General features: G+C 33.0%; 2 protein-coding genes across 2 annotated transcripts; one reads left to right on the forward strand and one right to left on the reverse strand.

Annotated features, from left to right (window-relative positions):
- The first annotated feature begins 6,022 nt into the window (after nt 1-6,022).
- LOC133188780 (beta-1,4-N-acetylgalactosaminyltransferase bre-4-like) lies at nt 6,023-30,023 on the forward strand. The gene is made up of 6 exons (XM_061324265.1): nt 6,023-6,273; nt 6,443-6,678; nt 7,356-7,540; nt 19,837-19,959; nt 28,465-28,560; nt 29,809-30,023. Exons 1-6 carry the CDS (start codon nt 6,108-6,110, stop codon nt 29,927-29,929), a joined length of 927 nt encoding a protein of 308 aa, XP_061180249.1. The 5' UTR covers nt 6,023-6,107; the 3' UTR covers nt 29,930-30,023.
- A 29,726-nt stretch (nt 30,024-59,749) lies between these two features.
- LOC133188715 (zinc finger MYM-type protein 3-like) lies at nt 59,750-61,249 on the reverse strand. The gene is made up of 3 exons (XM_061324213.1): nt 60,724-61,249; nt 60,414-60,635; nt 59,750-60,318 (listed from the first exon to the last, which is right to left on the reverse strand). Exons 1-3 carry the CDS (start codon nt 61,247-61,249, stop codon nt 59,750-59,752), a joined length of 1,317 nt encoding a protein of 438 aa, XP_061180197.1.
- Nucleotides 61,250-72,089: the final 10,840 nt, after the last annotated feature.

The following is a 72,089-nucleotide window of genomic DNA, read 5'->3' on the forward strand; positions in this document are numbered from 1 at the left end:
GACATTAATTACATAAAAAGAGAAATTGTTTGATGTACTCCGACTCAAATTTTTCAAGGTGGGTAGGTAAATAGCTTTTTTAAAATTATTTAGCAATTAGCGATTGTCATAAAATCAAAGACTTAAAAATTTATTGATGTTTTCATTATACATGAGAGGGACGTTAAACAACAAATAAACAAACAAACAAACATTATACATGTACATTCACACAGGACAGCTAGAGAGATTTAATATTTATTGCTTTAAAAATTTTTAATCTAAAAAATGTCTTGGAGAAAATATTAGCTTTAATTGTAAAAAATATTACAGATAATATGCATTTCCCTGAAAATAAAAAAAAAAAAATTTAAAGTACTGAAAAAATGGTTCGATTCTACCTGGTGGTTGTAACGGTCGGGTCAGACAGAGTACACAAACAATTTTTTTATTGGTGGCTTGGCCATGCATATATATATGTAGTAAAAGTGTTAGTTATTAGGTATACAGTTCCTTGTATACAACATACCAACACCATCCTCAGTATCCAATATAGTGGAGTAGGTTTTTCTACGTCTGTCGGAACAATTTCTGCATAAACCTGCAATTAAATGAGAGCTGTTCAATGTTTGGGATGTCAAAATAGAAATCATACTTGACTTTTTTTGACCTACTGTACCTGTGTTATGATATTTAAATGCCATAACTTTCCACACACTTTATATGCAAAATATATGTAAATGAAATGTATTAATATGTATAATATTTCTATTTAATATTAAATCAATATTCTAAGGAACTTTTATCTTAGACTTTCTTAAAAATTAGTGTATGTCATTTTAAGTGTGTGTATCATTTACTGTTTAAGTTTGTGCAAACATGCATCTTCAAAATCATATCGCTCACTAGAACCAACGGGCACAACTATCCTCTCGTGCAACCATATTTCCTTTGACATCGAAAAATTTACCCCTCTGTCTGCAGGGTTTTTCTTTCTGGTCAGGTGGATGTAACGGGTGTGGACACCTTTTAGAAGTTTTATACCAATGGGTACCAAGGCTATTTCTGTGATTCAGATATATTTTGAACTTGACAGCATCTTTTGTAAGTGTAAATAATCCACTCCGATAGAGCAAGGGAAGGCCCTCAGGTATTGCCACCTGATGATGTTTAGGGGCAGCTTGACACCGCACTAAGTGTGGTTATATGTTTCTACCACATGAATATATACTTTCTGAAAGTCTTCCGCAGGCAACAGAGCTGCATGACCTTGAAAGTCACATCTTTCATCCATGCCCATGGAAGTTGCCATATTTTTGTATACCATAAGTATCTCATTCCCTATATAGTAGCCTAAGGGGACATAACTATGTTTGTTTGTTTGTATGTTGTTTAACATCCCTCTCGAGAATTTTTCACTCATATGGAAACGCCACCACTTGCCGGTGGAGAGCTGCAAATTTGTCCTATACTCGACTCTTACGGCCATTGAGCAGTGAGGGATCTTTTTCGTGCCAGCACCTACTGCAACACGGGACCTCGGTTTATACGGTCCCATCCGAAGGACCGGTCTTCACGTCCCACAGTGGGATTCGAACCCGCGGCGTAAGGATCAGCTCCTTACGCCGCGACTCTAGCGCAGACGCTCTAACCACTGCGCCACGCGGGCGACTATGTGGAAACTTTCAAGTTTCAGCCTCATGGAAGACCTTTTTAATTAATTGAACTACGAGGGGTTATCAAAAAGTTCGTGGACTGACGCGATAAAATTAATAATATGTAGTCTTTGCTTACAAAATTTATGCGGAACATAAAACAACAGAAGTTTAAGAAATGTTGAAAATTTTAGCTTGATACGTTGATAATTTGCCAAATTATTCTAAAATTAAAAAGACTTTATGTGATCACCCGGCGCTGTCGCCGTTTAGTGTCATGACGTCCGCTTAACGTCATTGTTTCTTAATGTCCGCTCTCTCTACCTCATACACTTATCTTGATGAGATTACATGGAGTTAAGTAAGGACTTAAACCCGTCTTATTTATATGAATTTACAATGTCACGAGCAGCTGTTTTCAATGCATATAATATTGTAAATGGATCTTTATATGGGGAAAGTTCCTCACTTGATTATGCCAGAATACTTAGCTTGTTGTAGTTCAATTTCTACCACACATGATCAACGTCACTTTTCGACGTGACTGACTTTAGACACCCTGACTACAAATCGACACTAACTGCATATTTCATCTCTCTGAATCTTTTTGGGCATTAAAAAACAAGTACTCTGGATGCATTTTATTTTTCTGTAGCCAGTTTAAACATTCCTTAGGTCAATACCAGTTTTTCCAGGAGCGAAACTCTATAGAGTGTTTGAAAAAGAAACCCCTCACCCTTTTTGACGTTATTTTCAAGCCCATAATTGTTTGGACACTCCATATAAAATTTACGATAAAATTTCATAGAAATTATAGAATGGGGTAAAAATTGCAAATTTTACTGAACAAATGTGTCGTACCACATGCCTGAATTAACGAGATTTTTATGATGACAAATACTCATATCTAAAGAGTTTTTCTCAGTTACACTCAGATAGAAATAAACGTCATATTAGAGGTTGCGCCGCCTGGACATACCTTTGCTTACAAAAACACTAACAATTTATTAAAAAATAAAAATTATGATTTATGGTTTATTCTATAGATAGAAAAGATGATGCTAACTAAATGTGTAAAAATTCATTGATGTACCTAAAGCGGTTTTAATTTTATGACGCTAGTCCACGAACTTTTTGATAACCCCTCGTATTTTACAGTTTGATGTTGTTTTCAAAAATTGTTTATATTAATAGTTTAACATCTTTAAAAAAAAAATAATAGCTAGTTAATAAGTAGCAATTGTCTTTTGTTTATTATGCTTACACTAAAATATTTTCAAATTTCTCAGATAATTTAACACTTTTTAACTATTATATCAAAACAATAGTTTTTGTCAAAATCTAAAAAATCCCCATTACAAAGGAAATATATACACATTGAACTTTCTAAGTAATTTTTATTTGAAAAAATTTAAGGGTCCAAACCCTGTTTAAATTAAGGTTACATTTGGCGCCATTTAACCAGAAAACGTAGTTCTTTCAACTGTGACATTTCTGATAGGTTGCTATGGAAACGTATATTATTTAATCACAAATTCATATTCTACAATGTTAAATTTTCACAGTTAACCAGTAATTAATGTAAAAACAATTGTTTGTGGTCCAAATGCTACATTGAAGTTTAATGAAATTCACTCATTTTTTGCACTTTCAGGTACTATTTTTACCTGTTTTAAATGACAGTCCTGTTTCTATAAATAGAACAAGCCATCAACTTTTTTATAACATGGTTTTTATTATTGATGTGTATATTCTCAATATTTAATAAAATAACGACATTTGTGAATACCTCAAAAATTGATATTTTATAGTTCTGCCTGGTTTTCTCATAGAATCACTGATAAAATGTTGAACAAAACGCACGCCTTTAGAGTGCTTCTTCTCTTCAAGCGTCTATAATTTTAATTCAGCATTGATTTACACCAGGTCCTATAAATGCATCATAATTCTTACTCAGACTTAAGCAAACAGTGAGTTTTCTTGAATTTTATAGTCGTTATGCATTACCAATTGAAAAGAAATGTTTCTCAAACAAATGATAGGAAATAAAGCCAAGGTTTGCCGTTACATTCTATATGTACCATGGCAACAGGAAAGAAAATGGCCCCACTTAGATTCTTTTTATCAGTCTTAAAACGAAAATGTTTGTTCGTATTTAAAACAGCTTACTCATTTCTCACATGAAATTAAGTCAGCGCATAAAGAATTTACATAAAATTCAAGGTCCATAAAGCATGGACCTTAACACCCAAGTGCATGTTAGGATTCAAGTTTTTTTTTTCTGATCCCCGTTATATGTTTTTATTTTCTTCTCCTGTTAACCTGGTTGTAAACCGTTATAATCCCTATATTTATTTAGATTTTTTAGGAATGACTCTAATTCTTGGCCAAATTATTCGAGGATAACCTGGTTTGGGTCAGTTTACGCTTTATAATCCGCGAAGCGGATTATAAAACAGCGTAAACTGACCCAAACTAGGTTATCCTCGAATAATTTGGCCAAGAATTAGAGACATTCCTTATAATTTAATTCTAAAATCATTAAACAACTGTGGGTGTAAAATTTCGTTGCTTTTTATTAGTTCAAATTTGCCGCTCAATAATACAACCCTAGTAACGGAAGTGATGGGAAGCGAGGGGAGGTAAAAACTGATACATAGTCCTAGCAGCCATGTTTTTTGTTTACATGTGGTAAGATCCGAGTTACTGTTTGAAGTTAAAGGTACATTTATTAAATCTGGAATTTTCCATGAATCCCGAGGACTGGAAATGAGAGGATTGCATGGATACAGACGATTCAGCTGGTTGTCAGGGGGGTGTGTCCCCATACCAAACCAGGTTATACAGAAATAATTTGTGTTCCTTTTTGGATATTAACCAATCAGAGGCTAGAATACAAACAAAATTAAATTATTCACATTTATTTTACAAATGAATCCTTGTTATGGCAAAAAGATTTATAATACAATATAAAAAATTGATCCCTTAAGGTTCTTAAGATAAATTATTTTAGGAATGACTCTAATTCTTGGCCAAATTATTCGAGTATAACCTGGTTTGGGTCAGTTTACGCTTTATAATCCGCGAAGCGGATTATAAAACAGCGTAAACTGACCCAAACCAGGTTATACTCGAATAATTTGGCCAAGAATTAGAGTCATTCCTTATAATTTAATTTTAAAATCATGAAATAACTATGGGTGTAAAATTTCGTTGCTTTTTAATAGTTCAAATTTGCCGCTCAATAATACAACCTTAGTAACGGAAGTAACGGAAGTGATGGGAAGCAAGGGGAGGTAAAAACTGATACATGGGCCTAGCAGCCATTTTAGATGTGGTAAGAGCGAATTATCGTTTGAAGTTAAAGGTACGTTTATTAAATCTGGAATTTTCCATGAATCTCGAGGACTGAAATGAGAGGATTGTATGGATACAGATAATTCAGCTGGTTGTCAGGGGGGTGTGTCCCCATACCAAACCAGGTTATACAGAAATAATTAGTGTTCCTTTTTGGATATTAACCAATCAGAGGCAAGAATACAAACAAAATTAAATTATATATTATTGAGGAACGTCTCGGCTGACCTTAAGCGCAATTTTATAGTTGTAGGAAACACGGCACCATATTCTTGCATAATTTCTTCTATATAAAATATCGCTTAACATAGTTTAGTGTGCTCCAAAAAAGATCCATATTTGAAAAAAAAGATATATATATAACGTACATGTTATCATGAAGTTTTTGTAGATTATATAATATGCAGTTTTTCTAAATATTTGCAAAGTATCGATTATGCAATTTTTAATTCATTTTTAAAGAGAATTAAATCATGTTTATCACCAAACTTTTTCTAATAAGCATGAAGTCTATGTAAGTTTGAGAGAAAAATTGTCAGATTTTTCAAGCATAATTCCTAAAATTCAGAAGACGTTATTGAATATTAAGATTTTGTGCAAAAACTCGGGTCGTTCTATGTTAAAACACCCTTGGCTATATGAACATCAATTTTTATATCCATTTTATAACGATGAACCTGCCTTCCAGGAGTCACCCTTGGCTATATCAACCCGGTTTTTTTTTTCTTAAAATATCTTTATTTACTGCCGCCGAACGGATATCTAACATTGTTGTACTTGATTCTGAGGCCAAAAACCGGGTATGTTTAACAAATGTTTCATTTTAACGTATTTGTATATATATATATATATATATATATATATATATATATATATATATATATATATATATATATATATATATATATATATGAGTAAAGAAAGTTAACTCTTTTGAATTGTATAATTGTAATCAAATTTAAAAAAAAAAAAAGTTTATTGAAGTTCCATCCACTCAGTATTTAGTGTTCTTCTTGCATTTTCAGGTGGTTAGCCTTTCCACATGAAATTTTTGGAATAGATCACCAATATTGGATTTATAAATGGACAAAGTACCATAATTATGTGATCAGCAACATGGGTTGTGTACGGGAAAAAATCGTCATAAGAAAAAAATTAATTGATATGTTAGATGGAAGAAAAATTTGTCTTTTCATTGCAACAACCTGCACTTTATTATATTTAATTTCTGATTATTCGTATGACTTAGCTATATATTGTGCGAAGCATTCTACGTTCGTTGGTAAGTTTCTTTTTTTTTTTTTTTACATATTTAATATATAGAGTACAATCATGTATATCATAAATATATCATGAACTGTTTCCCTTATGAAGAACTATATAGAATACCATTCAGAAATAAATCAAACAATGAAGCTTATTTAGGGTATTTTGATTATAACATTTTTCAGTCGGTAGAATTACACCAAATGTTACCTATACAACATATAAGGACATGGTTCATCAATTCCACTGGCTACAAAATGGAGGACATTACAAGCCCGCTTATTCATGTTTTCCCAGTCAAAAAGTTGCCATAATAATTCCATTTCGAAATAGGGAATACCATCTGAGAATTTTGTTGAACAACCTACATCCAATGCTGTATCGTCAGCAGATCGAGTATTCGGTGTATGTACTGCATCAGGTAAAACATGATAAAAAAAGAAAAAGAAGCATTGGTCACGTAGTCGTTTTTATGCAATACATGTTGTTCAGATATTATTCTGTTCCAAATATTTCTACTGCTGTTTTTCCTGGATTAAATAGCACAACACAATATTTGTGTGAATTGAAATTTATTGAAAATGACAATGAGTATTAACGATACAATAAATGGAAGGATCCAAAAAACCTTAAATCGTTAATCGTTTAGAAATTAATTATGATTTTGATTTCTTGATTTTTTAGGAGAGAGGAGGGTTAAAAATGTAATTGAAACATATCTGAAAAAAATATATAAACAATAAAAGTAAACTCAAAATTCCGTGATCGTTGGGGGAGGGCGTGTATTGGTTACAACTTAAAAAAATCATTTTTTTTCAATAGTATAACATTAATGTTGGAGGTTTTACTAAATACTGCAGCAAAAAAGAGAAGAATTAGTTGGAGGGCAGGCTACAGGCCTGACATTGAAAATTTTCTTATTAAAATAGAAGTACATGTAACAACAAAGCAGGGGAAATGGGTGGAGGCCAGGGGCACTCCTCCTTCCCGAGACAACGTACCTCGAAGAAGTCAATACTTCTAAATATTTATGTTACCAGATAACAGTAAAGCCATGATACATGTATATACATTTTATTCATATCTGTAAAATTGTAGGCTGACGAGAAAGGATTCAACAAAGGGAAGCTGTACAATATTGGATATATCCAAGCAATAAAACGAAACCATACTTGCTTTGTATTTCACGACGTTGATCTTATTCCAGAAAACGATAGAATTTTATATGGATGTACACAGAGTCCTATGCATCTTTCAAGGGCAATAGACAAATTCAGTTACAGGTTTTTTAAACATAATTTATGTAGTGTTGAGGGTTTTTTTATTGCTTGTTAAATAATGCAAGATCTGCTTCATTAGTATCTCTCAACCCTTTCATCAGCTTACTGATAATATCATTAGCTTTGATATATATGGATGCGCAGCACTGTTCAGATTGGATATCATAAGGAGGTAGGGCATAATTTAAGCGTGAAATATGACTTGTTAATATTTCCTTTTCAAACCACCAGATAAGGGAAATAATTTGTCATTTTAAGCTAAAAGAGAGTGTTTATTTTTACTAGGGATGTCAATTTTGTCCATAATCCATATTCGAATATTCAATGAAAGTATTCGAATATATTCGAATATTCGATAAAATAAATAAATTCTGGTTTATTTTAAATATGCATATCCTACTCTCATGAAAAGTTTATCGTAGGTAATCTTATATTGGAAGTAAAAATGTATGAAGAATTTTGTAGTTGTACAATAAGGAATTCCATTTGATATTTGTCAATGTTTGAAATAAATAATTGATTTAAATGTAGAAAAGTATAATTTTAGCAAATGAAACATGTGCATTTAAAGTAGTTCCAACTGAGGAGCCAGTCGTCTTACCAAAGGCAAGATAGTCGTATACTGATTTCAATACGTGTAATGAATTACAATTATCTGCCTAATAAGAGATATAATTATAATCTTTGATACAATGTTTTTAAAATATAAACAAATATTTCCATAGACAATTGTCCTAGGTAATTAACTAATTTCCCGATAATGAATATAAAATTCAGGATTATGTATAACCCGAGATAATCAAGTAATTTACACATTTATTCTGAAATTAGGCCCTTTACAATATTAATTACAGATTAATTCTATCGGACATTCATTCAATGATCAATTAAATTTGTTTTGATAAGTATACTCTTCACTTTTTTTTTTTAGACATTCTAAGAAGGTTTTTTAACTAATAAAAACTATGAAAGTACGTTTTGTATTACACATTAAGCATTATTGTATAATTTTTTAACACCCTACTCAAAACAAAATAATTTAGTAGATCTTTAGGATTAGAAAGTACAGATCGAAATTGATCGCTAGTAAATTTAACAGGAAGAATTCCAGCACTTTTCTAATAAAAAAAAATATTAATCACAGTAATTCTTTTTATGAAATCTGAAAAACACCGAATATTCGAATCTTAAATTCATATTCGAATATCAACTCATCGAATGAATATTCGAATGTTCGAATATTCGTTGACATCCCTAATTTTTACAATATGAAGTCTTACCATTGCGCGATTTGCGCGCAGTTTAGATGTTAGTTAAATCCATCGCAAGGAAGCAACTGATTGCTATGGAAATTATTATTTTCAGATATATAATAGACCATTAATTTGAGTGATTATTTGATATTTTGAATGCTTCTAATTTAATTGATATGTAATTGTGCCCAAAACAATATTTACATTTATTCCACCTTATTTTGTGTGCACGAATGATATAATAATTTACGAGAAAAAAACATGACTACTGTACTTTATTCCGGTTGTTGTCCCCCGCTTTCACTGAAAGTGGGGGATAATAATTTTGGTCTGTCCGTCCGTCCGTCCGTCTAGCTGTATTTCTGTCTGTCTGTAACACTTTCGTTTCCGAGCGATATCTCAAGAACCCTTTAAGCTTTCGCAATGGAATTTTGCATCGCAACTCCTATGGCCTGAAGAAGAACCCTATTGATTTTGAGATTTCAAAATGTCAAGGTCATAAATTCATAAATTCTGTCTGTTTTAACACTTTCGTTTCCGCGCGACATCTCCAGAATCCTTTGAGCTCTTGCAATGTTTTATACCATAACTCCCTATGGCCTCTCTCGCCCCTCTCAGAGTGTCCCGCCCCGTTTTTTTTTATTATTATCATTTATTGTATTAAAAGTTGGCACTATTTTTAGCACAGGAGCATATGGCGAGTTATTATGTATAATACAGGTTGTTGGCGGACTTTATATTCTTATTACATCTATTAGAACTGTTTAGTAAAGGATAAACCGTGGTCTAGGGGTATGACTATCGCTTAGCATGTGAGAGTTGCCGGGTTCAAATCCCCGACGATCCTTTTTTTTTGAATTTTTTTTCTTTTGATTTACTAAATGAGTACGAAAGCCGATAGGCTCATTTTTGACAAGGCAAAAAATATTTAACTCGTTATAACGAGATAATTTTCTCGTAAGAACATGTTAGTATCTCGTAATAACGTTAGTATCTCGTTATAACGAGTTAATATCTCGTTATAACGAGTTAGTTATCTTGTTATAACGAGTTAGTTATCTCGTTATGACGAGTTAGTTATCTCGTTATAACGAGTTAATATCTCGTTATAACGAATTAGTTATCTCGTTATAACAAGATAATTATCTCGTTATAACGAGTAAGTTATCTCGCTATAACGAGTTAGTTATCTTGTTATAACGAGATAAAAAATTGATCTAAAGAGTTGATATATCGAAGTAAAGAATAGACCATTATTAATAGGAAATATACAGAAGCGAGTCGATCAGATTTGTTTGAATTGTGCGTGATAAAGATTTTTATTGAACAGCGTACTAGTTTTTTTGTGTTATGCCTTTGATTGGTATTGTTTATTGAAAAGACCGAAGACAAATATACGGAAACTTATGACCGCCTCATGTTGTGTTATACCTTAAAATTGCTAAATAGAATTAGTGTCATCTTCAAATGGAATGTATATAACGTCAAAATATTGTCAACTTGTACAAGATCAGAAAAAATGATATACATGTACTCTGGCTGATTTAACTGCCCTGTTCAAGCTTTCTTGACTTTGTTAAAATTATGATGATTTTTGCGTAATATTTGTTGCAATAAAAAATGCATAGAAATAATCCCATTATTTTATATATTCCGAATTAATAATGTCGATATGATACCATTTGTTAGGCTTTAACGTCCATATTTTGATAATTATTTGTCTGTTAACAAGGAATACCAGTTCAATTTTATCGTCTTAAAGGGGCAAGATCAAAATTAAAATTCAATGGCTGACAAAAAACTAAATTCACGTTGTTTTTATTGTCGATTCCTCCTTCCCCTCAATAATAAATATGATGAATTTCAAGAACTAATACTGTACTTATCACTTAATAATTTATATATTTCTTTTGTTTATTAAAAGAAAGAAACATTTTAATTTACCAATTTGGTATGAAATCTCAAGGACAATATGTATTTTTTGCGTTATTATCAATGTGGTAGAATGAAAAAACTCTTGGGACTCTTTATTCTACGGAAGCCATAATAAAAAGGTGAAGGTCAGCAGGCTGAAATGTAGTGCATGTAGGAAATTCACATGCCTCACTTTGACAATAGTAAAAACAGTTGACATGTTTGTGATCCTTTTTGGGTATAGAATGAAAGTTTAATATCTAAAGTTTTCAATATGATGCGCATTAATGAAGGTGTATTTCAAGCATAAATTATGCCTAGAAATGTGTATTGTATCGTGAGATAGGATATTTGATATTTTCACTCGTGCTTCGCACTCATGAAAATATAAAAAAAATCCTGTCCCACTCGTGAAATAAATTCCATATCAACTACAGAACATTGAATATCCTCTATTTATCCCCCCCCCCCCAAATCAATCTCTTTTTGAAATAAAAATTATATGCTTGCAAAAAATACATAATAAATATTGTGATGAGGAAAATAATTAACGACATTTCTTCAATGTTGTATTAATAATATACATGTAGTATTAGGCCTATTCGCTGATTAATCCTAAGTAAAAAGATTATAAAAGTGAACTGGCTTTGTAAATTCTGTAACCTTTCTTTGTTTTGTAAACTCTGGTTTGATGTTTTGTCACCATGTGGTAAACATAGGAATCGCCAAATAGACGTGAATCTCAAATAGGTAAACTTTACGTGAATCTCCGCAGCCCCCCCCCCCCCCAAAAAAAAAATATAAACAGTGAATCATGACAGAATATTAGACAAAACGTCAATATCAGCAGATCAGATCTAACGTCTTATTATTTAGAAGAATGAAATCTCATTTTTACTTCATCATTCCTCCTCATCATGGGCAATCTGCATAAGCTTAGTCACAAAGTTCAAGAGGGAGGGGGGTGTACACCAAGTAAAATATTTTACATGCAAAAAGAAAAAAAAGAGATTTGATATTCCAACTACGAGTATTCACCATTATTTTCGGGAGATATTTACTCAGGTAAAGAAAATCTGGAGGAAGGGGCACAAATATACTCTTGACCGTCCCCTTCTCAAAAGTGGTGGTGGAGACATTACCCCCCCCCCCCCCATCACTACGCCTATGATCTAACTGCTGATGTCTCAACATCCCCCTTCTTCAAAACATTTCTGAATCTCAAAAATAACATGTATCACACTGTAATCGTATATATTATTTGTTGCATAAACGCCTGCGATATGATGCACTGATAGTTTTATATTGTCTCTGATATTTAATTCTAGCGAAATTGATATATGAAAGTGTATATAAGTCGTCCAAAACATGTCGAAATAGTGTCATTCATCAGAAATAGTTGTCAAAAATAAATTGCCAAAGTTTAAAGCAAGTATATTTGGCAATATTATTTTAAGAAAAACATCGCGTCCTAATTCAACAATTTGAGGAGGCGTTCACGAATTAATGTGTAAATGTGTTCGCCTTAGAGTTGCTATACCTATCAAAATATGGTTACTGACAGCGAGATAGTTCAAGATTTAATCATAAGTAAACCCCAGAACAAATTAAATTTTCAACCATTTATCAATTTTGTTCAAGTTAAATTTGACTTATAATTCCTAGCTAAAAATTCAATGGCATTAAAAACTAAAGCCATTTTTATTCCTTTATTGCTATTAAATCTCGAAATAACGAGAAAACTATCTCATTATACCGAGATAAGTAACTTATGATGAGATAACTAACTCGTTATAACGAGATACTTACTCGTTATAACGAGATAACTAACTCGTTATAACGAGATAATTATTTCCTTGTAACGAGGTACTAACTCGTTACAGTGTATAACGAGATAACTATCTCGTTATAACGAGTTACTTTTTTAGCTCACCTGAGCTGAAAGCTCAAGTGAGCTTTTCTGATCACCCGTTGTCCGTCGTCCGTCCGTCCGTCTGTAAACTTTTCACATTTTCAACTTCTTCTCAAGAACCACTGGGCCAATTTTAACCAAATTTGGTACAAAGCATTCTTGAGTGAAGGGAAGTTTAAATTGTTAAAATAAAGGGCCAAACCCCCTTACAAGGGGAGATAATCAAGAAAAGGCAAAAATAGGGTGGGGTCATTAAAAAATCTTCTTCTAAAGAACCACTGGGCCAGAAAAGCTGAAACTTATGTGGAAGCATGCTGGGGTAGTGTACATTCTAAATTGTAAAAATCATAACCCCCGGGGGAAGGGCGGGGCCACAATGGGGAATCCAAGTTTTACATTGAAATATATAGAAAAAAATCTTTAAAAATCTTCTTCTCAAGAACCATTGGGCCAGAAAAGCTGAAACTTATGTTGAAGCATCCTGGGGTAGTGTAGATTTTGAATTGTTAAAATCATGACCCCTGGGTGTAGGGCGGGGCCACAATAGGGAATCCAAGTTTTACATTGAAATACATAGAAAAAAATCTTTAAAAATCTTCTTCTAAAGAACCACTTACCCAGACAAACTGAAACTTATGTGGAAGCATGCTGGGGTAGTGTAAATTCTAAATTGTTAAAATCATGACCCCGGGGGAAGGGCGGGGCCACAATAGGGAATCCAAGTTTTACATTGAAATATATAGAAAAAATCTTTAAAAATCTTCTTCTCAAGAACCATTGGGCCAGAAAAGCTGAAACTTATGTGGAAGCATCCTTGGGTAGTGTAGATTCTGAATTGTTAAAATCATGACCCCTGGGGGCAGGGCGCGGCCACAATAGGAAATCCAATTTTTATATTGAAATATATAGAAAAAAAAATCTTCTTCTCAAGAACCACTTGGTCAGAAAAGCTAAGACTTTTGTAGAAGCATCCTGGGGCAGCATAAATTCTAAAGAATTCAAATCTTGACCCCTGGGTGTAGGGCGAGGCCACAATAGGGAATCCAAGTTTTACATTGAAATATATAGGAAAAATCTTCAAAAATTTTCTCCTCAAGAACCTCTTGGCCAGTAAAGCTGAAACTTATATGGAAACATCCTACGGTAGTGTAGATTTTAAATTGTTAAAATCATGATCCCCGTGGGTAGAGCGGGGCCACAATAGGTATTACAAAAAGATCATCTGGTGAAGAACAGCAGGGCCAAAGTTATTCAGGTGAGCGTTATGGCCCATGGGCCTCTTGTTTTATCTTGTCAAAAATGAGCCTATCCGGCTTTCGTAAATGATAGTATACAGCATGTGAAATGAAAAAGTTATGACGTCTGGCTTGTACAAACTCATAAATAAAATAATAATAATAATAATAATATATTATATGCATTTGTAATCATGGACTATTAAAATAATCTAAAAATAATTTTTTATATCAAATCATAGAAATAATTTATAATGTGTCCTACTGTAAAGGGTTTATTTTCTTAATTCAAAAAATGATATACATTGTGCATGTATGAATGTTAATGCACAAACTTTTATGGAAACATCCTGCATTTGCCTTATTTTGCATAATTACACCCCACGCAACAAGTTCCGGGGGTATAATCTTTTTGACCCGTACCTCCGTCAGTCAGTCCGTCAGTCCGGTTTTTTTTGTAAGCGCAACTCTTTTAAACCGCTGCACAGAATTTCATCAAACTTTGCAGATATTGAGGACATAAGGTGTAGTTGTGCATATTGCCAGGAAATTCCGATTCCTTTATTTTCTGGGAATTTTTGCACTTTTCATCTTAAGGTTTTCCATCTCTAATAGGACCTAATTCTCTATTCTTAAAAATCCATCATGTACATAATACTCTGATATTAATTCAAAGCATTTTACAGTAGAAAAGGATTTACCAAGAGAAAGTTTCAAAAATGTAATTAACTAAGCAGTAATTAATTAACAGAAATTGCATTGAAGTCTATGGAGACAAGCAATTTTTTTAAAATAAAAATTCAAATAATAAGAATATCAATAAATACTGTGGTGGAAAGATGCATTAAATCATTAGAAATAGAATGACAATTGAAAACATTTTTTTTTTACCGTATAGATTTTTAAAAATTGATTTATATTACTTAAAAAAGAGGGAGATAACTCTTCAACAAAGGTCAAGGTCATAAATTAGGACACGTTCCATTCTTACATACTAATAGAAATAAATGGGAATTACGTCTAAATATACTGAGTATTCCACCCGTACACATCTGTTATGTATTCAAATTCATTGAAACTGAGGCTATTAGGAATGGAATACCTTAAATTTTGGCCATATCTTGAATATAAGATGAACAATTTGTCAGCGCAACTCCTCCTAAACCGCAGGAAAAAAGTTTCATCAACCTTTCGCAGATATTTAGAAACAATGTGTACATGTAGCTGTGTATATTGCCAGAAAATAATGATTCCATTATTTTTGTCCTAATAGTTTTGGCTATGATTGAAGAAACTTTCCAGCCACGTAAGAAGAAAATACACTGGAATCAGCTTTGGTGAAGTAATTTTATGTGAAATATTTTATGACCTTAATAGACCCCTATTGATGTTGAGATCAAAATATTAATGATTCAACACACGCCTACAAAAAATCTTGGATAGAAGTACACAAAAATTTCTCCCTCCCCCCTCCCACAACCCCCCCCCCAAAAAAAAAACAACGCACACACACACCTCAAATTAGTACTTTGCCTTAAATAATTTTAAAAGATTTGAATGTCCTTTTATGCAAGAATTTTTGATGTGAGGATTTTTTGCAAATATTACCCCTTTTTGAATTATACTGTGTATTTTAACTGCACCATGTCATTCATTATGTGTTGCATTGTCAAGTTTGGGGGGAAGCGTGGGGTATGTGAGCTTGCTCACTTTTTCTTTCATTGAAGAGTTTAAGTCAGTTAATCGTGTCTTTTGAGTAATTTCGTATCAATCGACGACTTTTGAGTTATTTGCTACTAGAATTAATAGAATTTGCTTGTCAAGGAATTTTGGTAGTTCATAGTGCCCTCCCAACTGAAAATGTATGGTTGTGCCCCCTCAAAGTGAAATTGCTTCCTACGGGCCTGACATGTACATGTATATACAAACAACTACATGTATCAAATTGACTGCAGAAATAACTAACAATCTCTTCATCTTCTTTTTGTTACTATATTATATGAATGATTTAATAATTGGTTGCCATAATTATCGGGGACTTGCTTCAAATAACATTAAACGTAGAGATATTTTCAAATGGTTTCGAGATAAATTTGATATTACTTTCTTGATAGATACACACAGAAACAGAAACACAAACTATTTGGAAAACTAAATGGGGATTTAAAAAGGTGTTTAGTTCAAGCAGTAGCAGAGGAGATGCAAAGTTATTTAAAAACTCCTTTGAATTTGAAATATGTAAAAAAAAAAATTATTGGCACAGATGGGAATTTCATTATTTTAGATTTAAAATGTTTCAATAAAAATTTAACCTTCGTTGCTTAATTTATACGGTCCGAATGAGGATAATCCAAACTTTTATACTTTAATACACCGCAAGATAGAAGCAATTAGGAATGACTGTATTATAATCGGGGAAGATTTTAACGTACCGTTAGACTATCAAAAAGATACTAGCAACTACAAACATAAAAAAAAATCCTAACGCCAAAGAACGTATTTTAGAAATGATACCAGATTTAAATCCGATTGATATAAGGAGGGAAAATAACCCTGATATACCTAAGTTTTGCATAAGAAAATAAAGGAATCGTCTTGAAAAAATCTCCTGCTCAAGAACACAAAATCCATGATTAGTCAAACTATTATAGATATCTTCAGGTAGTGTAGATTCAAATTTGTTCAATTTTAGGGTGGGTAGGCAGAGAGATCAGAGTTTTACATAGGAAAATATAGGGTTGATTGATTGTATGTTGTTTTATATCCCGTTCGAGAATTTTTCACTCATATAGAGACTTCACCATATACGGGTTAAGAGCTTCAAATTTAGACCTTTACTTGGCACCCAGGGCCATTGAGCAGTGAGGGTTCTTTATCATGCCTACACCTGCTGTGACACAGGGTCATCCGAAGGACCTGCAACCTTCACTTCAAAGAGCCAAGCGCTTGACGAGGGAACAGTTGCCACCTATTTTTTATCGACTTAGGTCAGTCGCAGCCAGGGCTTGAACCCACGACCTTCCGATCACGGAGCAAGCGTTCTACAGAATAAGTCACTTTGACGACGGAAAACATTGGAAAAAAATCTTTGAATTCCTTCTGTTCAAGTACAGCAAAGCCATGATTTAGTAATATTGATATTGAAGGATCCTGAGGTAGTGTAAATTACAGTTTGCCCCCCCCCCCGTTTATTACTGAACTGATTTCTGCTTCCTCCCGGCCAATGAGCTCAGGTGAGCGATGAGGCCCATGGGCCTCTTGTTACGATTACTGCGGTATTGTTATTCACCATTATCGCACGAATTTGAGTCCACGGAAGAATTCTGTTTTTTTTTTTTTTTTACCAAAGGTATTACACATGTACAGGTTTCATTTTGAATTTCCTCTGTCTCTACACTTAAATCCGTAGCACTCGCTGTGCTTGCTATAGAGCTTATTTTCCCACTCAATGCATTTGCTATGAAACAAAAGCAAGTCATAATTTTTTCTTCAGCGGTTCTTCATGAAAATATCAGCGATAATAAATTCCTCGCGTATTTTTAAGTATCCACACTACTCCAGATGGACTAAGATAATTCGTCAAGGTCTTTGCGCTTAAAACATTGTGCTTTATATGGTAGCGCTAGGCAAATAAAGGTTTATCATTTCATAATTAACGCTTAGTCAACAATTATATTTGTAAGTATTGAAAAGAAAGAAATTTTAAACGTCAATTATTAGCTATTTCACCATAAATATTTTAAAGAAAGAAAGACAAGTATCAAAACATCATTTCATGTTTCCATTTTAAGGACATATGCAACGTAACTTATTAACTGATAATTTTTCAATATATTCTTAATTTAAGATTATAGTGCCATCAGATGTTCGTAGACCAAAAAATCACCATACCAGGGATTTAAAAAAGATATCAATTGTTAAAAAATCTTGTAAAATTAAAAGAAAAATACAGAAAAATTACTAGAGATATATTCTAGATGTTTTGTTCATCCAAACTAGTAATAGAAGAAGTGTACAACATCAAATATAGACATTAAAATGTAGCACACAGTTCCTCTAAGTATTGGAACTCTTCAACTCCAGGGAAAAAGATAATAAAGTTCAAAATACGTTGCATGTGTCCTTCAACATAATGCAGATTAAAATAATTTATAAACAAGGTACTTAATGTTAATCTCATTCTATATTTTTTTGCCAAGTTGTGTTAATTTCATAAATAAAGATTCAAAATATACCACCGTATGTTACATGGATCAGAAAAAAATTCGGATCACTTTCGTTTGTAGAACTTAGTATTACAGGACCAGAAACAAACACCTAAAATTGTCGGTTAAATAAATGAAAAAAAATTATGTGAATAAGGTCAAACTTTCAGGTCAAGATCATGAAATCAAAAGTGAAAGGTGTTGTCACATGTAATGTACATGTAAAATCATTCAAAAGTTATTTCAATGTTAAAAAAAATTGCAAAGGACTGAGTTGTAATTTTAAGGTCAAGGTCACAAGATCAGAAACCATAATATATTTGCCTTGTAACAGGCAATCAACGTCAGATATGAAAGCCCTATCTTATCTCATTCAAAAGTTATCACCAATGTTCACATTTTTAAAAAGTAGGTCAAACTTCAACGTCAAGGTCTTTTGGTAAAAAATCCTTTTTTTTTTTTTTTTTTTTTTTTTTTTTGGAAAGGTCTTGTCACAGGTAATGTACATGTGAAGCATTAAATTCATTTCTTTTCTCATTCAAAAGTTATGACGAAGGTTTAAGTTTTTGTGACAGACGGACAGAGAAATGAAAGAAAGGTGGCGTACAAGGCGAGTACAATCCCCCGTTCTGGGACAATATACATGTATTTCTCAATTTTCAAAGTTCACGGAAAACTTATATTTTTTTAAAATAATGTTTTCCGTAATGTCATCTTCAACACATTTGATATGGTTATTTTATTGAATGACTTTTTGATTGATAATTTGTTTTTAAAGTTAACAGTAAAGTATATTTCGTTGAAAATGGGTTTATTAGAGCCATAAATAAATGATTTTGAATATGAATGGGTCAAGTCTCCATTCTTCAGTAACGTTTATATGACGGAAAAGTAAATGTACAATCTATTTCATGTTTCAAAAAAATGGAGTCTGAACCCATTTTGTATGAAAATCGAACATTTCTGAAAAAAATTACGCTTCAACAAACTCTTTTATTTAAATCACACTGACATCAAACAAGACAAACAGACTTCGTTGTGTAGTGGTTAATGCGTTCAGTCTTACACCTAACCATGAAATTTGGAGAGAGTTCGAATCATGCGTGAAACTTTTTTTTTCTTTTTTACATACCTTAAAACATTAGTGAAAAATAAATTATTTGTCAATAATTTATTCAACAAAATATATGAAACAAATGTGTAAAAGATTATATTGACAAGATAATTTTCGAAAAATATAACTTTTCATGAACTTTTAGAATTGAAAAATAGTCTTTCTGAGCGGGGGATCGTCCGCGCCTTGCACGCCTTCATTCTTTAATGTCCCCTACTTTCGAAAAGGGGGATAAAACTCTTATAAATTCTTAGAGTATATAAAGCCATTTTTTTATAGCGATTTACTAAACAAAGCTTCGTATTAAATTGCTACTTTTAAAACTATTTGAAATATGTAGGCCAACCACCGTACCAGTAAATTAACTTCCATTTTAATTACATAATTTATAACATGATTGACATAACATGGTGAAAAACTATCACAAGACATTATCCTGAAATTAAAATATCACCAAATGCATGTATACTGTAACTTTTATGTTTCTGATATGAAATCATTCAATTGTCTATAGATTTCTTTTAGCGCGGCCTACTCGGATATCATTCTTCACACTAAAGAGACACACAAAACAGAGATTAAACAGATAAATCCAGATAGGTTTTAAAAATCGTTATACAATATTTTTATGCTACATTTAACATATGTTTTTCCTATGTTTCAAAGACTACCAGATAACAAATTAATTGGAGGTGTCTCTGTTTGGAGAAGAAAGGAGTTCGAAATGGTGAATGGATGGTCAAATTTGTTCATTAACTGGGGAGGAGAAGATGACGATATGAGTTACAGGTACTGTACCTTAAATTTTTCTTTATTTTATGTAGATGTCACTGACATTTATTATAGTTATGCATGATTACGAATTTTAGCATCTGTTTGCATATTCTTACATGCTTTACAAAGAAACATTTAGATAACAAACAGCATTCAAGCTCAAAGTCCATTAAAACAATACAAATCGGGAGCAGAGCAAACACGGACCTCCAAAAACAGACGCAAGATCAGGTGCCATGGATGAGTGAGCATTCCCTGCCGACCGGTCACACCCGCCGTGTGCTCCTTGTCATGATCGGTAAATAACAGAAAAATCCGTCGACAATTCAGAACGTTTAACTGCCAACAACATATAAAAAGTGATGATAACGAAAAGTGATCATCTAAAACAACCAGAAACTACAAATCTGTGAACAGCCGGAAACTCCAGTGATGCTAGTAAGCATCCCATATCGATTTCTCACACCTGCCATGAGCCTTATGTATTGATCACATAGATAGAATTCCGAAGTCAAATTTATCATAAAAACAAAGTCTAACAATTGCTATGAAATATATCAGTCAAAATACCACCAAATAAATATAGGATCTCCCATGATTTGTAGTGGAATATAAATCTTATCCAACGAGTTGTGTGTTTTTTATCCCCGAGCCTTGGCAAGGGGATAAAAACACACAACGAGTTGGATAAAAGTCGTATCCAACTACAAATCATGGGAGATTCTTTTTATTCCATGTTTAATACTTCACAACCAATGTTTTACATTGTTTTATATATGACTCCACTTTATTTTACTTCATCACGCTAACGCAAAAACCATTGTGACGTCACAACTGCACTTAACTGTGGGTTATGAAAAAAATATCCAATGAGTCATATCCACGGGATAATGGGGTAAACATGGGATAATAGGTCATATTTACTTAGAAGGTCATTAAATATATAACGACCATAGAATTTACAAAATGCTGAATTTTAACGAAGTTATTGAAATCCCATCCTCACAATGTCAAGGTTTTGTGATTTCGGAACTCCACACAAACCCTTGACATAAGTCGTTATTTTAAAGTTGGGCTTGTGGTTACGCATGACATAATGGGTAATAATAACTAACCAGTGAGAATATATTTTTTCGAATCCGTCGTTATCAAATTGCCTAACTCCGGAGCATATCTTTTGTGATTGTAAGGAGGACGATCTTCAAAAAATAATCCCCGGTGTTTCTTTCAGAATAACTAGTCACAAATCGGATCCTACAAATATTGACACTTTCCATTTTAAAGACGAGTCATAATTGTTTACATAACTTACCTACAATAAAAACTGTTTTGTGATTGGTTCCAGTCCTAGACCAGGAACAAATGAAATAGTAGTTTTCTAGCCCAACTTTTAAATAACGACTTATGTCAAGGGTTTGTGTGGAGTTCCGAAATCACAAAACCTTGACATTGTGAGGATGTTGAAATGCATATAACATCAACTTATCGGTCAGCAGCCTGCTTTCAGTTTAAGAACTGGTCTTACTCAGAGCACACATTTTAGAAAGTTGCAAGACATAAACATCATATGTAAGTGTTAGCGGAATATTACTACATAAATAAGGAAAGTTGACGATGGAAAAGCTTGCCATCTTGCTTGTAATACAATTTAGTTGTTATTAGTTGGCCATTACCGTCTGTAGTCAGTAAAACATCCACATCTGAAACAGATGTGGTAGATTATGAGAGATCTTTGATTTTGAGTTCACTGGGATATATCGGGTTCGACATTTGAATGGAAGTAGCTATTGTTAATTGATAGAATGTCGTCGATGTATCTGAATGTCGATTTAAAGGCCAGAGCAAGTGTTTTCTTCATTTTATGTAGGGTTTTTTTTTTGTGAATTCTGCTTCAAAGGAATACAAAAACAAATCGGTAAATAAAGGGGCACAATTAGTGCCCATCGAAATTCTAGCAGGCTTTTGGAAGACATGATTTCTATAGTCTACATAGATGTTTTCAATAATGAGCTCCAGCATTCTTTTAATATCAACTTCAGAGTACTTGCGTTTGGAATCAGAGTCATTTCTAACAAAGTAATTTTGTTGATGACCAAATCATATGACATGAAATTTCCGATTTCCGATTTTATCGAAGAAACAGTTGTTATGATATCAAAAAGCGTATAGTTTTAACTTATGAGGAATGGTTTTATAAAGTGTAGAAAAGTCACACCTTTTGATGTTACTGCCGTTTGAAAAATTCTGTGATTTTGAAATCTTAAAGTTCTTTGTAGTTTTTGAGAATCTACATTTGATTTGCACAATTTCTCGAGTATTCTGTAGCACATTACCTCTTAATTATCTCCTTAAGAGAAGTTAATATTTTTGTGAGAATGAAAGATAGAAGCTTGATAGAGCATTTGCTGGAGCTGGCAATGTATCTTTGCTTTTAAGGATTTTTATAAAGTTTAGGAATCAGTGTAGGTAGGGTAGATCGAACTCACCTTCTTTGAATGTAAAAAAGTATTATAAAGACTGAAATGTGATTTTGTAGAATTTCATCCTAAAAAAGTGAACTGTAAGTATGATTTGGATTTTCAGATGTAGAGTTAATAACAAGTCCTAAAATACAGTTATAATAATGAGCCTTACGAATAAAGACGATATTGTTACAAACTCTGTCTGCTGGAACCATAACACATTGTTCATGCAGCCTTTCTAATTCTTTATCATCTCCAATTTAGTGAAAGCAGATGGTTAGTATATTGCCTTTTAACTTTCTAACAAATTCTTTAATATCTTTCTAAAACACTCAATCTATTCTGACACAGTGTTCAGGTCTTTCCCTTCATTTTCGCCAGATGTTTGGCACTAATCTTCGGCATATATAACTCATAATAGAAATGAAGCTCTGTCGCCAATTGAAAGATCGGGGTTCCCTGTATTCAGGGCATTTTAAAATGATTGCTTTTTAGGTCGTCATTTTCAACTACATTAACATAAAAAGTAATGAATTGTCCGTCGGTGCCATTGTTTAAAGAAGAGGAAGAGCAAGAGCACTTAAGAGGATTTTGTTTTAGATGTTCAATATCTAAGAACTGTAAGGTTTGTGCTTGTGTATAATTCAAAAGTTTGGAAGCAACCGTTTGGAAATATCTGTATGAAATACAGGTTGAAAACTTCAACTTGAAATATGTTGGTATGCAAAACTGAACTTTTTTATGGATACGAATCTTACTAATCCTCACAGCATCTGTTCCTTTGTTGGCAAATTCAAGTTTAAGGAACCGACGGGTTGGGTCGGAATTATTTTCTTCAGACATACGTGGTGGCTTAAAGTGTCTGTGCTGGACAACATCCATAATCACAAACACTAGCTTGTATTCTGCAGATAAGCAGGCAGCTAAAGAATCTTAAGTATGCACGTGCTTTAACTTCTTCAAATAGTCGAATAAACAAAATGTGAAGAAACGAACAGTGATCGATCTTTTAAAAAAAATCTATAAACAATGCAAATCCGTGAAGAAGTCAAACACGGACCTCTGGAAATTCTAGTGGTGGGATCATGTGCCTAGGAGGATTAGGCATCCCCAGGCGCGTAGCAGCCTATACGCAAATACGCAAGTGCGTACACATCATTTTCAGAAAAAAGAAAGAAAAAGAAAAGAAAAAAGAGAGATTCGGAGAAAAAAATCTCAGTACATGTATCATCCAACAAATATGCTTGTTTCAAATTATTCTGTGTCATACTCTGTCGATTTGAATTTTAAATTATCATGGTTGTATGATAAAATTTGAAATCTTTTATTTTATAACTGCCAAATCAAAATAAATCATTCATTATTTTGTCATTGTTCTATCATACATCAATATATATTTTTAAAGATCTTTGAAAAATTAAATTTCAACCTAATCGTTGAATGCTATGATCTACTAGTATGATTTACAATACGATTTTTTTCTTGGTTCATAATTAAAATTTTGTATACGCGTTTTTAAACGTTAAGAATGATTATACGATACCAATTAATATATCGGTTAAATTTTTAGCCTCAATTATATGTACAATAAGTTTCCATGGAATATTAATTTTCGTTAAATCAATAAATATTACTATGTCTTTTATTTCCTAACCAAAAACTAAATGGCATATTTTTTATATTTCAAGAAAATGAATGAAATATTTGGTAAAACACCGGAGCTTCTGGGCCCTCACCGTTCTCTGCATACATATCATTTCTATTCTGGCTACGTGCCTGATCCCCTGTTAGTCCTATGTATTGATCCGGTAGACGGAAGATTCCGAAGTCAAATTTAGTATAAGAACAACTTAAACAAGGTTTAACAATTAATATGAATATGACCTACGACAGGTTTTATTTGTTAATAAAATTATTATAATGACCACAGAATTTACGAAATGCATACTTTAAACGAGATTGTTGAAATCCAGTAACATCAACTTAGCTGTCAGTAGCCTGCCTTAGTTTAAAAATTGATCGTATTCTGAGCATGCTCTTGAGTATCGAATATGTTAGGAGACATAAACACCCTATGCAGATTATAGCGGAATATTACATATACTACATAAACGATGGAAAATCTGGAGTCATCTCGCATGTCATACAATTTAGCTGTTAGTTGGCCCTTATCGTCTGTAGTCAGTGAAACATCCAAATATGAAATATATGTGGCAGACTCTCTTTTATTTCAGGTTCACTTGGATATATCGAGTTGACATATGAATGGAAGTAGCTTTTGTTAATTGATAAAACGTCGTCGATGTATCTAAATGTCGAGTTGAAGGCTACAATAAGTGCTTTCTTCTCAATGACATGTAGATGTTTTTGAATAAATTCTGTTTCCCATGAATACAAAAAGCATTGAATAAATTCTGATTCATATGAATACAAAAGTATGTGAAGGAGCACAATTAATGTCCATCACATTTTGTCTCGGAAGACTACATAAATGTTGTCAATGAGAAACTCAAACATCCATTTAATATCAACTTCAGAGTACTCGTATGTGGAATCAGAGTGATTTTTAAGAGAGTAAGAGATTGACCAATCACAAAATACGAAAATATCCGACTTTCATTTTTATTGAAGAAGCAGTTGCCTATCATTTCAAAAGGCCTAGGTTTTAATTTTGATGTTACTGACTTTTGAAAAATTTGGCGATTCTAAATTTTCTAAAAGTTCTTGAGGTTTTGAGAATCTACATCTGATTTACATCACTTCTAGAATATGCTGTAGTACAGTATGTCTGAAGTTTCTCCTTTACAGTTGCTAATATTTTTGTAAGGAATAAAGAAAAGGGCTTGGTAGAGCATTTGCTGGACCCGGCAATGTATCTCTGTTTGTAAGGATTTTTTGGAATGCAATATGTGATGAAGCCCTAACTGTTTATTGACGTAAGGAAAAAGTTGGGTTACAGTTATTTGTTTCTTCTATGGTTTTAAGATAACATTCAATGTTTAAATCAAATCTTGGATGTTTTTAAATTTAAGTTTCACCTTTTCTGTATTTAATTTTATCAATTTTTTTTAGATGTTTGCAGTTTAATGCTTGTCATGTTTTTTTGTGTTTCAGTATATTTCTCCTGAAATTCTAACCCCCATTAAAGGGATAGAGTGATCAGACGAATTGAAATGTTTATGAAGATGTTGATGGCCCCCTTATTTATTTCATACCTGTGCTCCGATATTCTTTTGTAGAGTAAACCTTTGTTTCCATACTATAAATAAATTTGCACAGAGTACATTTAATTCCATGAACAATGTTGGGAGTTTTACAAGTAAAATTTTTACCCGTTTTAGCATAAAACTTTGTCCAGTGATGTTGCTAGTAAACAAAGTATTTGTTATCAAAATCACACAAGTTTTACTGTAACAATATCTAGTAGATGTAATTATTTACAGTCCCTGAAACGTTCTACTTTCCCATTTTTCCGTTCGCTCACCGTTCGTTCACCGTTCGTTCACCGTGCGTTCACCGTTCGTTCACCGTGCGTTCACCGTTCGCTCTCCGTTCACAGTTTTGCGTTCACCGTGCGCTCGCGTTCACCGTTCACAAAGCGTTCAGCGTTCGCTCTTCGTTCCGTTCACTTTGCGTTCACCTTGCGTTCAGCGTTCACCTATCGTTCAGTTGTCATTGCCATTCGGAACTCCCAAGTGAAAGGACTTACCTTTTTGTAGGTAAGGAGTTACAGATTTTTTAATTTAATACTAACATATCGTGTTTGAAGAATCATTATTTCATTGGGGAAAAATCTAAGCTATATATTTTTATTATTCTAACTTAGCTATTAGGTTATTTATTAAATTACTCTGGAAAAAAAATGTTGTTATAAGCACATCCTGTACCTATGTAGAACGATGCTGAAATATTAAATTTAACTAAGGCCAATGTGCAAATACTTCAAGCACTGCAACATTTTGATGTTTTGTTAAAGACGACAAATCGTTAATGGAGATATAATTATCCAAGTCAAATAATTACGCAGCAAAATTACGAAAATATTTATTTCTAACGCGTTTTTTTTATTCAATTACTACAGAAAATATGATAGAACTAGTTCTGAGAGTTATACATACTGCGGATATCCTGTAAATTTATTATCTTTGGAGCGAATTAAATTGATAGTGTGTTTAAAGGAAATATTTATTTAAAATGTAATGCACTACAGAATATTCGCTACTATAATACATGTATGTAAAGTCTATAGTTACAGAGAAAAAATCTTTCTTCACCGTAACTTTATATGTTTGCAATTCGATATAATTAATACCCCCCCCTTTTCCCCTAAATCTGTTACTTAGTCAGTACTGTATTTCCAGAAAATTTTAATTAACCTGTTAAAAAAAAGTTAGGGTCTTTTTTAGAACAAAAATTTCAGTCTCAAAACAAACATGCATCTAAAAAAGTCACAAAACAATAGTAGTTCAAAATGTACACGTGTCGGCGGTGGTATTTGAAATTGGCAGAGAGTATATTTCAAATTCAAGTGTTAATGCCCAATATATTTTATTCACTAATTATTCAAATGTTTGTATCAAATCTATAAATGATAAAAATAAATGTTATAACTTGTTGGAAATACTCGCACTTCGTCTTCGATGTGACGAAACTTTCACACCTGCACAGTGTCGAATGATTTTGATTGACAGGACAAGCACGTGGACTTCGTGTGAACTTGAAGCAGGAAAATAAAAACGAGTAATACTGTCAAACAGATGGATATGATTTGTTGATAAAAAAAAAAAGTTACTTTCACTGTCTAATATATTTAGAAAAAAATATCAGAGTTATTGTTTGATATAGGTGCAAACATTTAGTGAAGCCTAAAAGGAAAGGGGGGGGGGGCTGAAACGGAATATCTCTCTCTCTCTCTCTCTCTCATTTGTCTGTTTGATACAAATTATAACAGCATATTACTTAGATATCAAGTTCTGAAAATTGAATTTATAACAAATAATATGAATATGTATCTTTGTATTATCTTGTCTTAGTATAATCACGGCCATCTACAGATACATGTAGAAGTCGGCTCAATAAATCATCATGAAAAATAGAAATGACACATAATATATTATTGTATTAAACATTTAAAATACGAGCGTATAAATGCAAAACGTCCACTGACCTTTGTAATTAATTTTTTTTATTACTTTACATGAAATCGCCTTGACACGGAGATACATATATGAATGGATGTTACAATCGCTTAATTCATTCTATAAGTCAGAAGTTTTCTCTGATTTGTTATCAAATAAGAATAAACATTTTTATTTTCCAACTAAAAAAATATCTTTTATACTTCAGCGTTCGGCAACAATTGCAATGTTCTAATGCGTTAAAAATCATGTGATTAAAAACTTAATGTGCATGAATCGTCTTTCTTAGGACAATTTTGGAGAATTTATTTTATTTACTTATTTATTCATTCATTTATTGGTTTACTTATTTATTTATTTATTTTTTTTTTTTTTTTTGGCACCTGACATTATAATACAATAAAATAGTTTCAATGCAAGGAAAAGATCAGAGGCATTCCGAATATATCGTTCATCTTGCGTTCACCGTTCGTTCACCGTTCACTTTGCGTTCGCGTTTGCGCTCCGTTCGCGTTCTGCGTTCGCTCACCGTTCACCGTTCACACATCGTTCACCAAGTTGCGTTCAGCGTTCACACATCGTTCACTCACCGTTCGCTCTGCGTTCGTTCACCGTTCGCTCACCGTTCAAGTGGGAAAGTAGAACGTTTCAGGGACTGTACCTTTTTATCAAGGGAGGTTGTACAGGTATAGAATTGTGATTTTTAGTTGTGGATGGTAGTTCTCTTTCATTCATATACTAGTATTTAATTTTACACTTTGCTGTTTATCAATAACACTGGAAATCTCTAATTTGTAAGTAACATATCCTGATGTAGTCATAATTTTTCATGTCATTTCATCAACCTGATCAATTCTTTGTTTGATAATTTATTGCTTGATTACTTGCAAAAAAGTTTCACTTGACTTTTTTTTTTACAGAATCATGGCCAATGGACTTTCGATTTATCGTTTCAAGAACTCTGTTGCAAGATACAAAATGCTCACACATAAACAAGAAATTGTTAACACTAAAAGGTTCGAGAGACGTTTTTGTCGTTTATATATATATACATATAATATATATATATATATATATATATATACGAGGGTTGTCCGGTAAAATCGTGGACAAACGTTTTTCTTGAAAAATAATGGGCGCACTAAGCTGAAATTTTCAGCAAATGTTTATTCATCATAATTAAGTGCATCTCGATTTTTTGATAAAATATAGGCAAAAATAAAAATTTTATTATGCTTAATTGTGCACAGGGTATGGTCCTACGGCGCACGATCAAAAAACCAGGGTTTCATTGGCGAATACACGAGTATCATTTCGAAATAAAAGTATTAAATAGATATGGTTGGAGTAAAAATTATCCTATTTTTATTCTACTATCTATTTTTCCGTCTTATGTATAATATCAAGGCATTTGCTAAATTTTTGGTAGTTTCCCGAACATTTGAAATGGGAAAGAGGTAAACGCAACACACGAAAAATGGCGACGTTTGATGACGTTACGGCGCACCGGGGAGCATTTCAGTTTGATTTCGATATAGTAATGACGCCTTAAGAAATTTTAAATGACTACAGAAAAAAAAAATATCACTAGATCTTAAGTATACAAGTGAAATGGGAGTTTTCTAAGCGGAAACTTTTTGATCGGGTCCTCGGGTAGAACAATACATACGAACAAACAGCTACTGGCAATATCAAAAGACGCTGTAACTGTAGACCGTCGATATAAGATTTATTTACTAAGTAGTTGAATGATAGTGAGAGAACTGTCCATAACTTACTAATAAACCTTAAAAGGTCCCATTTGTGTGTGAGATTGGTTCCTCGATTGCTTATGGAGGAATAAAGGGGAAATAAAGTATGTGCATCAATGATACACCCGGATTGAAGTGGGGCTTATCCAATTTTTATTTAGCAAAGAGGAAACGTGACGCTGCTTTAGACACTTTGACGTTATCATCCGTACGCCTTAAGGCGATACCACACATAACATAAAGTCTCATATTTTGTTTATTTGAGCAGATATTTATTTGAAATTTGCTATGTTTATATATAAAAAGTAGTTAAAGTTTTAGAACGCAGTGATAATTATTTTTCAATATAGACAACTTGTCCACGGACAACCCTCATATATATATATATATATATATATATATATATATATATATATATATAGGTTTGTTCCATTTTAAAAGGTTTTATATTATTGGGGGGGGGGGGGGGTTCTTGTTTTGTTTCTTACTTATTTAATTCTGTATCTGTTGTAGGTATACCCTTCTTGAAGACAGTCATTCCCGTTACAAAGTAGATGGGTTGTCATCGTTGACCTACACTGACCTTAAAACAACAGAATATAGTTTATTTACAAGGGTTTCTGTTATTTTATGAAAAGTAAAAGTTATGGAATGCCACTCTTATATCAATGGATAATTAGTTTTTGATATCTTCTGACTTCCATGGGTTTTTTTTTCAAATTTTAAAATTAAAGGTTTAAACGATATCAAAAGTATGATTGTATCATTTTATCCGTCAAAAATTATTCATGCACATTTTATACTTAAAATAAAATTTGTATCTGTGTGACCTTACAGCTCTTTCATAATACATCTACAACCGTAAGTAATATTGTCTTGAACGATGCCCGATGAGAGTTCATGATATGCATGAAAACCTGCAAGATTAACTCTTTGGGACATTCTTAAAGACGGTGAATTGATTATAAATACATTTTCGACAAATGAGTATTGCCAAAACTTATTTTCATCTTTACTTCAATTTTGCAAATACAATATTTCTACAGAGTGAATAAGACGTTTCATCATACTGAAAATGTAAAACTCTTTTTAGATCGAACAAAATTACAACTTATTTAAGGTTACAGTAGGAATCTCTCTTAGTCCTAGAAATCTTTTACAACCAGCTGAAGTCACAGACAAGACTGTAGCTCTTAACAAGGGAAGAGGAAATTAGCACTTTGACTTTAAGCTATGGCAACAACAATAAATAAAATAATGATCCCTGCCTTAATTTTTTTGTGGCATGTTAAGTGCAAATGGACAGAAATTATAGCAGGGGTAACCTTTTGAAAGAATTTCAAACAAAAATATTCTCTTTTTGGTAACCCTAGTCACACCTGTTAAATTAAAAAAAACCCTGACAAACAGGATTATGAAACTTAGTGAAGTCTACTTGTTTACCATGTCTTATTTAAATCAGACCAAAACCGTAGGAGGAGTAGTATTTGGAAATATATTCAACACACCCACAGATATATATATATATATATATATATATATATATATATATATATATATATATATATATATATATATATATATATACAAAAATTTTTAAGGGGTGGCTGGCTTTCATCCAGAGCGTCTTGCCATGGACTGTATCTGGAATAAAACTGTCAATTTAGCAGGTGGTCCTGGTAGAAATTTAGAATGTGATAGCGTAAACGGTTCTTGAACAAGGAGTTTCAAGGGATTTGAAAACATTAGTTCTTACTCTTTTTTTGAAAACACACACACACACACACACACACACACACCCACACATATATATATATATATATATATATATATATAATTTATTTATTTATTCTTAGTTAAAGCATGAATATATAATATCAACAGGTAATTTAAGGATATAAGATTCTCAGCCAGGAAGGATAACTCTTAAATTCATTATTTTATTTAAAAAGTCTCAAAATGAAGCTCAAAATTGAGATCTTTTCATGCAACAAGGCCATCATTAAAAATATCTTTGTTTCCCCTAACCCGACCCAAAAATCTCAAGTTGGGTAGGTAGGTAGGAAAATAATTTTTTTGACAGCAGCTTTGAAAATACATTTTTAAAATTAAATGGAATAATACCTTTATAAATTAGTTAAGTACAAAAGGAAGCGATTTGTAAACAGCTAGAATACCATACAATCCATGAATACCCATGAATAAAAGGCATGAAGAAAGGACGTTTGAATTCTATTCATTAGGGTGAAATATGCAGACTTATTTACAACTCTTATGGTCCCATATACATGTAGTAAACATAGGAATATTGATGAACTGTTTATAAGATCAGAACTCAAATTAAATAAAATGCAGTGAAATTGATACGTTTGTTCACAAGGTGGGCCCTTTGTCTGCTCATGAGGGGTATGATGAGGACGGCCTACGGGCCTAAGCATGATCTCTACGTACTTAATTTTAAGACAGTTTGGTAAATACAACCAAAACATGCTTAATAGGACATTGTATATTTTATTTTATTAACAAAGTGTTTCAAGAGTGTAGGATTCTTATATGCTAAAGGCATAAGGTTGTCTTTCTTTTAAAACATGAACTAACCCTCCATGACATGCTGTGGGCGCCATTTTGTTTCCAGCAAACGCTTGAAAATCACAGAACAAAATCAGTCGTTCTGATAAAAACGGATTTTGTTGAAATTCTATTTTATAAAAGTTGATAAACATAAAAAAAAAATGTTGGAATAATCTTATGAAAAAAAACTTTTCAGTCGGCGCGTTTTAATAGGGTCGGTCGCGTTAGGGGAAACAAAGGTACACTGTATTTTTTCATTTTGGCCCAATTTTCATTTTATGAATCTTAATATGATTCAAGGTTCTTTGAAATCTAAGAAATGTTTTTTTTTTTTAAGTTGACATTTGTACGTACCCCATAAAAGAATAAAAATGAATTCATTTTTAGACAAATCGAATTTCCTTTAGTCTAGCATTAGATACCACTGCTTATAAGCATGATATTAAATTAGATGTGATATGTGATGTCTAGCAATGATTGCACAAGCTTTTTACACTATGTATTATATGACAATTGAAGTAAAAAGAAGTACTGATACTGTATAAGTAAAAAAAATGCAATTTTCTCCAAATGCCTGGATTCCTAATATATTTTCGATCCTAAATTATATTTGTTGATCAATTTTCAATTGGAAAATGCATAGATGGTGTTTTTATTCGTATTTCCTGAAAATATATTTGAGATTTGATAATTTTCCCTATATAATATGATTAGCCTATCTTGTCCTTTAAAAAAAGGATCGTACGGGATTTGAACCCGGTACCTCTCACTTACTAAGCAAGAATCATACCCCTAGACCACGGAGGCACTTGATTATACAGCATATTAAATGCAATCATTAGGTCACATTTAATGTTTATATTCACATTTAATATTGTCAAAAATTTACACAATACATGGTGTCTAAATTAGCGTTTACTAAACAGTTCTAACAGACGTAATTAGAATATAAAGTCCGCCGACAACCTGTATAATACGTAATAACTCTCCACATGTCTCTGTGCTAAAAACAGTGCCAAGCGACTTTTAATAAAATAAATAAAAAAATGGGGCGGGACATTTTGAGAGGGGCGAAAGAGGTCATAGGGGAGTTATGGTATAAAATTTCATTGCAAAAGCTTCTTAAGATATCGCCCGGAAACGACAGACGGAATGTATGAATTAACGACCTTGAACCTTGACCTTTTGACCTCAAAATCAATAGGGGTCTTTTTTAGGCCACAGGGAGTTATGTAAAATTTCATTGCAAAAGCCCAAAGGATTCCCGAGATATCGCGCGGAAACGATAGTGTTAAACCAGACAGAATTTATAACCTTGACCTTTTGACCTCAAAATCAATATGGTTCTTTATTAGGCCATAGGGAGTTGCTATGCAAAATTTCATTGCGAAAGCTCAAAGGGTTCTCGAGATATCGCGCGGAGACGAAAGTGTTACAGACAGACAGAAATACAGACGGACGGACAGACAGACCCAAATTAATATCCCCCACTTTCAGTGAAAGCGGGGGACAAAAAGGATTCTCGAGATATCTGGCGGAAACGAAAGTGTTAAAATAGACAGAATTTATGACTTCAGGGGTGTGCAATTAGCATCGCCCGACGCCCGGGGCTACCATTTTTTGGGGTCGGGCTAGTAGTTTTCTGCACGGAGGTAGCCCCTTGGGCTAGTAAAATTTGAAACTACCAATGTAATAATACATGAAAATCACTATCGGTATTTTCACTCATTTTTTGCTATTAAATTCTCAAGCAATGAAAAATTTTCGGCAGCATGCTCCTATTTTTCGTAATTCTCCATAATCTTATCCATTTTGCAGTACCACTTGACTTATTTACTTCCAAAAACGATCCCACACACACATCTGGGCTAGTAACTTTTTACTTTGGGCTAGTAACTTTATTGCTGCCACTAGCCCGTGGGTTAGTGCTTAATTTTTTTAATTGCACACCCCTGGACTTTGACCTTTTGACCTCAAAATCAATAGGGTTCTTCTTTAGGCCATAGGGAGTTGCTATGCAAAATTTCATTGCAAAAGCTCAAAGGGTTCTCGCGATATCGCGCGGAAACGAAAGTGTTACACAGACAGACAGAAATACAGACGGAGAGCTGGACGGACGGACAGACAAACCCAAATTAATATCCCCCACTTTCAGTGAAAGTAGGGGACAAAAAGCTGATTTCAGAACCTGAGGATCGGACTACCTTAACAACTACCGTCAATTACCATTTATTGATTACCATACCTGCTAACGGTCTGTGTCCAAGTAAGACATATTTCGGATGATGGTTGTTAAGGAAAAGGATCATATCCAGTCTCCAATGGGACATCATGGCAGTTCCATCATTTTCTCGGATAGCACTATGACGGACAAGATCCATCAGTCCTACAAACATCAGTGCTGTCATGTAATTGAATACACCATCCTCCTTTGTATCAGCTTTCAAATTCTTAGAACATGCTCTCCTACATTCTTTGCTGCAGAACCATTTATCAGCTGTAAGAGAATTTTCGACAGTCAAGTCAAACTGCACAGCATGCAGCTTGTAATGTGTCTAAAAACACATTAATTTGAAACAAATACTAAGTAGCTATAAACAGTTAATAACCTGGTGCATTTTTCAATCCGACACATTTCAAGTGCAACCACTCATTCTTGTATTGCGGATTGTCTTAACTCATCATCGGCTCATACTATCCTAGGTCCACATGGCAGTTGCAGTATTTAAAAACAGCGTGTTTCCTACAATCATCAGAGCAGTAAAACTCTTCATCAGGAACATCGTCATCCTCCATGCGCAAACACTGTAGATGAAACCAATGATTCCCTGGACAATGAGTACCTGAGCAGAAGATCATTGGAACATCATCTCCAAGAACTATAAAAAAAATGGGAAAAAATCTAGTTCATTGAAAAATTTGAGAGAGAGAGAGAGGATATAGAGTAAGTACCTACATGTTTTATAAAGGCAGTATATATAAATGTCTTCTTGATCCGCATCGCTGCCAGGGATTTTTTTTCAACTCTAGGATTCTGCCTGATGTGCCTTAAAAAAGTCTGCTGCATGATTAAACGTTTCTCCGACATCTCTCTTTACTGACCTATGCCCAAAAACATTTTTGAGGTGGAAAAACGTTCCCATCTCAGCAGCACTGGATCCGTGGAAGAAATTGTCCATTTCATCCTGTTAATGCACAGACAGTGATATTGCATATATTTTCTACTATCTATTCTGAAAAGTTTGATATAATTTTTAACGAGATGAAAGTACCTGCATAAGTAGCATTTTCTTGTGAAATTCTATAACCTGAGGCTGCAATCCCTGTAGACTTGAAAGCATTGATTCTCTATTTGAACGAGCCATGTGACCATCATTGTGTCTCTCACAAGACAAACCATCTCCAAAGCATATCAGTTGGAAGAGTTCATCCCCCAGTCGTGGAACATACTCATGCAGTTGTTCCATAATGTTGTGGTTGATTGATTTTCTTGATAGACTCCAAGATTAATATGCATTCAAGTACACATACATGTATACAGTATAATTTTTCCAAACCGGACACCAACGGTTCCATAAAATTTGGTCGGATAAGACAGAATCCGGAGTGCAGGAAAATATTTGAAATTTATATCCGTTGTTTTATTAACAAGTACAATGCATATGTTGAGAAAATACAATAAAATTACAAAATCATTTGATATTTATCGAGTCTAAAATTATTCAAGAGTAAATCGCATGACTTAATGTCAATTTTTCTTCTTCGTTCACAAAGTTTGAGACTTTATTTGAATCTCACGTTGAAAGTTTCAACTTGAAATATTAACGGAGTCAAAATCTACAGACACGTATATATCAAGTGCGGGTTTTGCAATTCGGAACCTATTTAAAATAACCGTAAACACAATTATTTACGATTTGTTACTTATTGAATTGACATCTTAATTTTTATGTAAACATTTACGTAGTCCCTTCAATGCTATGGCGCTATTTTGAAATGAGACGTTTGAGTTTCCCGATTTCGATCCCGATTTATATTTTGATTTGTAAATCGTGTACCTAGTATATTGTCATTGATTTTATGTTATACAGTGTGATATGGAGAAGAAAGCAAATTAAACATGTAAGCATATTTTAAAAATCTATTTGTAACTTAACTTTATTGTTCCTTCAAGTGAATTGTGTCACCGCCGAGTTTCAGTTCGTCTAATGATACTTACGTAAACGAACGTTAGCACATCTACAACGAAAAGTGTTAATTGCATTTAAGTGACTCAGGTAATTCTGCGTGGCCGGATTAGACGAAATAATTACTGTTAATTATGAGTAGTTGGGATCAATTTGACCGTTCGGAATACAGAATAGACAGTATCCGGACTACACAGAATTTTTTATAATACATTTGTTAAAGAAGTGCATGGGACTACATGTAAAATTTATAGCCGAAATGGACAAAATTCCGGAATACTCAGAGTCCGGATTAGACAAATTTTACTGTATCTCAAATACTTATTATGTGGACAGTAATTGTTTCAAGTTAATAAGTAATTTAATATTGTTGAAAACACACAATCAACAGATGAAAAGTGAACTTCCTGATAGACTCTCTTCAGAATTTGTGTCTGATGTGAGGAACAACTTTGCAGCTATTAAAGTAAGGCATCTCCTGTATGATCCTTGCTGCGATGACTTCCATGCGCTGTTTGATTTCAGTGATGTCTTCCTCCATTGGCAAAAACTTCTGGAGTGGTATATCTAAAGCATTCACGTAACTCTTTGTTAAGTGCGTTGTAGGAATTCTGTTCTCAGCACAGTAAGCCAAAGCCCAGAGCATCATTTTATTCTGCCGTTCTGTACTCTGATGACAGGCCTTTAACATTTTTCCAACATTGTCTCAGGTGATACAAAATCCCCGTGATTTGTTGATTGTATGTTGTTTTACGTCCCATTCGAGAATTTTTCACTTATACAGAGACGTCACCATATACGGTGAAGGGCTTCAAATTTTGACCTTCACTCGGCACTCAGGGCCATTGAGCAGTGAGGGATCTTTATCGTGTCAACGTCTGCCGTGACACGGGGCCTCGGTTTTTAAGGTCTCATCCGAAGGACCCGCAACTTTCACTTCAAAGTACCGAGCGCATGGCGAAGGAACAGTTGCTACCCATTTTTTATCGACTTAGGTCAGTCGCGGCCGAGATTCGAACTCACGACCTCCCGATCACGGAGCTAGCGCTCTACCGACTGAGCTATCGTGAACGGTCCAAAATCCCCGTGAATATGGAACTGGAATCCAAATACTTACATTGTTATTTCTTTTATATCTTTCAATAAAAACAATTGTTGAACAGCATGGTAAATCAAAGGTTTAATATTTCAGTAGAATGTTTTCTTACTGAATAAATTAATTCTTTATTTAATACATGTACTAACTAAATCCGAAACACTTTAATTGTGTTTAGTTCTTCATCATCTCCAGAGACAGAATCCTCAGAGTCCTCCATCTGTGGAAGCTCTTGAAGAGAACCTGATGAGGTACATTTATCACTCCCCGAGGAATGAACAACTTCCTCAGAGCTCATTTTACTGATATCTGTATTAGTATCATTCTCTAAACAAGTTCCCAAAGTGCCTGTTTCAATCTGGTGCTATTAATCACAATGAAATAACAGGAGTTAACTAATGTTAACAAGAGGCCCAAGGGCCTTAACGGTCATCTGAGTATAATACAACAATTTAGAAGTTAAATACACTGATAGTTGAAGCATTGTTGCCCTAAAGCAAGAGAAGTAGGAAGATCTGGATCAACAAAATAATTAATCTAGTATTCAGTATCAACTCATAAATTAAGTTCTAATCTGTCCCCCACTTAACTCTATGCAGACTATTAACAAACTATTAGTGCTTCTGTACTATTTATAAACCCATATTAAGACCTCTAGCATTGACCTCTCTTATGGTCTTTGAAGAACTTTTAATAAGATTAGTTATTTTTGTCTCATTTTTATTTATCTATTACTTACAGGTCTACTGTTTATCAAAACTAAGAAAGTACTTTTTTAATTATACGATAAACATTCTTGCATAATTATCTTATTCTATTAACCTTTCAAATACATTATTTACAGTGATTAATTATCAAAGGTGAATGGAAAAGGGGAATAACTTCTCTCAGTAGAATACAAATTAATAGAGCCCTGCCCAGGACCAGAATGCTTAGACCAATGGTCCAGATGTTTAAAAATCTGGTAGAAATACGCTTACTCATATCATTTAAACTTTTACTCAGTTTGCTTCCAATATGCCCAGAAGCAGAGAAGAATTTCACAGGTACAATGCATTTTCACTACAGATTCAACAAAGCCTTACCCTAACACCAGAACCCAAGACCAAGGGTCAAGAAATTTACAAATTTGGAAGAGTTACCCTCATCATCATAACTATGGACTTCAAAGAATTAACACTTTTCCACTATATTATCAAAAGCCCCCCCCCCCCTCGTTAAGCAAGAACCCCTGACCCTAGGACCACAAGATTTAAAAATTCTGTTCGAAGCTCCCATTTTCATCATAGCTAAGCAATTTATTTATCAGCTCAACACTAAGGAGCAGACAGGATTAATTAATGATTAATAGAATTAATGCTTTTTCACTATGTAATCAATAGAGCCCCCCCCCCTCCTCAAGAACCCCAAAAACTGAGGCCATATATTTAAAAATTTGGAAGAGGCATCCTTGTCTATCATAATCATGCACTTAGTTTGTTTATATAATCTCCAGTAGCAGAGAAGAAGATTTTCAAAGAATCAATGCATTTTCACTATATAATCTATAGAGCCCCGCCCTAACACCAGAACCCCTGACCCTAGGGCCAAGAAATTCACAATTTTTCAAAAGGCATCCTTATGCATCATAACCATGTATTTAGTTCGTTTAAATAATACCCAGGAGCAGAGAAGAAAATTTTCAAAGAATTAAAGCATTTTCACTATATAATAAATAGAGCCCCACCCTAACACCATAACCCCTGTCCCAAGGGCAATGGCTTTCACAATTCTGGAAGAGGCCCACCTCCTCATCATAACTGTGTACTTAGTTTATCACCTTAATGCCCAGGAGCAGAGGAGAAGATTTTCAAAGAATTAATGCATTTTCACCATATAGTCGATAGAGCCCCGCCCTAACACCAGAACCCCTGACCCTGGGGCCATGAAATTCACAATTTTGGAAGAGGTACTCTTGCTCATCATAACTATGTACTTAGTTCTGTTATTTAATATCCAGAAGCATAAAGGAAGATTTTCAAAGAATTAATGCATTTTCACTATATAATCTATAGAGCCCCGCCCTAACACCAGAACCCCTGACCCTGGGGCCATGAAATTCACAATTTTTGAAAAGACACTTTTACTCATCATAACTATGTACTTAGTTACTTTATTTAATACCCAGGAGCAAAGAAGAAGATTTTCGTGGAATTAATGCTTTTTCACTATATAATCTATAGAGCCCCGCCCTAACACCAGAACCCCTGACCCTGGGGCCATGAATTTCACAATTTTGGTAGAGGGATCCATGCTTATTACAATGATGCCAACAGTTTGTCTGCTTGATGTCCAGGAGTAAATAAGAAGATTTTTAAAGATTGCATTATTTTTGGTGGTTTTAGCCCCACCACTCAGGCCCCGGAGGGGGGGGGGAGGGGGGGCAGGGACCATGAAATTCAAAATTTTTGTTCCCCTTCACCCATAGATGCTATATACCAAATTTGGTTGAAATTGGTTGAGCGGTTCCAGAGAAGAAGCTACATGTAAAAATGTTCAAAAGTTTACGAACGACGTACGACGACGGACAAAAACGGATAGCAATAGGTCACCTGAGTTTACTCAGGTGACCTAAAAAAGGGGCTTGCTTTCGTATAAATAAATCTGAATAAAAAATGATAAATATAAATACCTCAATAACCCTTTTCAAATACAATCATTGTTGAACAAATCCTCATCTGAATGCACTCTTAACTGAGATATCAGTCTCAAAGCTGTGTTCTCGCATGTGCAGAATCCCAACCGATTCAAGTGCAAAAATGCCTAAATATATATATTTCATAATTAGTTTCTCTTGTAAATTGAGAAATTTAATTGACTTGATAATGAAAAAATACATACCTTTCTCTGTGCACCACATCTCCATGACTCAAAAGAATTCAACCCCTACACAAACTTCACTTTCATTGGGGAATACAAATGGTGAAGGATTGAAACTGCTAGTCAAATACCAGGAGCCAATGGTTTATTGTTGTATGGAGGAAGGGGATACTGTCACCTCTTTTCATGGACAAATTAAAATTAACAAATATTATTAAAGTGTACCAATTAAAAGAAGTCATAAAAAAAGACTTTGGAACCTCCCTTTCGGAAAATAGACTCTGTAAGTTTGTTGGGGGGGGGGGGTCATATATAGAAAATTGAGAGCCCCAAGAATGAGATTTTCAAGTTTGGAGCTCGAGATATTGCTATTTTAATTTTTTTTTTATACTTTCGCCTTAAAACTCAAAATCGGCATATTTTTTTGAGTGAATCACTGCATACTTTTATCTGTATATAATATTTAATTTTCATCTTTTGTAAACATTTTCATATTACCAGGTATGTGGTTACAGTATTACTTTCATATTGACTTAGTTTGTTATATTACTTTCATATTGACTTAGTTTGTTTGTTATATTACTTTATGACAAGTTTCCCGTGCCTTCGTCGAAAGTTTGATCGAATGTTTGTAAAAACGAGTAACAAGTTTCTGGATCTGTTACTTGCAATAAATTGCAGAAAGATATCGTTATTGGATAGGCTTTGATTGAGCATTGAATGTTTTGTCATATAAAAAAAGATTGTTTACCGAAGTACATACCTCCATCCTAGTTTTTTTGCAGCAGTAATTCTTACCATGTAACCGGAACAACGCGCAGTGATCATTTTTTAATGCTTACCGACATCGCAGTAATCATGTCACCGCTTACGCTTGTCAGGGGGTGCCGGCGTCATCTCCGTTTGTATTCCATCTCTGTTATGTTAATCGCGTGTTTTCGCGCCAAAAGTCATGAGAATACGTTCGACGTCAAGATTAAAAAGAGTTATGGACGAAAAGGATGTTTCTGAAACTTTTGAGTCACTGAAAGATGTGTACAATTTCCAATTTCATCCCAAAAAACAATTAGCAGTCCTTCAAGGGTTAATGAACAAGCGAAACGTCTTTGCTTTGTTACTAACAGGTTATTGGAAATCCATGTGCTTTACTCTACCTCCTTTGTTGCTTGACGAGGTAATTATTATTAATTAACAATTAATTATATTTTATTTTTTTTATTTCTTTTAATTAAATTTATATAAACAATTAATTAACAATTCCGTTCTTATATTAGGTTCAAACAATACAGACACCCCCCCCCCCCCCCCAATTCTACAAATGCTCTCATTTCAAAAACCCAAAAATTACGATTGAAATATGCGTGCTGAAATATGTGCGAATGCAGCGGTCCTCTCCCCTGGAATATTTTTAGAGATGTCAAAATTTTAAACCCCCTTACCCCTTGAAATCACTGATATATATACAAGAGATATATAGGAACCCACCCCACCCCACCCTCGATAAAGGTTTTTGGATTGAACATGGGGTCAAAAGCTTCAGTTGGATTTTCTTAGTGGGTATGGAACACACACACACACCTTGGGGAAAAAGTTTGTTGGTTTAGAAAATTAATTAAAAAATGATCAGTGAACAGCTTGACTGGACCATTCACCATATAGCCATTGTGGTGTCACATCTGAAATCTCTTTATGGCTGCATGTCCAGGTAAACACTCTGAAGGAGATGAATGTACGGTCAACTGCTGTAGAACCAGATATGTCCTGAGAAGTTATTGCTGGTATATTTCTTTCTAGCATGTACTGTTTCCAAATTTTCAATACAGAATGCATCAATGATCAAATAAGTTATTTAGGTTGATTGAGCTGTGTATTTTTTTTACAGGTATCAAGGAAGGAATGTTCTCAATATTACTCATATCCCCTGAGTTAGTAAGATCAAAATTCTGGAGAGAGATATATTCATTAGTGGTAGTATGCAGAAGAAAGTTTTTTTGTTGGCCTGTGATGAGGCACATTGTATATCTGAATGGTATTACACTGTAATGGCAGTTTTATCTTAAAGAAAACATTGTCACATATAAATTGCTCTTGAAATTTACCAACTTGTTGAGACTCAGTGTATACTTGCAAATTTGTCATAATTATTCCAGGGGAGAAGATTTCAGACCAGTATATAAGGATGTGTTACACTTGCGAAGGATGTTTGTTGATGTCCCAGCTCTTGGAGTAACAGTAACCTGTGATGGAAAGGTCCGTAAAGACATTTTCACATCATTGGCTCTTGATGATGAAACAATGACCTTGGTCCCTGATTGGATAATATTTAAATATATATAATGCCATTGTGCAGTTATCAACTTAAATTTCATTCATGTGAGTTCAAAGCTTTTTAGTTATGTGTGGCACTGGTCTGAGATTCGTAAAAGACGTCTGTCCAAAGAGGGTGTTGCAGAAACTCGTGATTATTCCCTATATCGAGAAGGATATTTAAATACCCACGACACATGAAGCGTTATCTCTAAATATAGATACAGCTACGTAGTTGACTCTATTTAGAAGACGGGTATGTCCTTAGTTAGGCAAAAGAAATAACATTTTACGTTTAATTCATGTTTAGTATTTTTATCGAACATTTATATCAACTGGCGAGCTGTTAGTGAACACTTTCGACTTATTAGTATTGTAAAGGTGCCAAGGCTCCTTTAATGGTATTTAAGAGGAGAAAACTAGTGAGTATATGTGTCTCATACTACATTGATGATACTACTTCCAAGACATGGTCCACTACTATAAGCAATAACTGACAAAAGTATATTGTATGCCATAATTTAATTACTAAACACAATACATGTACAGTAAAACACGCTTATAGCGAACACGCTTATAATGAATTGACGCTTCAAGCGAATTAAGTGATTTTCATTCCCTGTGTGTTTAAAATATATTATACAATTAAAGTATATCATTGAGGGAGTTAGCAGGATTCCAGTTCCCCAAGGCCAGGACTATAGTCCTGGTCTAGGGGAACTGGAATCTTGCTAACTCCCGCATTGATATACTTTTAACTGTTTTATTATACCGATACAAACGTAAAATTTGGAGAATTCAGATAGCCTGATTTCAAAGCAGAGATTAGCTCACTGAACTAACACACGGGGATAAGTCCATTCATAACGATTTCTAGGAAATTAGTCACATCTAACGATCTAATGTTATATAGGGAAAAATCAGTAGAGGTATAATAATGTAAACTTAAAGGATATAATGAATAACGTTTATAAAGAAGCAATATCGCCTGTCCCTGACACTTTGTTATACGAGTGTTTTACTGTATGTTGTTTTCAATTACACGTTACTTTATGATATCGTTATGCTTTATGCCCTTCTGCAGCATGCATCAACAATGGCGATATTTTGTCCTCTTTGGGTTTGTAATTGTTATGTCTAGCATAGGCTAAAAACCAAATTACTGAAGCCACGTGGGATCATGTTCCAACAGTTCTAGCACCTATTGGACATTGACAATACCATCCAGTGACACTCTTCCCGTCATGTTCTACTCAGATATCGTATTGTTTGGCGGAAGAGTGTCGTGACTGAATGCGAGCATGTACGAGATCTGACATAGATTGGCGTAAATAAATTTCTGAAGTGCTACCAAGAATGTACTCGTCTACGTACGATGACGCCTGGCGGACCTGGTATATTCCAAACGTTAGAGCTCTTATGTCATCCTCCGTCATCTTCGGGAAGTTATAAATACAATTATGAGAGTTATGTAGTGGAAACCATGATTTGGACCTATGTAGCAATGAACTATCTGATAAAATACGTTTCTGCAGAAGGTTATCTTGACCAGCTAACTTGAGCATTTTTTGAGCAATTTCGCAGTCGGCGTTGGTGTTGTTATGAAGAGTAGGACGATAGCAGTTACATAAAGCAGCAACAATTTGCAGGTAATCTTTGATATTGTGAATATCAGAATTTGGAACGACTTTATCAAAATACTTCCAAGTTTTTATTCGTCCGTTTACGCATTCAACAGCCCAACGTATTTTTGTGACGAGTCGGGAATGATTGGCCTCTGTGGTAGAAAACTGTTTGGAAGATTTTGGAAGGAATGAAGGGGATTCAGTGTGAAACCCCCCATCTTCCAACAGTTCAAGAACATCTCGAAATCCACGATCGAGGATGAATATATCGCCCTCTTTCAACCAAGAACTGATACCATCAGCGTTAGTTTCAAGCATATTTCTCATAATCGCCGCATCATTGTTCTTTCCATCAGCAAAAAATGGTCCAACTACTGACATTATATAGCCCGTCGTGGTAAGCACAACCATTGGTTTGACTAGTGGGCGATGTTTATGCATACTATAACATTTTCTCTGAACTTTATTTTTTGTGCTTTTTTGAACATAAATGTACGTTCCGTCAAGAATCAGAATAGCAGAATCGGACAAAAAGTTGCTTAATATAGATACAGCAATATCAGAAGTGTGACTGTTTAGTACATCTTCTCTACTTATTGCATTAAAGCCGAGGAAATGAGGAACCAAGTTTGAAGTAAGCACCAATTTTGCTCTCTGGATCATCCGTGAAACCTGATAACGTTTTTTTGACCCACACAAAGTTCCTATCAATCTGCAAAATACCAATACACAATTTAAAACTCTCATTTATGTAATTAATCAGCTTTACAATAGCGTTATTTGGATAATGAATAAGTAAATTAATTACATTTGATCAAGGTCCATTTTCATGGATATATTTATAAACAGTCTACTCCACTTATATTGAAGTTGCTTTTATTGAAATATGCGCTAAATTGAAGTCAATAAATATATAGGATCTCCGATGGTTTGTGGTTGGATATGATATTTATCCAGCGAGTTGTAAATTTTTTTTAACCCCATTCCTTGGCGGGGGGATATAAAACACAGAAGGAGTTGGATAAAATTCATGCATGTATCCTACAACAAACTCTGAAGGATCTTTTTATCACATGTTTTACAATGTAGCTATCGCATGTTTTAGACTGTTTTTATGTATGAATCTACCCGGTAGTTCATTTGATATGACTTCATCGCTTTCACGCAAAAACCATCGTGTAACCACCACACCTGTTGATATTAAAACGATATAATATGACCGATATAAACTGTATAAAGGAGTAAACATGTGATATATATATATACACTAGACAAAATTGCTAACGCACCACTTATTATTCTTATTTGTGAATTGATCATTATACTGATTGGTACTAGTATATAAAATATGCCATCTTTTCCAAGTTGGATTGACAAATATCTTTGTGTCATGTCAAGACCCTTAAAGGACCTTGTTGTCCGAAAACCAATTTCCCGACGTGCACTGCGCACTGTTTTTGCCAAGATATGAAGTTGTTGATTACCGATGGTGGTCCGTGACGTTGCGACGGGAGCAGTCTCCCACTTAAAAATCAAATGTTATACCCTGATTGACTACCATATCGCTAAGTAGTCATCCAGTGCCTTGGTGTCCCTACCAAATCTACCCAACTTCCGGTTGCCCCAATTTTGTGGAACAATCTTGAAGTTATTGAGGGGTGCTTACTTAATGCCGTCGATATCTATTGTAAACATTTTTATGATCGTTAATTCATTTTCAACAATTTTTCACCAGAGAAATGCATAATCTTTTAATTGTTTTAATTTTTCACAAGTTTCCTCAAAGGAACCCCCTGCAGACACCATACTGGCTGCCTTATCACGCTCTTCTATAGTCAAACGCCGCATACGGTGGAACTTTTTTTCTGAGTTTTTAATTAGTGCAAACATAAAGAACACAACCATAAAGAAAAAATTAGAAATTTATTCCACCCAAAAAGTATGGATATGATTTTAATTTTTTCTATAAAGTGGTTACGCTTCACTAAACATTGTTGTTATTTATCAGTTAAAACATTTAAATGTCTCATTTCTATCAAAGTAACATAATTATATATCAAAAAACATCATAGACAAGTTTTGAAAAGAAAAATGTTAATTTATTTAGGTGGTGCGTTAGCAATTTTGTCTAGTGTATATATATATATATATATATATATATATATATATATATATATATATATATATATATATATATATATTGTATGTGTGTGTATCCGGATTAGTACTGTGCATGTACATGCTTGCAGAAGTGACATTTTTTGTAGGTAGGTTAATGTACCTTAAGGAAAGGCCCGTTCGGAGCTTCAAAAGAAGCATGCCTATCATTTATTCAGGACTTCCTAGGCTTCGTTTGGAGGTATCAAAATCAACTTTGGATAGAAGGTCTGCAAACTGCGCTTTGTAAAGTCCAGTCAAATCGAAGAGATCCTCATCGGAAAATGATGAATCCTCATCAAAATCAAGCCATTTGTTGACTGTATTTGACATTACATTGTGGATGTCTTTGAGGACACCAACAATATCAGCAGCCATTTTTTGTTTTCTTTGAATTGTCTCTGCATTTAAGTTTATTTGTGGTTTCAGTTTTTTATTTTGCAAATGGGATTTGCAACAGTACACACCCAGCGGAATGAGGACGCCATATTGCAGAAATATATCCACTCTAGCCTCCGGTGGTACAACACAAAGACCGGTATTTTTATGTTTGCATATAAAACAGTTTGATTTTGACTTGCCAGCGCATGGAAAGGGTATTGTAATGAAATGTTCATATCTGCAATTCTTTGGAGCTAAATCTGATTCTGAAGAAACATTTGATGTTGATTTTGTATTTGATTGTGCTGATTTTATATCTCTATAATATCTCGATAAACACTTGGAACAGAGATCAGTATTTGTATCTGCTGATTGTTGCTTCGCCAACTCATACTGTTTAACTGATATTTTTCTTGTTTGGCCTTTCACTTTAAATGACCTGCATAGTTCGCATCGATTCTTTGAAAACGGCATGATCTACATAACACTACTCCTATTTACTCAACTCACTTTCTTGGCGGAAGATTCTGCAGCATTAAAAACCATCGTTTGGTGAGCCAGGAGTTTAACAATAATGTTAACTTAATTCTTGCTTATGTCTGATGTTATAACATTACACAGGAAGTTTGAGATCACAGTAACGAGGAAACAAGATAAATGGATTTAAAATATTAATCATAAAAAGTGATTTTTAACTTCATATCGTCATCAATCCTTTTTTTAAAACGATATTTCATTACGATTCCATTAAATTATATTTTAAAAAAAATCCTATAAAAACAGCCATTCCAGGACTCGAACCCCCACCAGGTTTAAAAAAATGTTTGTAGTCCACCTACTTTACCACTAGACCAACCAGAATATAATTATTATAACGTGGAATTTTAACGTTGTTCTTGCATTTCTGACGCATATTTTTTTTTTATTATTTTTCAGTTTTTTGAAAATATGCCTCTTTGAAACAAAAATCGGAAATGGCAGTTTCGAAGAAAATTCCCGACTCTTGATATTCATGTAAAATTTATTCTGTTTCAAGGAGGCAGTTTTTCAGAACAATGGGGATTCCCTACTTAAAAAGCACAAAATATGTCACATTTTGCTGTGTTACTAACTTATATTTCATTTATTGATATAATAGAAATAGATATTAACTTTCCAAATGTAATTCTACATTGTGTAGTATATACCGTTGCATCTGAAAAAAAGTATCATCGTTTTCTCCTATTTTGAATTGTTCGTATTATCTGCAACACCTTTAGGGAAAATAACAAAAGAACTGCAACACCCTCTTTGTTAGTCTCGACGAATCTCGCTGAGATTATGGTGTACTAAACCTGAGAGCTTTTACTTTTCTTAGAATTAAACTTAGATAAGAATTGCACTTAGAAATTTTATGAAATAGACTTTAATGAATATGACTTAAGAATTTCTTCTTAGCTAAGATTTTGTTTATACTTAAATGTGAATCTTAGCACAAATCTTAAGTATTTTTATGAATCCCAGCCCTGATGAACAGACAGGATGTCGAAAACCTATTCTACGAGAAGTTTCTGATAAGTATTATATTCCAGAAATGCCTAGCTAGTGTGTAAGGGCGGCAAAAACAAATGATGTTCATTGGATGAAAGAAACATAGATTTTTGTAAACGAAATTAAAAAAAGGAATGAATTTTACATGTCTTGCTGAAATATACAGAATTGAACAGGTACAAATAAACTTTTTTTTATTAATAATATTTATTAACCTCTGACGTAACGGGGTATCATTCATTCAAGATGAACTTCAAATTAATTGTCAGCCCTTGTAAGTTTTAAATGTTCATAACACAAAATTATGCATACAACAAAGAATCATAAGCATTGAAGACATTCAGAGTGGCGAGTATAGGTATAAATTTGCAGCCCTCCACCGGCAAGTGGTGGCGTCTCCAAATGAGTGAAAAATTCTCGAGAGGGACGTTAAACAACAAACAAACAAAATGCAGATGCACAAGGTATTTGAATCAAAGGAAAACAAAGTAAAAGTTTTAATAAGTACAAATGTAAGAATGTTTTTACCAGATTTTTAAACATCTGGACCATTTGGTCAAGTGTTCTGGTCCTGGCCAGGGCTCTATTAATTTGTATTCTACATTGCAATTCACTTTTGATAATTAATCACTGTAAATAATGTATTTGAAAAGTTAAAAGAATAAGAGATTTTTGCAAAAATTTATTGTATAATACAAAAACTACTTTCATAGTTTTAATGATCAGATAGACATGTAAATAATGGAATAATAAAAAAAATGAGACAAAAATAACTTTAAAATAGTCTGTAAAGACCAGAAGAAGCCAATGTGAGAGATTACAGGTTGGGGTTAAAAATAGTAAAGAAGCACTAATAGTTTGTTAATAATCTGCATGGTGAAAATGATAAATTGGGAACAGATAAGAACTTAATTTATGAATTGTTACTAGATATTAGACTAATTATTTCATTGATCCTGATCATCCTATTTCTCTTGCTTTTTGACAACAAAGCTTCATCAGCTTTTTTTTTAATATGCTATGGATCCTCTAAGTTGTATTATACCCAGGTGACCGTTAAGGCCCTTAGACCTCCTGTTTTTTTAATTAAAGGTAATTTCTAACATGCTGAAATATCCTGTATTTTAATTCGTTATTATTTTACAATTTTATATATTTTTTCCAGTGGATGTTACAAGTCAACGCAGATTAAGGTAATAGAAACACCAAAATATTTCAGAAGTAAGAATAATGATGGCAAAAATGTCTGCTGGGGGTGATAGTGATTTCTTCTGTTCAAAATATCTAAAGAAAGAAATTGATGTTAAGTTTCCATGATCTCCAAGTCTTAAAACTAACAAGCAGGTATAACAATAAAATCCCAATGATTTTGGTTCATTATCTCCAAAACTAATATTTCAAATACCAGGGATATGTCATTTAAGTGACTCAGCATTCTGAACAAATAACTTTTTAAATGCTAATGTTATATTAAATAGCACAAACAATTAATTTGGAGCCCAGATGTATTTTTATTAAGACAAAAAAATAATTTACCTTGATCTGGATACTCCATGAACTAAGCGCCAGCTTTCAGAACACACAAACCGTCCAGCCAGAACACACTTTTCTGAGGATACAGCACTGCGATGATTCGTCGCCCGCGTGGCGCATTGGTTAGAGCGTCTGCTCTAGAGTCACGGCGTAAGGAGTTGATCCTTACGACGCGGGTTCGAATCCCACTGTGGGACGTGGAGACCGGGGCTTTCGGATGAGACCGTATAAACCGAGGTCCCGTGTCGCAGTAGGTGCTGGCACGAAGAAACTCCTTCACTGCTAAATGGCCGTAAGTGCCGAGTATCGGACAAAATTTGCAGCTCTCCACCGGCAAGTGGTGGCGTCTCCATGTGAGTGAAAAATTCTCGAGAGGGATGTTAAACAACATACAAACAAACAAACAAAAAAAACTGCGATGATTCACAATTTCCCTGTTTTGTTCTGCAGTCACCAAGTTCCAAAATTGTTCCCTCAATCCACGAAACACATCTGATGGAACATTTTCAATACACCTTGATGGACAATATGGCCTCTTCGTGTCCCTCTCTAATTTCTCTCTGCTGGTGTTTCTATTACCTTAATCTGCGTTGACTTGTAACATCCACTGGAAAAAATATATAAAATTGTAAAATAATAACGAATTGAAATACAGGATATTTCAGCATGTTAGAAATTACCTTTAAATAAAAAAACAAGAGGTCTAAGGGCCTTAACGGTCACCTGGGTATAATACAACTTAGAGGATCCATAGCATATTAAAAAAAGCTGATGAAGCTTTGTTATCAAAAAGCAAGAGAAATAGGATGATCAGGATCAATGAAATAATTAGTCAAATATCTAGTAACAATTCCCAAATTAAGTTCTAATCTGTTCCCAATTTATCATTTTCACCATGCAGATTATTAACAAACTATTAGTGCTTCTTTACTATTTTTAACCCCAACCTGTAATCTCTCACATTGGCTTCTTCTGGTCTTTACAGACTATTTTAAACAGTTATTTTTGTCTCATTTTTTATTATTCCATTATTTACATGTCTATCTGATCATTAAAACTATGAAAGTAGTTTTTGTATTATACAATAATTTTTTGCAAAAATCTCTTATTCTTTTAACTTTTCAAATACATTATTAACAGTGATTAATTATCAAAAGTGAATTGCAATGTAGAATACAAATTAATAGAGCCCTGGCCAGGACCAGAACACTTGACCAAATGGTCCAGATGTTTAAAAATCTGGTAAAAATATTCTTACATTTGTACTTATTAAAACTTTTACTTTGTTTTCCTTTGATTCAAATACCTTGTGCATCTGCATTTTGTTTGTTTGTTGTTTAACGTCCCTCTCGAGAATTTTTCACTCATTTGGAGACGCCACCACTTGCCGGTGGAGGGCTGCAAATTTATACCTATACTCGCCACTCTGAATGTCTTCAATGCTTATGATTCTTTGTTGTGTGCATAATTTTGTGTTATGAACATTTAAAACTTACAAGGGCTGACAATTAATTTGAAGTTCATCTTGAATGAATGATACCCCGTTACGTCAGAGGTCAATAAATATTATTAATAAAAAAAAGTTTATTTGTACCTGTTCAATTCTGTATATTTCAGCAAGACATGTAAAATTCATTCCTCTTTTTAATTTCGTTTACAAAAATCTATGTTTCTTTCATCCAATGAACATCATTTGTTTTTGCCGCCCTTACACACTAGCTAGGCATTTCTGGAATATAATACTTATCAGAAACTTCTCGTAGAATAGGTTTTCGACATCCTGTCTGTTCATCAGGGCTGGGATTCATAAAAATACTTAAGATTTGTGCTAAGATTCACATTTAAGTATAAACAAAATCTTAGCTAAGAAGAAATTCTTAAGTCATATTCATTAAAGTCTATTTCATAAAATTTCTAAGTGCAATTCTTATCTAAGTTTAATTCTAAGAAAAGTAAAAGCTCTCAGGTTTAGTACACCATAATCTCAGCGAGATTCGTCGAGACTAACAAATTTGGACAGACGTCTTTTACGAATCTCAGACCAGTGTCACACATAACTAAAAAGCTTTGAACTCACATGAATGAAATTTAAGTTGATAACTGCACAATGGCATTATATATATTTAAATATTATCCAATCAGGGACCAAGGTCATTGTTTCATCATCAAGAGCCAATGATGTGAAAATGTCTTTACGGACCTTTCCATCACAGGTTACTGTTACTCCAAGAACTGGGACATCAACAAACATCCTTCGCAAGTGTAACACATCCTTATATACTGGTCTGAAATCTTCTCCCCTGGAATAATTATGACAAATTTGCAAGTATACACTGAGTCTCAACAAGTTGGTAAATTTCAAGAGCAATTTATATGTGACAATGTTTTCTTTAAGATAAAACTGCCATTACAGTGTAATACCATTCAGATATACAATGTGCCTCATCACAGGCCAACAAACAAACTTTCTTCTGCATACTACCACTAATGAATATATCTCTCTCCAGAATTTTGATCTTACTAACTCAGGGGATATGAGTAATATTGAGAACATTACTTTCTTGATACCTGTAAAAAAATACACAGCTCAATCAACCTAAATAACTTATTTGATCATTGATGCATTCTAAATTGAAAATTTGGAAACAGTACATGCTAACTTCTCAGGACATATCTGGTTCTACAGCAATTGACCGTACATTCATCTCCTTCAGAGTGTTTACCTAGACATGCAGCCATAAAGAGATTTCAGATGTGACACCACAATGGCTATATGGTGAATGGTCCAGTCAAGCTGTTCACTGATCATTTTTTAATTAATTTTCTAAACCAACAAACTTTTTCCCCAAGGTGTGTGTGTTCCATACCCACTAAGAAAATCCAACTGAAGCTTTTGACCCCATGTTCAATCCAAAAACCTTTTATCGAGGGTGGGGTGGGGTGGGTTCCTATATATCTCTTGTATATATATCAGTGATTTCAAGGGGTAAGGGGGTTTAAAATTTTGACATCTCTAAAAATATTCCAGAGGAGAGGACCGCTGCATTCGCACATATTTCAACACGCATATTTCAATCTTAATTTTTGGGTTTTGAAATGAGAGCATTTGTAGAATGGGGGGGGGGTCTGTATTGTTTGAACCTAATATAAGAACGGAATTGTTAATTAATTGTTTATATAAATTTAATTAAAAAAAATAAAAAAAATGAAATATAATTAATTGTTAATTAATAATAATTACCTCGTCAAGCAACAAAGGAGGTAGAGTAAAGCACATGGATTTCCAATAACCTGTTAGTAACAAAGCAAAGACGTTTCGCTTGTTCATTAACCCTTGAAGGGCTGCTAATTGTTTTTTGAGATGAAATGGGAAATTGTACACATCTTTCAGTGACTCAAAAGTTTCAGAAACATCCTTTTCGTCCATAACTCTTTTTAATCTTGACGTCGAACGTATTCTCATGACTTTTGGCGCGAAAACACGCGATTAACATAACAGAGATGGAGTACAAACGGAGATGACGCCGGTGAAGACACCGCGCAGAACGAAGGTTTTTCGACCGGTTGGCACAAAGGCACCTGTCGTTGCTTATTTTTCTTTTAATAAATAAAATATATACCCCCTACCTAATAATACACAAGGTACACATCGGGCGCCATCTTGAATTCTCGGATTGTTGAAGCAGTAGATCGAGTTTGACGAGAGTTTTTTTAATATATGCAAGTGTGATGCGCCCTTCTGGTTGCATTGTCCGTTAAGTTGAGACATCGAAAGACTGACCACAGAAAGAAATATGGCTGCAGGGAATTTATTTCACGAAGTTTCAGACGAAAAATACAAGTTGATGTGACCGACCTAGAAAAATTCGAGATGGCGCCCGATGTGTACCTTGTTTATTATTAGGTAGGGGGTATATTTTTTTATTAAAAGAAAAATAAGTAACGTCAGGTGCCTGTGGGTTGGCAGTACTCCTTCAAAGCTCAAAGATGTGAAAGTAATATAACAAACTAAGTCAATATGAAAGTAATATAACAAACAAACTAAGTCAATATGAAAGTAATATAACAAACTAAGTCAATATGAAAGTAATACTGTAACCACATACCTGGTAATATGAAAATGTTTACAAAAGATGAAAATTAAATATTATGTACAGATAAAAGTATGCAGATCCAAAATTTTCTCTGAGTGATTCACTCAAAAAAATATGCCGATTTTGAGTTTTAAGGCGAAAGTATAAAAAAAAAAATTAAAATAGCAGTATCTCGAGCTCCAAACTTGAAAATCTCATTCTTGGGGCTCTCAATTTTCTATTTATGAACCCCCCCCCTCCCCAACAAACTTACAGAGTCTATTTTCCGAAAGGGAGGTTCCAAAGTCCTTTTTTATGACTTCTTTTAATTGTCTGTATGATGATCACCAAGCAAAGGAATGATCCATAGTTTTTATCAATACTTTTATGGTCAGACTTACTTATGAATATCATCTATTTCAGAAAACCACCTTCACTGAGTGCAAAGAATGTGCAATGATTCGCCAATTAAAGTCGCAACGACTGTCAAAGGAGCAGCTCCTCAAAGTTAAGGACCAGAAAAGGGCACATTTGCTAGTGGCCAGGCACAATTTATTATAATAATTAAAGATAACTTGAACTATTTTGTATATGTTAAATTTGAAACAGTTGGTTATTTAAAAAAATATTTTGTTTTGACCATGTACTAAGAAAAGGCATTTGCAAAGTTAAATTATTAAATAATGAATTCTGAATTTTCTATTTTTTAATAATCTTTTGTATTGTGTAGTGTACATATCATGATTTAAGTAATGCGTCCCATCAAAAACATTTCTTGATAGCAGATGCAATCAGATGAAGGAATACAAATTCCTATAAATTGATATGTTGTAGGATTGCCAGAGAGAAATATTACAAGCATTGTAAAAAGACATTGGACCAGCCAGAAAAATATTTGTCGATGTTCATCGACAACATGGACCAAGCTAAAACTAATCTCCCAAGATTCCGGACCAACATACCATAAGGTAAACATATTCCTATTCTTCGCTATCATTTTATCTCCCCCTCTCCAAATAAAGATGTTATTTGTTTCAATTACTTTTTTATTTGAGCTCAGAGGGGGAGAGGAACGGGGGTAATAATGAAATCATCATCTTCCTTGATGAGTTTTCATAAAATACAGCTATCAAAGACATTAGAAATGAATATATCTAAAACTAAATAGGTAAAAACCCAAACAAATAGTAACACTAAGAATTATTCTTCTGTGCAGGGAGATGCCACCCTGACAAGGGTACACCACCACTGGTGTACTAGCTTACAGCCCATAGTTTTATTAATTTGTTTTTCTTATATTTGTAGAAAATGGTTGTGAAAAGACAAAGATGAAGATCAAGCGTTATCGTGTCATGAGGCTGATTATGAACAATTAGCTCTGAGACAAGAAATGGCTTTCTTAAGATACTTATTTAAGAAAAACATTAAAATTTTTGTCAACTTTTGATTGAAAACTTTTTGAAAATGAATTGATGTTAAATATTTTTGCATAAGTTGTTGAATATAACAATACATCTCTTGTATATATTTTATATATATTTAAGTGTATATTGAACATGCATTTATAAAGAGGAAAAAAAAATGAAGGGTCTCCTTGAGATTTTCAGGCATTATGTTTAAGCAACAACAGATGACCTTTGACACCCCTTTCATTATTTTTTCAGGGCTTTTCTAAAATATAATTTGTATTGCTATGCAAGTCAAATATTTTTTAGTCAAATTTCCATTCTATGCATAAACTCCATCTCTTTTAAATTCCTAGATTTGTCATTGTTGAAATAAATCATTAACATTAGCTGGAAAGAGATCCGATGTAAATAGCCTATTTGTTTCCCTTGATCATAATGAATGGTAGAATTGCATGATTATACTAAAATTAGGGCTGGGACGATATATCGAGATATCGATTCGGTGTGTGAATGATACGCATATCGATACAAATGAAGAAATATCGAAATATCGTAAAAAAAATTCAGACATATGTTTTTCTTTCTTTACTTAACATTTTGGGTTTAATATATAAAATAAATATGCTTAATATAAATACAAAAATGAAATACATAATAATTAACAAACTTATGTAAAATAATTTTGTTTTACAATAGACATACAACTTCTATGAATAAATTATTCTTATTTGTGAAGAAATATTTTGTTCATTTCAATACAAAAAGAAGATTTTTTAACCAAATACACATATCGTGATACATATCGTATCGTGGCTCAAATATCGTGATACGTATCGATATAGAAAAAGTTGTATCGTCCCAGCCCTAACTAAAATGGCTAATAAATGTTCTGTATTATTTAATTTTTTAAATAATATAATTTTGTATGTCAGCTGAAGATCTAAAAATTTGTATTTTGAGAAAATAATCTACCTCATGGCATTATACAACCTATTACATGTATACTGATTTAAGCCGGTTATAAGCTACTGAAAGAAAAATTGAAAACTTAGTATTATCAGCTCCTTCAAACATTATACATATGAACATACAAATATTAAAGTTTTCCACGAAAAAGTACATGCTTTTCAAGCATATTTTGAAGTTGCAAATATATGATAGATATGTAAGGAAAATGGCATGAAAATATTTCCGAGGTCACCTGAGGCAAAAGCTCAAGTAAACTTTGCCGATTGAAGGGTGTTTATCATCCCTTTGTTGTCTGTACACTTTTCAAATTCTTCTCAAGAATCGTTTCAATCTTGCCACAAGGCTGCCTTAGGTGAAGGAGTTTCAAGTTTGTTAAAAGGAAGGGTCGCACTCTTTTTCAAGGGAGATAATTAAGAATTGATAGAAAAAAATAATGTCATCTTTTAAAATCTCATCATGCAACCATGTATTGGGCCAGAAAATATGATACTTATATGTAAGCTTTATTAATAATGTAGGTTTAAGTTTGTTCAAATCATGACCCCCAGGAGTAGAGTGGGACAAGAATTGGCAATCAAAGCTATACATGGGAACTTAAAGGATGAATCTTTAATTATCCTCTCAAGAACAACAAAGCCATAATTAGGCATATTTATATGGAAGCTTCCTCAGGTAGTGTAGATTCAACAGCACAATTGGCATTCAAATTTAGGAAAAATACTTTTAAAAACAAAAAAGTCATGGTTTGTTATGCTCACATGGAAGCAACCTAAGTCAGTGTTAATTTATTTTTGTTTAAGTCAAGTTTCCCTCCCCTGCCCCTTATATTAGTCTTGGTGGGGTGGGGGGACCACATATATTTAAACTTTTCAATACTGCATTGATTTCTGCTTTTCTCCGACCAATGTGAGCGATGTGGCCCATAGAACTCTCATCATTAAAAGGCAAATATGCAAGGTCATTGTAGATCTACATTTTACATTTTTTAGAGCTATAACATTCCCTGGCATTCATGATACAATGTATATTTGATTCAGATGCCTTTTTTCAAGAAATTGCTATCCAGTGAGAACCCAGTATGTCATTCCTATGACCTGTTCTCATTCATGTTTTGTGATAATTACACTGCAGACTCTAATGTGTTCCATCAGATATCCTAAAAAAATGTTTTATCATTGTGATAAAAAGAAGCATGAATCCAATTATTTGATTTGCAGACGCATTTGAAACCCCTCATGATATATAATATCCCTGAATGACACATATTTGAGAACTTTTTATATTTCCTTAAACAATCTGAATTTTCCATTGTAGCTGACATAAACATTTTATTTTTGAATATATTTTTTATAGTTGAATTTTATTGTCACTACCTTAAAAACTAAGATTGAAACATATGATTTTTTTTTTTTTTTTGTATTTTAAACTTTGCTACAAATGGTGCATCTGTGTTTGTTAAATATGTTACATGTGTCTCTGTGGTGATTTGAAATCAATTATATTCTATTTAATATCATAAACATTAAAATTCAATGAAATAATTATTTGATTGGTTATTTTTTAAAGATATTTCATTTAAATTGACTCAGATAATCTACAGGAGCATTATCTGTGAAAGTGATGGCAAACTAATTTTTTTTCTTCAAAACCTCCAAATAGAAAGGGAATATAAATGTTAAAATTGCTGACTGCATTTAGTTGAGGCCATCTTTGAAAAATTGTTTGGTTGCTCTCTTCTGATCGACTGACTAAAAATGACCCAAATCAAACCTTTTTTAACCTCCAGGAAGCAAAATAATTTGCATTCTGGAAAATTTTGATAGATTTTGAAAATTCAGCATTGATGTTGAAGTTTTCTAGGAAAAAAAACTTTTTCAACTACCTACTTACCCTATTTTTTATCATAAGTTTTGAGAGGGCAATCAAACATTATTTAAAGCTGGCCTAACCTAATTTAACTGCTCTAGATTAATGAAAAGCTCGATGCATAAAACTGCGGGGAAAAAAATCATAAATTAAAATATGGTCCAGTAGTTTAAATTGGCTCAAAATTGTTTTTACACACATTACTTTCTTTTTCAGAGTTGAGCAGTTAAGAGCTTCGTATTGATAAGTATCTTTCAGAACAATATTTCGATCTTATATGACATAATTACATATTAATAGAAAAGTAATTTTACCCTTTAGCAAGCATGAAAATACATTGTTTACATGTACTAAATATATAATGTATATAAAAAAAGCTTTCTTCATTATTGTTTGCATTCAGTGGTATTTTTACCCATATTAATATTCACAGCATTAAAACAAAATACTTTAGTTTCTTCTCAATTTGTATCCGAGCATAACTTTTTGTTCCGATCGGGTTAGAAATTCAAATGGAGACACGTGGCTGTTGTCAAGCCTGGACAGCATGAACTAGCATTTCTACTGACCGCTAGGGGGAGGCAAAGAACGATAACTCCAAATCAGCGGAACTTGTGACCTAAAGAGTGTGTCCGTGCAATCAGAAATACGCGCCACTTCGTTGTTCGTGTTTCGTAAAACAGGACGTTATCTGGTATGTGACATTGTCTTTATAAGTGAAATTAGTTTTCTGTAGGTATTTTTTGTTATTATTCTGTTATATTTTTACCGTTTATTTCATTAGATTAAATGTAAATTAATTTTTAAAATACATGTCTAAAATGCAGGACACAAGAAAATATTTATTTGCTCATGTTCTTCTGCTTGTTTCAACTTGCATCATCGATTAATAATTAGGGAAATGTTTACAAAGGTTATGTGAAAAATCACGTTATATAAATGAAGCAATTTTTGTCACCATTTTTTTTGAAATATTGAAGTGTTTTTTTGTTGTTATAATTACCTTTGCAATCAGCTGTTTATAGTTTGTTTCAATTATATCACATGTAATTTTGACGTGCAAGTGTAGAAAAATTGGTACAATACATATATATGTAATTAATATATTTCTAATCTGAGTTACATTAATAGTATTGATATTTGTAACAATTGTTACCATATAACAATTATAGTTAAAACATTAATATTTATTTTTCAATGAATGATATTAATAACTTTAATTATAATTATATCATAAAGTGCAGGTATATTGTGATTGTATTGTGAGTTATGTAAAAAAAAATTATTTTGTGTGGGGAAGGCATATTTACTTGCATCGACAGACTGTGTCAGTGCCATATATGTTGAAAAGGTATTTATATTTAATAAATATTCCATTAATTAATGTGTTTGCATTCTGTGCACAAATTCATCATTTTAAGAAGTTTTTTTTTCATCATGTCATTGTCTGCCACTTTCTCCTCTCTCCCTTCATGTTTTCCATGAGATGTAGTTGGAGAATCTATGATAAAAAGTTATTTTCTCAGTCTATTTACAGAATTATATAGAGAATAATACATGGCAAAATCTGTATCACACCCCATATCAACCCGAGACTCCAATATCAGCCCGAGGGCCGAAGATTTTGCCATGTACATGTAATGTTGTTTTTATTATATATTAGAAAATTTCAAAATTTGCCCATAATTAAAACAGATATGCATTTCTTATCTGTTTTTGTTGTATATCTGTTTTTAAAATACTTCAAGTTTAATGGCCAATAAAAATTAAAGTAATAATAACTACATAATGTTGACAACATATTTAATGAAGTAAAAATTAAATTAACAACATTAACAGTAAGACAGGACATTGCTTCAACTCTTCTCTGTGAAGTTTGTTTGTTTTCAGTTTACTCTTTACAGAAATTGATTGTTACATTTCCATTAATGGTGGAACTGGTGAATAAGCCTTTTGCAGACATATTGTTAATAATATCATTATTGAATTCATAGTTCCCAATTTGTTGGAGAACATTTTCAAGCCCACCAAGATCATCGTTCACTTCCTCTGCTGCATCCGTTGTTTTTCCCTTGGAAAAGTTGCTCAGTAGATCTGACATACCTTTTTGTTGGTTGATAGATGCAGTGCTGTAGTTGTTTATTGAGGCAATATTTTTATGGCCAGAATGTTGCTGCACTAGAGTTGGCGGAATCCCTGCGTGTACAAGTGTTGTAATAGCGGTTTTCCTTACGCTGTGATTTACCTTTCGGCCTTGTATACCAGCTCCCTCACACATCAACTTTATTATGTTTCCTAGAGTGTTTTTACCCATGGATTCATTGGGTTGTGACATATACCACGAATCCCCAGTCGGTTTCCTATTTATGCCAATGTAGAAAGGTGAATCTTCAGTTAGCATTTTGTCGGGCCTTTTTCTCTTGTACAATAAATACATCTTCACTGGGCATCTTGGATTACCTTAAAAATTGATTTCAGTGTTCAATTCTTACTACTAATTCATCATTTACAAGTATATAAAAAATCAGAATAAGACATGCAAAATGGGGGCCTACCTTTTTCTTCAAACATTTTTGGTGCAAATGCTCTTGTTTCACCAGTCACTCCTGTGCGGGTTTTTGTTGCTCTTTCAGAAAGCTCTAAGAACTTTTCAACTGTCGATGTTTCCTTTAATTCAATATCTCCCCATCTAAGATTGACGTGTTCTGTTCTGGACCGCATTCCAAAGTACATTGAATTGTTAAGATACACCGTATTGCTCAAGGCTTTCGGGTTCGCTATGAAACAAAACGCATGAGTTATGTTTCTTGAAAGGGTTTTCCTATTCTAAAAATAGAAAAGACGAACAGAAAAAAAGTTACATACCTCCATCAAGAAAATTGTTGGAATACAGGATGTCTATTTCATTCTGAGTTAGAGGATCTGCTCTTCTATCCTTGTTCCTTTTTCCTTGTTGTCGCAGTAGTTTCCTTTTCGATAGTAGAACATCCCGGGAATGTTTAAACTCTCTGTCTTCGATGATGTTTAGATTAGAACCCTTCTCTGCTAAAAAACGATTGATGCTACACTGGATGGATTTTAAAGTATTAGGCTCATATTGTTCGCCATTCTGCTTGGTGACTGTCATAAAAAATTGGGCCAAATAGGTATTTAACTCCGCCGCAGGAATATCGCAAATGTCTCGATTTCTATTTTTGCTTCGTAACCAGGTTAGGATCTTGTTTACGTCTGTGGATGTTTTCCGTACTGTATTTGGGTTCCGCATATTCATGACAAAGTTCTCTGTTGAATTTTCTGATTCTATCAGTTCATCTAGTTCCCCAATGCTCCTTGCTAACGATTCTAAAACTCTGTCCCCCATTTCAATCTCTCTTGGTGTTCGTTTGTCCATTGTTTACTTAACTATCGTCTGCTCCCAGGCGGAAAAGATCCGAAATACTCCGAATGAAAAATACAAAGATGTTCCGGAAAGGTGTATTACAGGGTGTGATAAAGGGTGAAATAAAGGGTGCTGATACAGGGTGTGTATTAAAGGCCGCGTGCCTGTGTTCATATCAGGGATGCAAAAATCCTGTCTTATATAACAAATATATAATAATAAAATATTTTATTTTAAGATATGGAAAATTATACTTATCGTTTTCAGTATATATGGTAAATATTATTCTAACAACAAATTGTGACTCACCAATATGATTTTAAACAGTGACATTCAGAACATATTCAACAAAGTACAAGGAAATTCCATAGCATTTCATGAAGAAATTTGTAAATTCCTTCAAATAGAAAAGGAACTAATTAATCCAAAAAGCCTACACACCAAAGCTAAGCACACTGTAAATGAAATTAAAAAACTTAGTAAATTTGCCAACAAGGAAAAGTATTTACAAAAATTAAAATCAGAATTCATTTTGCCATCTCTCAAAAGAAAAGAAATCGATAATGTTCAACAGTAAAATTAAAAAAGAGATTGATTCCGATTCCTGTGCTGGTTGTGACTAGCTGCGTACAGGTAAAAAGAAATTATCAAAAAAGGTCAGAAATACTAAAGTAAAGGTACTGAATCAAAAATTAAAAAGAAACAAACTTACTATTCAAAGATTGCAGGCCACTATCAGCAGCCTCCGAGTTAAATTAAAAGAGAATGTGTCTTCCAAAGATAAATTTGAAAAGAAGAATAAGTACATCTACTATTGGCACCTAGTGTAACACATTGAAATCATATATAAATGATCTGAAAGAAGAAATTGAAAATTTATATTCAAGTTTGGAAGATCAGGCTTCTGAAGACAATGAAAAGCAGAATACATTACATTTAAGAAACCCCCAATGTAGAGGCAATCCCTATGATTTTAAATTGAGAAAAATTTTGTATGAATTTAGAAGTCGGAATATTCCGGTCCAACACATAAATCCGATTATTAAAGAAGTTTTAAGTCTTGTTGATATGAACATAGAAGAGTTGCCACATCCATCAACAGCTGCAAAGCTAAGTGAGCTAGGCATTTTAAGTCGTAGTCATATTATTTCTCAAATAAAAAATTTAGATAACGATTCATAGGGATGCTACTACCAAAAAAGGAAGGCATTATTATGGAGTGGAAATTTCTACAAATGACAAAACTTTTACAGCTGGGTTGAGGGAGGTGGTAGATGGCAAAGCAGAAACTTATGTTAGTTGTGTTAAAGAAATTTTTACTGATGCTTGTCATGATTCTGAAATTGACACTTTTAATATAATGTCAAATGTTTCTAATTTTATGACAGATAGGAGTGCTACAGAACAAAAGGTCAATAATATATTGGAGGATGAAAAAAAGTGCATTTCCAATAATGATACTGTTATAAATTCTTTTAAATGCTCAGTACATCCCCTTTTGCAATTTTCAGATGTTTGTGAAAAAGAGATTTGTAGATTAGAAAAAGATTTTAAAATCAAATTTGATATAAATAAGAATGAGAGTGCAACCCTGTGTTTGTTGCGCTCCGTTTCAAAGTTGTTTTTTAAAGATGGATGTGGTGACCCAGTACATGCTCCAACACATTTGAAAGATAAATTAAATTTTTCAACGGTACCAATTATGAATTGTAGGAGAAACAGATTTAATACACTGTTTTATAATGCAGCAGGAACTTTTTATTATCATTAGCAACTTTTACAGTGCTTGAAAGGATCAAAGAGTTCTTTAAATTTTACTCAAAGTTATATTTGTACAGCTCTTGCAGATAGCAGTATTTTATGTATTGTACGTGCATTAGGAATTCTGAATGTACTTTTTACCAAACCATATTGGAATTCTGCAGAAGTTTCGAATTCTGCAATTGAAATGGGGAGTGTCTACAGAAGAGTTGTCGACTTTCTTGACACGTGTCTCCAGAATCCTGATCTTCTTTTACATAATAAAATATCCTTGTTCTGTGGACCATCTCTTTATAATGAGGTTTCCTCGTATCTTTTTTACCACATGTAAATGATGACGCTACGTCTCATGTTTTAGAGTGTCTCTGTGTTGTTTTAAAAGATAAATGTGTCCAACTTTTTAGGGATTTTTTAATTGGTGGTAAATTTTATGATCCACCAAAAGATATTCTTTTAAACAGCCAATCATGTCCACCAAACAGTATTAATGTAGAAAGACTTATGGCTAAATTAGATGCCAGTCTTGTCAAAGCCTCTAACTACAATGTTAATACAATGGAAGGCATCATCATGTTCAAAAATAATAAAACTCCTGAATGGCTTAATTCAAAATCTCAAGAAGAACATTAATAACAAAAGCCAGGAAAAGAAATAAAAAGGTTTTAATAGAGGTGAAGGAAAGAAAATCTAATTTATTCAAGAAACATCTACAATAAGAGAGAGAGAAAAATGCATATTTATGAAAAACCAGAAGAAAGAAGAACAACTAAATTGTGCTATTGAAAAAATTAATTCTCATGGTCTATGGAGTGAAAGGAATCGGGTTCAAAAAGAATTAGAAAAACTTCCTACTAAAAAAGAAAAGTTGTCTGCCAGGAAAGAGCAAATTAATTTATTAAAAACTGTTTTTGTTGTAAATCCTTCAGACAAACATCAAACATACTTCAGTAAAAATTAAAAAAAAAATCATGAACTGGAAACTCTTACCACTAATTTCCTCACTTTAATGGAAAAAACTATTACAAGAACTTCTGAATCTGTGAAGGAGACAACCCTTAAACCTCTGGAAATGATAGGGAAACATTTTAAACACAAGTGGACAGACCAGGGTCAGGACACCCTGTGGGAAGGAAAAATTGTTTCCTACAAGGATGGAATATTAAAAGTACATATATGTGAATATATTTTGTGTTTTTCCCACTTTCCATTTAATATTGTCCTATAACAATATTTTAAATTAAAGTATTAAGTTTTTTTGTATGGGGACCATAACAGCATCTTTTCTTGCATTCTTTTCTACAAAAAAGGTGCTTGGTGATTATAATACAATTATATTTTACATTAATTATTAATTAATTTAAGTATCTGTGATCAAAGTTTGTCTGGAATATGCATATTTCTAAATATGTATGTACCTGTATGTCTGTTGTAAAGTAGACAGTATTATAAACAAAGTTTACGACGGATTAGGTAGAAATAATCATCATGCCCATCTGTCTGATTGTATGAGCAGTTTCTTATATACGAACTATAAAATCATAATGAGAAAACATTACAAGCTCTTACTTGACATATAATAAAAAAGATTTATGTCAGTGGCTACTACCTTAATAGTACTTTCCAAGGTGAGCGAGTGGTTCAGTGTCCTTTGTTAATGCATATTAATTAAATATAATGCAATTAATGTTAAAACATTAAGTGTTGCACTGAATCACTGTCCTGTTCATGTGCACCTCATATTTGCATTAACCATTCTGTGTGCTTATATAGTGTAAATTTACTTTGTTTTCATTGATCATCACATTAAATTGAATTTCTGTTGTGCATTAAATTGTGCAAGTTTAAATGTGCCCCCCCCCCCTCTCTCGGGTTATTTTCACCCTTTCACATTTTGCCCCGTTTTAAATTTGCCCACATGTTAGTATGGTGAAAGGGGCGAAAATGAAAGGGGTGCAAAAATTTCCCTATATCCAGTATTAAAGTAAGCATTAATGATATATTCAACATTTTATAGGTAAAATATTGGGAAAATTGTGAATCCCTATCAGATCCAGAGGGTGAAGAGGACATCTATGAACTAACTGAACAAGAAATATTAGCTGATATAAAAGAAGGAAATCTTACCTTCACAGGTATTTATTACATTCAAAATGAAAACATTTTATTCTCAATAAGATAATATAATGTGATCATATAATATTAACATTTTAATTTTCGTTTGTATAACTTGACTGCAATTTCTTCATCTTATATTTCTATTTCTTACAGACTCAGAAACCACAAAACCTTCATCAGTGCTAGATCATTCCTACTCATTACAAAATTAAGTATTGATTAAATTTCATAGAATTATGTCAGAAAACAAACTTAGAAAGTTTATTTCTAAAAGATTAGAGCCGCCAACAGGTCACAGAAGCTGTGTACCAGTTGTGCTGTCTGATAGTAAAGGCAACTGGCTGAAAAGGGTTGTATTACACAGTACCGAAAAAGAAATTATACGGTGGTCAAAAAGTGGTGCAAAGATAGAAGATAGCACAAAGTGGTTAAAAAGAAATATAACAGAAAAGGTAAAACGTCATGGCAACATATGGTTGTATGTTTGGTTAGGCACTTGTAACTTAACTTCTAAAAATTAACAGTATATATCTCTTACTTCTAATAATGGGGATGAAATTGATAAAATTATTTTGAAATGCAGAGAAATTATAGAATTTGTTAAGAATTATCCAGGCTGTAAAGTAACTATATTAGAAACTCCAGTGTATTCAATTAAAGAATGGAATAAATCAAGAGGACACAAAGACCCCAACCTTTTTGATATTGAAGATGAAAAATTAGGAGAACAAATTTATATGTTAAATAATAAAATAAGAGAAATGAATAAAAGTCAAGGAGTATACTCCCCCCAGTTTTCTTCAGACTTAAGTGCCACTGATAAATATCGTTGTGGTAAAAATAGAAAACTAAAGAAAAAAAAAATACTATAATTTTAAACTTTATAAAGATGGTATTCATCCAGACACTCTGTTAGCAAAATTTTGGCTAAAAAAAAATTCTGAACAGGCAGAAAGAGATTGTTGGACATAAATTGAACAATAAAATGCTTTTTGGGATAGTTAGTATGATAATTTATTAATGTTGCAGTGGTTGGGAAAAACTATATGACCCACTAACAGGTTATTTAAATTTTTTATGCACTAATTATTGTATAATTGATAGGTATGTAATTGTATATTTTATTGATGGAAGAGACAATGCTCAAGAAATCTATACATGTGGCTTGCTTAACAGCATTTAGTGATTGAAAAATGATCATGGTTTTCATAAGAAATAAATTATGTAAGTTAATGAAAGTAATATAGGTTTATAGAAAAGTCTTGCCATTTCCTGATAAATACATATACATTTGCTAAGTTGGTCATTATAGTCTGGAGCTATGCCGGCGGGGATTTTAATCCCTGGTACCGCCGGATTGGTTCAGACTAGACCAAAAGCTAAATAATTTTTTATTTCTTTATATTTTATTCATTTTACATTACTTTAAATAAAAGATGGACTAGGGTCAAATTTGCTTATGTGGCACAGTGGTTAGAGAGAAGGAAGGTCTTACTTCAATCTAGAGTCACACAGTAAGGAGTTCATCCTTACAATGCGGGTTCAGATCACTGTGGGAGGTGAAGATAAGTCCTTTAAAGAAGATATCATAACCAACAACTAAAATCAAGAAGCATATTTTTTTTCTATTACATTTTTTTTCATGAAATCTGCTTTAAAGATGCCAATGTATAACTATGCAAAGATAGGGTGTTCCATAATATCTGATACCCTCACAGTTTCTTAATCTTTTAAGGATGGATTTTTGTAAGATTTTTGATTTATTTTATTAAGTTCAATTATTTCTGCATATTTATGTTTTCTATATTGAAATGTTAGGAATTCTGAAATCTCATAACTGCAAATCTTACCATACACATGGTAAATTGATATCAATATAACAGGGATTATATTTTTCTGGAAATATCAGTATATTAAAGAAAAATATCACAATTGCAAGTATGAATGGAATTGCTAGAATAATATGTAATTTATAAGGCTTACCTTTGCAAATATTTTTTATAATGCTTCTCTAAACAATTGTCAATATCCTTAGACCAAGTTTCTTTACTCTCAGTTTCTGAAAAGTATACTGAAGAGCTCTCTCTCTTAATTAATGATGAATACTTTTTTGTTTTCTATTATTGTTTGTGTAATACTTTAGGTATTTAATTTCACCACATATTAAAAAAAAATATTTTTAACATAGGGCATAGAAAAGTAAGCAACATGCCTATGAATAAAAGAATAAAACAGAAAGCAGACAATTTTGCATTGAGAGAAATGTGTTTTGCCCAGCTGTCCTTCTAAAGATTTTAGCAATTTTTTTTTATTTTTCATGCAAGAGAATTGTAGAAGTAAATGCTTTTTCCTGTAGATTTTTTGTTTAGGTTATTCTTAATTTGAAATATCCAACTTATAATCATAATTTTCTTTTGTCATTATCACCTGTGCTTTGATATGGTTTAAAGCTTAATTTTCACAAATTTATTTTTACATGGGATTTAATGTCACTTTCCTTAATTTATGGTTAAAGTTAACAAGTTAGGCACACAAATACTGCAATATTTAAATAATTTTTTTGTCATTTCTTTGTAATGATAATGAATGTCCAAGTATATTTAAAGCAAAGAAAAATTGAACTTAACATTATAATTTTTATGGGGATAAGATATCTTTTCTATTTAAAATTTCTGCATGTCCTAATCCACCGTTATCTTTATTAAGGTGAAATTTCAAGCACTTTTGGCCTTTCTCATTAATAATATACACATATTTTGATCGTCATCGTCTTACGTCGCAACTAAAATGTTATGATATATATCAGTTAGTTTTATCAACAATTGTAATTATTCTTCAATAGTATTTTCTGTTCAAACTTACTTTAGATTAGTATCAGTGTAACTTAAAAATTCTTTGCATTACACAGCCTTCACCTCATTGAGATTGCTCTTTGGAATGATCATAAATTCTTTGCATTACACAGCCTTCACCTCATTGAGATTGCTCTATGGATTGATCATATAATGTTACATAATATTTTACATTTTGCCTTCCTATTTTACACACAAATTGTCAATATAATGCAGCTATGAAAGCAGATAGAACATATATATCTTTCAAATGGTATCAGAATTATTGGAACACCGTCTGTATGAAAAGTGCCCAACCAAACATACATCCATTACCGGGGCTTGGACACCATCACACAGAATCAAAGTATATATTTCTCCAAAATTTGGTTATTATTAAAGTAATATGTTGCTTGAGCATTTCAAAGAAATTATAAAAGCATGTTATTAATTAAACTTTTTTTAATTTGAAAATTATGAAAAGTGTGAATTTTTGGTCTATTTGATTGTCGTACATCTGGACTAAAATGTTGAAGTTAGTTCAAATCACTACACTGAACTTATTTTTTCAATGAAGAAAATTAAATTTAAAATGGTAAAAACAGCAATGTAGTTGTGTCCAAGCTCCTTAGGTACTAACACTTAAATTTAAGATACTCCTTCGTATTGGAAAGGAATAGAACCTGTCTATAATTTATCATAAATACATGTATTATTTACTTAAACACACTTCAACACTCAACTTTTAGATACTCCTTTATTGGAAAGGAACAGTACTTGTGTAAAATTTGTTAAAAGGGACATCTACCTGAAGATACTCCTCAATGTTTCCCTCTATTTATATTACACCTACCTGAAGAAACTCACTTATGTTTCAAAGGAACTGTACCTGTGTATAATTTGTTAAAATGACATCTACCTGAAGATACTCCTCGATGTTTTAAAGGAACTGTACCTCTCTATAATACGCTGTATATTACACCTACCAGAAGATACTCCTCGATGTTTGAAAAGAACTGTACCTCTCTATATGTTATATATTACACCATCCTGAAGATACTCCTCAATGTTTCAAAGGAACTGTACCTCTCTATAATACGTTATATATTACACCTACCTGAAGATACTCCCCGATGTTTCAAAGGAACTGTACCTGTATATAATTTTTGTGATTTACATCTACCTGAAGATACTCCTCCATGTTTCAAAGGAACTGTACCTGTAAGTGCCTAAAATGAACCGCCTTCTTTTTTCCAGAAAGAATATTATTATAATATTTGTATTTGTTAACATTTCTAAAATTTCTTACATTGGTCATTAGTCTGGAGCTGTGCCGGCGGGGATTATAATCCCTGGTACCACCACGGAAGCCGGATTGGTTCAGACTAGACCAAAAAGCCAATTATCTTTAAAAGCACGCCTAAGTTTCTTAAAAGAATAAGGAATTAAGACTTCGTCATTATATACAGAAGTGAAAAGAACAATTATAAAGAAGGGCACCATAAGGCAGAGCATCCCCTTGTAACTATAAATCAAGGCAGCATTCGACATGAATCCCGATGCAAATTACGTCAATTCGTTTTCGCAGAATTAACCCTCTCACCCACAAACAAACACACACGATTGTGTTGCTATATCCCCTCCAACTCCCTTGTATAATAGAATTAAGCATTAATAAAGAGAAGCTGTATCGATTTAAACTATTTATCCAATTTCATTATATATCAATCTTTAACACAGTATGTACTGCATTTTTTTTTTTGCACTTTTCAAATATATGGAACGCCAAATTAACATATATTCAAATATTTGTACCTATCTTCAAATAATTGTACCTATCTTCAAATGAATTGAAGATAGGTACAATTGAATTAAAGATAGGTGTAAATAATTATACCTATCTCTAAATAATTATACCGAGGTACAAATAAATTATACCTATCTTTAATGGAATTACACCTATCTTCAATTCATTTAAAGATAGGTTCAATTGAATTATACGTATCTCTAATTCATTTGAAGATAGGTATAATTGATTTAAAGATAGGTACAATTGATTTGAAGATAGATACAATTGATTTGAAGATAGGTACAATTCAATTATACCTAGGTTCAATTCGTTTTGTGTTATTGAAAATATGAAATCTCCCTTTAACAGCGACTTGAACATGGAGGGAACTGAACAGTGCATTTTTATGGGGAGTAGTTGTTATTGTCAGTATCTTTATAATTAAAGATAGGTTCAATTCAATTGCATTTATCTATAAATCAATTATACCTATCTTTAATTCATGGCATTTGCACGTATCTTCAAAACAATCGTACCTATCTTCAAATCAATTGTACCTATCTTCAAATGAATTAAAGATAGGTATAATTGAATTAAACCTGTCTTTAATTCATTTGAAGATAGGTACAATTGATTTGAAGATAGGTACAGTTGATTTGAAGATAGGTATAATTAATTGAAGATAGGTTCAAATATTTGAATATATGTTAATTTAGCGTTCCACACAAAAATAGTTATCAAAATGTGCATCACTTTTTCAATTCAGCCAGTTGTCTTTACTATAAACAGATTACACAGGAGAATACAAATTTTCAATTCTTTAATATGTAGGAATATAATACATATATCTTTAAAATTTTCAAAAAATTTAAACGTCAGCAACTTATTTTATGCATAAATTTTTTTTTTTTGGCACTGAAACAGTAAATGAGTTTTTTTTATATTTTGTTTATTTTTTTTTTTTAAAAATCTTAATTATTTTTATGTTTTAATACAAAGTTGTTGTGATCAAAATCAGTCAGCGAGGGTTTTTCCGCATACTGAAACTAATTGTTTGCATCGACTGTTATATTATTACATGTACCCGTATCTCTTCCTCATCAAACCAACATAGAAATCTAGCTCCAAAGAAATATAGTTTTCAGCTCTTTCTTATAATCTTTCATTTACTTGATGTTGCATTTTAGTTATTAATTACTGATATTCAGCACTGACGGAGGATAAAAATATGTCAGGAACACTTCATTACTGGATAAAAACATTGATTTTCTGCCATTTACATGTACCATCATTTATCATTTTGGAATCTGCATCATTTTTTACAATATTATTCTTACCTACCAAGTGACATAAGCTTTGGACAGTGTTGGTAAATTGTTGCTTTGGACAGTGTTAGTAAATTGTTGTGAACAAAATCAGTCAGCGCGGGTTTTTCCGCACTATACTGAATCTTATTGTTCGCATCAACTTAATATAATTACTTGTCAAAGCATTCTACAAGCGTAATTCCATATACATACAGTTTACAGCTCTTCCTAAAAGATGTTGCACTTCAGAATTTTTTTTTAATATTCAGCTCTCAAAGTAAAGGATTTACAGATTTCAGAAGTTTACAAATTTTACACAATCATAAACATGCAACTAGTAGACTTATAAGAATAAACATAATTTATTGCGTTGTTTGTTAGGCTAATGAATTTCATAGAGATCACTATAGTGGTCACCCTAAATGATATAAATGTATCTATTGCAGCAAATTTTTCAAACTCAAAAAGAATTATGGACCTGCCCTTATTTTCAATAAATATGTTAACTGTGGGAATCAGTCATAAGGCATACATGCGTGATAAACATAATAATTAGTGGGAGAATCATGTAATATTGTTCAGTGCCAAGGCTTATTTATCCCACATTCAAGTACTGGTGGGAGAAAATGTCCCACACAGCAGAATGTATGGGATAAATCCTATGTTTGGCAGTGTATGGGAGAAAATATCCCACTTATCATTATCGGTGGCATTTATCCCATTTGTACAATTTTGTGGGAAAAAATATCCTAATGGGAGAAAATATCCCATCTGAGATTTTTTCTCCCATGGGAGAATGGTGGGATAGTACTTAGGACAAAAAAAACCACCATTCTCCCATGGGATTCTGGTATTTAGGACTTAATATTTTTGAAAATAGATAAGCTTGTGAGTTCAACATGAGATTATGTGATACTGCTAAAAATCCCACCAAGTGATATTAAAGTTTCTTTGATATCGCAATTAGAAATGGTAGTAAAAAGTCCGGACTATGTCATGTCCGGAGTTAAATGTCACACTGTTAATTTGATAAATCATTTTTACGGTAC

Source organism: Saccostrea echinata, unplaced genomic scaffold (genome assembly GCF_033153115.1).
Source record: "Saccostrea echinata isolate AGI-Se365-2 ecotype Australia unplaced genomic scaffold, CSIRO_AGI_Sech_v1 ptg000016l, whole genome shotgun sequence".
Lineage (NCBI taxonomy): Eukaryota > Metazoa > Mollusca > Bivalvia > Ostreida > Ostreidae > Saccostrea > Saccostrea echinata.

What these genes read in the sequence shown, in the direction of transcription:
- LOC133188780 (XM_061324265.1), top strand. Translation starts at nt 6,108, where the DNA reads ATGGGTTGTGTACGGGAAAAAATCGTCATAAGAAAAAAATTAATTGAT. An exon ending in GAAGCATTCTACGTTCGTTG is followed by an intron (nt 6,274 to 6,442) that starts GTAAGTTTCTTT and finishes AACATTTTTCAG; the next exon opens with TCGGTAGAATTACACCAAAT. An exon ending in GAAATTGTTAACACTAAAAG is followed by an intron (nt 28,561 to 29,808) that starts GTTCGAGAGACG and finishes TATCTGTTGTAG; the next exon opens with GTATACCCTTCTTGAAGACA.
- LOC133188715 (XM_061324213.1), bottom strand. Translation starts at nt 61,249, where the DNA reads ATGGACAAACGAACACCAAGAGAGATTGAAATGGGGGACAGAGTTTTA. An exon ending in CAACAATTTTCTTGATGGAG is followed by an intron (nt 60,636 to 60,723) that starts GTATGTAACTTT and finishes TTTGTTTCATAG; the next exon opens with CGAACCCGAAAGCCTTGAGC. An exon ending in AAAAATGTTTGAAGAAAAAG is followed by an intron (nt 60,319 to 60,413) that starts GTAGGCCCCCAT and finishes TCAATTTTTAAG; the next exon opens with GTAATCCAAGATGCCCAGTG.